We start from the raw sequence: 71,300 nt of genomic DNA, 5'->3' as shown, positions 1-71,300 counted from the left end.
CTGCAAGTAGATTTTTGCGGATTCAGCACAACCAAGTAGAGATTCGCCAAAGGCGAAACCAAAGAAAAACGCCATCATCAGTGCAATCATAGGAGGAAATTAGTTGTCTCTGACTATAATTTGCACTAATAAGTCAAAGTCAACGTGGGACTTATTGTTAGTACACAAAAAGAATGTTTATAGCCGTGCAAACGTCGCTAGTTTAATCTAATTCTTATCGCGCTGTCGTCGTTTTCGGTGCATGAAATATAGTGGGTGGAAAATCCAAGTGCACGTCAGCCGCATCCCGTTTTCTTTTCTTCACATTATCACGACGCTCTCTAATACGAATGCACGAGTTATTAAACACTGATAAACTTCAGGTAACACATCTCAGGTAATTAAGTGAAATGAACCCATAATTCTTCTGATGCTTTGTATTAATCTGCTTTGGATGTTTGCATATTAACACAGCTAATCGCACCGTATATATATCCAGCACGTCATGGCTAATTACAGATCACAGTCAGCTTTCTGCAATTACACACACACACACACACACATACAACACACAAACACACACACAGTCACAGACACAAAATCTTGGTTTTAAACTGATTGATTATAATGAAATATTATGCACAGGAATGTGGTCATACGTGGAAACACACACAGGCTATATGAAAAAAAAACCAACAACAACAACGTTGCAGTGCTTTTTATTAGCCAGAGTGAAAATACATAGATCAAACTAATAGGGGAAAAGAGCAGTTTAAAATGAATGCGCTCACATCTCAGACCCTTCCTCTCGAAGAAGCCAGTCAGACATCCGTAGCTAACACAAATATATTTGATTTTCACTGTTAAAAACCGTTGATTTTTACCAAAGTCCAGCTGTGAAATTGTATTAAAGCTCCAGAAACCTCTCAGTTTACATTTTCCCAACTTGGAGTTCCAAAAAAAACAACAAAAAAAAAACCCTGTTCCAATAGCTTAGTCGAAAAATCAAATGATGCACATAAGCACACTTGCATTGCAGACGCGGCGAAACCCAACTTGGCAAAAACCGACGCCAGTTCGCGCTCGCGATCCCTTCCGTCAGTCTGTCATTGAACATGCTATCAAATAATGATGCGCGTTCGCTCCCCGCCTGCGCTCGCGTGCGGCTCCCTGATGCTGATGTGCCGTAATGGGGCAAAAATGTGCATCAGAATTTTCGCCTGCTTGGATACACACAAAACATTTACACTGTGCCTGACTTTGCTTTCGCCCTGTGCCGGGCGAGCGAGGATTCTCTGCATCATCTGGCCTGTAAACTGGAGGGGGGGGGGGGGGGGGGGGGGGGGGGGGGGGAGGGGGATTTCAAAATGTTCATCACACAGCGGCAGGGTAATGACTAGCTCATGTGTTTAATGAAGGGCTTTAGAACTTATAGCTATAATGACCCACATCCTCACTCCCTTTTCTCCAATTTATTCTCGCCCCTCAGTCCTCAGGTTATTATGTCCCTTTCTGAGAAATATCCCCCGAAAGAGCCGCGCGTGTCCGCGTTTCCCTTTTTTTCGCAGACACATCGGAACGCGTCGTTGTCCGTTCGTCTGCGTTGTGCCGTTGCAGAGACACTGCCGCTGTGTTATTTTCAAACGCGGGAGGAGCAAATATAGAAATAGTGGAGGAACAAAAAAAAAAAGGCCGGCCGTGAAACGCTGCTACCTTTTTCTTTGGTAAATAATAAGCTGCTTCATAATGAATTCTGCCTCCTGAGATTGTGAGCGCGACGAGACAATGAGGAATGCATGTACGTCTGCTCCCTCACATACATCATATCTTCCAAATAGCCCATAGTCCTTCCTCTGTTAATGGTGTTGCTTCAAATATGCTAATTAAGCAAAAATAAGTGATGAATGGAATACATTTGATCAATCAAGTAGGCCTAAGCCCCTGGTGCTGCATATTCATTGTACATCATGAATATGAAACCAAAGTCATTTATCAAATATCAGTTGCACATTTGTATCTTATTAATCATACATGCCGAAACTTCTGTCTTGTCAAAAAAAGCTGAAGGTTGATGAAGTGCTTGCAGGAAGGATTAAACTCGGGGAACTCGGGGCATCGCTTCACTGATAATGCATGAGGTGTGTTTTTTTAGTTCTTTTTTTTTTTTAAACGTCCAGACTCTTAAACAGTCCGTCGATTCCGTGCTCCCGATAACGTCCACGCGATCCGGACGCGCCGCACGTTCGGCTTTTTAATTATTCCTCCGTCTTTCCTCTGTCTTTCAGATACTCGGCCGGTAATGATTGCCCAATCATTACAGATATTCACGACTGCCTTTGCTTTGAAAAGGGCCATTGAGGACTATATGGGTCTTTGAGGGGTTGTATTTCAAAATAATATTTAAATACATTCAATTTTATTGACATTTTATTGAGTTTCTTCATTTACAACTTAACATCTTGGGCTATACTTTACATCGGGTCAAAATATTTATCAATTTTAAGCAGTGCAAATAAATAAAGGTTCTATAACATCGTTCAAGCAGATACAAGGATTATTGTTATAAACAGCTATACATGCCAGCTGATCCATACTGATACAACTACATGATGCTTTTTATTAATGTTTGTATACAGCTAATAAATGCAAAATATGCTAAACTGTGTGATCAAATTGGTCGGGTAAAATTACGAGTCACATTTTCTTAGCAGTAGGAGAAACGTTCAGTCGAAACACAAATGAATAATTGATTCATAACAAAACGGGTGAACAACAGATGAATAAATAAATCTAATCTCCCTCTGATTCAGCTGATATATAACGTTGCTTCTCTCCTTCTTTCTTTTTAATGACACCATTAGCCGAGGCAGAACCCCTGTGCAACACTGTGCGGAGGTTTTCATTGCCGTCATATATTGGATGAGAGAACTAACACTTGATTGCCAGCAGTTCATCAGTGCATCCTTCATGTTTGTCACCCAGCCTGCCTCAAGGCAGCGTGCTAGCTCAAATTGAAGCTGACATCTTCCAAATATGAAAGCAACAAATCACACATTTTTATTGGGCTTAATCTGCAGCCTGGCCCCCCTGCAGACGTCAGCACAATCACGGACGTGGCTCCTAATTCTTGCCGTCTGGCTGCCTGTGTCTTCCGAAGCGTCTCTGGACTCACAGAGCAAATGGCCAGACACCAGAGACGGGGGGAGGATGGGGGAGGATGGGGGGGGGGGGCTGACACCTGTGCTTATTATGAGGCTTTAATATGTTGGTATGAACACGTGTAACGCGTGTAAGGACGGTAATCCACGGATGAGCTGCAAAAAGAGATTATATCTGGAAACATATTGGGTCGTGTGACAGATGAGAAGCAGATGTCTGTCTGACTCGCCGGATGATTCAGCTGTCCGACGTTCACGTGTCACATTTATTTCTCACGTCGGAAAACTGGAAAAAAAAAGAAACTGCCGGAATTCTGTTTTGTATGTTTTTGTAAAACGGAGCAAAATGAAAATTTCAAGAAGAAAAAAAGACGGAACGGGTTATTGAATTAACGTCAACGCGACTCACTTCTCTGAGGATACATTGTCAATTCCAGTATTTTTCAAAGCAGCCTCCTAATTTAATTTGGCCAAGGAATCGTGAAATCAATGACACGCACAGTAAAAACCCGGTCGAGAGGCAGGCGGCCAATTGGATGTGTAGAAAAAGTCAGTCGCAGAAAAGGAAATTAAACATGTTCCTTTTGTTGTGGACGGAAACATTAGAGATATTCCCCTCTGAGATGTTTTCAAATTTCGTGGGGATCAAAAATAACGAGAACAACGAAACTCCAAGGGTGATTCAAACGGTGATATCTCTTCCATACAGCCGCAAGCCCCTTAAGCATGTTAGCACGTTAGCATGTTAGCCAGGGCTACTATGCTAGCTAGAGATTGGGGGGGGGGGCACACAAAGTTTAGGACACTGGATGGATTTCATCAGTGGCCAGCCGCGTCTCCGAGGTTCGCACGGGCGAGGCCGAGGAGGAGCCGCGCGGCAGCTGTTTGCTCATTTATGTGTCAGACGCACAAACGTCGGACGTGACTGATGTCACTTTTCACACGCAAACGCCCCAAAAAAAAAAAGAAGAAGAAACTCGATGGAGAAACGCCGCGTCTCTCTGGCGTTCGGGAATCGCGCTGATTGGTCCGAGGGGAAATTACATTGGAAAATAAAGTGCCGCTGATTGCCCCAGATGGGGACATTCTGGGGGACAGCGTCGTTACTATTACTTTGTTTTACTAATGCAATTCTTCTGACGGGGGATCTTTTTTTTTCTTCTCACAAATGATAGAATACGAAAAGTGTTGGAATATTTGTTTTTGATTTGTTGACATTCAGCTGCTAATCCGAATACTTTTTTTCTGAAAACCACAACAAGGCACAGTGAGGTGTGACAATTAGAAAAAAAAACTCAAGGTGAGATCTTGGAAAGAATTTGTTCGGTGCAAGGTCGTCTCCGTTGTAAAACTAACAACCAGAACTGGAACGGGATTAGATTCGGACCCCCCCCCCCCCCCCCGATACCGTCAGGAGAGTTCAGGGTTTGCTGGTTCTGCTGCAGCCTGTAGTCATCAAGGGCACATGAACGTTTCCTCTGTGCAGTTCGAAACGTGTCGGCTGAAGCGTTTCCCTTTTTGTTCTCCCCTCCACTTCTGCGTGAGGCCCGTGCTCGGCTCACACCTTCCTATTATTAGATCACTTCCTGAACTGGCAACGGCCCCGTTAAAACCCTCAAGCCAGAAACACTCGGGCCGAAAACATTTTGTGTTGCCGTATGAAACGGCGTTGAGCTCATTTCTCTCGAGGAGAAGCACATTGTTAACTGTAAAAAAAAATATACGTTGCGTTGGTTTTCCTGTCAACCGTTTTTGCGATCGGAGTATCGGGGGCAACATTTTAAAGACAAAATCTCGGGAGATTTCGGGAATATTGTCATAATTTTATAGGCATAAAGTGGTAATTTAACGAGAGAAGAAGTCGTAAGATTTCAAGAAAAAAGAAAGTCCCCGAGGTTGTTCTTCCTGAATGCACACAGCTTCTTCCACAATTGTTTCAAAGGCCTGATATTTATGATCGTGATGTGCCAAACATCACAATCATAAGGATCGGCTTATCTTCTGATATTCCTGATTTATTCACGAGGTCTCTGATTATTCCCCCCCCCCCCCCCCTTTAAGTGTAAGTGGCCCAGAGCACCCGCTCTACTACTGGGTGTCACTCACCGCTGCTACTTCCCCATCAGAAAAACAGTGACCTTTGACCCCTGACTGACGAGCCAGTTTTTACAAACTGCTGCTTTGTACGTACCACTTTTACAGTATCGCTGGACATCGTGCGGATCCTGACCCTGACCACATGCAGCACAGCCACAGTAGCAATGACACCTACACAGTGGAGACCTGACGGAGGCGTATCATTTCCACGACTGAGTGTTCTCATTTCCCCCTCGTCTATCAGTCAGCGTGAGTGGACGGGGGCCGGGAGGGGGACGGGGGGGCGGGTTGATGGATAGACGGAGGGATGTAGGGATGGGGGGGGGGTTGAGTACAGAGCTCTCCACCTCTTGCCCTCCTCCGCTGTCATCTGTTGCCCCACAGCAGGCCAGAGGTTGTTGGCGTTTTGCTCACTCGTAATCCATCTCACTGTCCGGCCGCCGGCTCCCGGGTCACCTGTCACTCAGTTTGACAGGAATCGGCGCCGACGCCAGCAGATTTCAGCCATTTCTCCATCGGCCACCGTAAAAAAACAACACAGCCCGGGGCCTGCGGGGCGGCCAGCAGAAACAAGACAACAACAAAGAAATGTAAAAGACTATAGGAAAAGCTACACCACCTCACCAGCCAACACCGCTGAACGTTTGTCTAATGACCCATGGGGGCTTTAAATATCCTCAGACATTTGTGATACGACTCCAGTTGAATGTGGACTGACAATCGGCTTGCGTTGATGTGACATGGCCCGCTGCTACAGCTCACTTCTCCTCCGAGCCACCGATCAGACGGAGAAACCACGGCAGGTCCGGCAGGCAAATCTCCCGTCACTCTCGAAAAACACACTGATGGTTCGATGACACCAGGCAGATTCACCGCGAGGGTCTGAAGCACGTCACGGAGGGAACCGGTAACCACGCAGCCCGTGGCGTGTAATTGCCGAATCGGTGCTTTGTGATCTAAGAAGAATACCATGCAATTTAATCCTGAATCCCTAATTTCCCAACCTCCTGTCACCTTCTCCTTTTAGGTTCCAAGCATAAGTAACTATCGGCTCTGGGCGAGCAGAACGATTCCACTGCAATTTGACGTCTGAAATCTAAAACCAATGCTCGTCCGTCTACGGCTCGACAAACACTTTTTTTACTCACACGATGAGTTCGGCAACAATGAAAACAATATTCCCTTGTGAATAAACCCGCTCGTCAAACGCATGAAAATGATGCGTTTAGTGCAAAAAGAGAATGTTCCATGTCCTTATTGACAGAGATGGATAAAAGGCAAGTTTAAAGAAAAAGAAAAGTCAAATGGATTTTAAGACAATGAGACTATTATTGTATTTGTAAACGAAAATAGCATCTTTTTTCTTTTCTGTTCTAGTCTTTAACAACCTCGGTCACACTGGCACCGTTGTCAAGGGGCAATTTAGGTTCCGGTGTCTTGCCCAAGCACTGGAGGGGCCGGGGATCGAACCAGCGACCTCCAGGTTTTGGCGGAAGACCGGCGCCTGCGCTCGCCGCCGAGCCGCAGCCGCCCGAGTAGCGTGACACATCTGTTTGCAGCTTCGCTGTGCGCTCGTGAAAACAGTGAATTGACCCGATTGACCACGCGCGACGAGCTACGTGGTTGCGCCCGAGAGATCGCTACGTGGTCGGCTGCTCTGGATTTCCGTTTCCTCTGACAGTGGCCGATATTAAAATGTGGCGGGAAATGCAAAAAAACAAAAACAGAAAAGGAGCGGTTCTAAAGATTGCGATGATTTTCGTAAAGCGGTAAAACTAACGACGACGACAACAAACCCCTGACCCGACTGAAGTCAAACGCAGCATTAATATGAGAAACGTGGCAACGCGCATGAGCAAGCGGTGGACCAATAAACTGCGTCATTTCTTATCGCGTTGTCTGTACCGTGTTGTCCGCCTCAGACATACCTCCTCGTGATATTACATCATCTGGGGCATATTTGATAACCCTCAGTCTCACTTTATCTGACTTTACTAAAACAAATGACCGGGCGTTTTGAGAATATCCTTACTCCCCTGCATATTTCATAACCCCCCCCCCCCGCCTCCAGCCTCATGTGTGAAAACCGATGCCCCACATTTATAACGGCTTCTGCATCCGTGACCTCTCCGAGCGTGAACAACAGCCCGAGCGGCCCCCCGCGATCAGAGGGAAAGCAAAGTTACACATGCGGAGGACAGATGTCCGTCTTCCGCGCCGCGCTGTGACATGCGGGGAACAACGCAGCGGCCGTCTACGGTTGCGGAGTTCCGTGGGAGAAAGGGAATCGCCGTCGGACGTGCGCAGCGGAACCGCCGGCGTGTGTCCGGTTGCATTCCTATGCGGAGCACGCGCCGGATAAATCGGGGGAAAACGCCAAATTCGTCTCATGATGCAAACGTGAGCAACGGCGGCGGCGTTTGAGCCGCGCAGGCGGTTGTCACCGTGGTCAAGATTCAGACGCGGACATGTGCAGTCTGAAGAACCCAGCCGCCGTGCAGACGGGGAAATCAATACCGCCTTTTGTTATCTATCTCTATCTTACAACTTAAAGGAGAAGGATTATATGTCATAGAGTGAGCCCAGGCAGACTTAGGCAGAGATCTATCATTGTGGAGCGTCACGGGCCTGTTCCCGTGTAAATCATGTGTCACATCGCCGGCAAGTTCATTCTCCGGCCACGGAATACATTTAGGCCTCGGACACCGACTTCCATTTTTCACTTTTGATGGAGTGCTTCCCCCGCAGTGCCGGCTCTGTAAGTAGATTATTTCCTCGCGCGGCGACGCTTTCATCGTGTCGTTATTGTTCCCCCCGTACGGGGATCAGGCGCGGCGTGGCGGTGGAGGGGGGAGGGCCAAAGAGAAAAGAGAGAACTCTCATGTGCTAAAACCAGGTGATTGATACGTTTTAATTACTCCGCTTTCTCGTCGGAGCGCGGCCGCCGGAGCCGCGGAGGTTTTTCGATGCGACCGCGAGGCAAACGACACGCCTGCGGCAAAAGGTGCGGCAGGTGCTGGATTCCTCCCACCTGAGCACTCAGTGCCCCGCACACGTCAAAACCCGCGGGGTCGCCACAAAGCGAAGCCCCAACCGGTGCCGAGGCGGCGGGCGACCCCGGCTTCGTCCTTAACGGGACCCTCATCCTCCTCGTGGATACTTCTGAACCATCTCTCATGTGGTTGGGGGGAGGGGGAGGGGGGGACGGGGACAGGACGGGGGGGGGGACGAATAACGCTGACTGTGCGAGGTGGATGAAGTGAAGAAGTGGCCACAGGAAAATACGAAGCGCCACACACTGTGGTACATCCTTGGACGCGAAGATGAAGGGTTGCGGCAGAGGATGTCCTACGTGCTAAAGTGCTTGATTGAAAAAAAAAAAGAAAGGAGAGGAAATCTTGTTATTAAAATGTAATCTGCGAGCGGTGATTGATTTCACATTACTGACCACCGCACAGGAAAAAAACATAAAGATGAATAAAAAATGGATCCCCGGCTCTCCGTCTCACCTCTTTAACCCTCTTGTGGTCGGCATAAGAAGGCAATCTTGCGGTGTAGCTACTGAGGTGGGAGCTCTGTTCTACAGGTACTGTATATCCTCAGTTATGGGCACAAAGACAGACCAGCAGGTAGTCACTCATTCAAGACATCTATATTACATCTGCGAGATGGGGTCTTCCGGAGACAATCATTCCTACGATTCACTTTCGGCACACGAGAATCATCTCATGTCATGAAAGTATGTGAGCGCTGAAATTGTCAGGCAGCTCCCACTTCCAGCTTTCATCATCTCTTCCCAAAGCATTTCGATTTAATTTAAGTGTGCCGGGGAGTGCTTTCATTTTGTTTTAATGAAGTTTTAAAAGTTGGCCGATCTGTAACGCAAGCCGCCGCCGCGGGTCCAACTTTCGCTTGCCTATCATCTGTTCTCCGTGTGATTTGCCACATTGGAATACAGTGTGATGACCTGTCAAGCGTTGCACCATGTGTGGGATATTCCCGAGTTCACTCGGAAGTTAATCACCGGTGCAGGGGAATAAGTCTGTCCTGCAGTTTTCTCTGCCACGGTGAAGAGCGCATAGACGCATCCAGCAGAAAAAGGAAGAGAGAAAAAAACACCGCGCTTATTGTCAGCAATTACGTTTCCTGCAAAATGCAACCGGAGAAACAAATAAGTCAGAAAAAGGGATTAAAAAAATGTATCTTACTGAACTCAAATAATTAACATTGGAGACTGTAAATAAAGATTGGATGACGTGTTTCCACTTCCTCCCGACGTGGAGTCAAAGTATCCCGGATACGGGCGCTGCCATGTGACGTCATTTGTGGAATCGAGGCATCGAGGTCCCGCTGATTCACGCTTCGTTTTTTTACAGCATCAAATAATTAATGAAAACCAAACTTAACGGAAACAAACATATATATTTTTATATATATTTCAGTGTGATAAGAACCACCTAAAATTTAACAAAAACATGTTTTGAAAATATAAATAATAATAGTAATAAATTACTTTTACTTTTTAGTTTGGTTCATGTAACATCTGCTAACATGCAGGAGATGGGGTTTATGACATTTATCCATTTATCTATCCATCTATCTATCTATTTATCTATCTATCCATCTATCCATCTATCTATCTATCTATCTATCTATCTATCCATCAATCCATCTATCCATCTATCTATTCATTCCATCTATCCATCTTTCTATCTATCTATCCATCTATCCATCCATCTATCTATCTATCTTTCTATCTATCTCACCAAAGTGAAGCCAAAACACCTTCATCGCCCCCTGGTGGCTGGCTGCAGTGCAGGTCATAAACCCCGCCTCCTCCATGTTAGTGGATGGGACACGGACCAAACTAAAAAAAACTCCAAATTACACATTAGATAAAAACTTTCCCAAAGATAGTTTTCTGTAAATTTTAGGTCGTTCTTATTACGTATGTTTGTACGTATGTGAGTTTTTCTTATTTTATTTGATGAATTGTCGTAGTTGACAGCCGAGGCTGACTGATTGGTCGAACCTGTGTTTTCGACGGAGCATCGATATGTGCAGGATGATGGCCATATCAGGCATTGTGTGTTTTTTGAGTTTGACAAATCTATCCATCCATTTATCTTCTTCAAATTGACGGTACAGATATATTAAGAAGCTAAAACCGAAAAGATTCAAACAATCCACAGTTAACATCAACATCACGTGCATGACTGTCCTGCGTGTCGGCTGCACACCGTGGCGGAATTGGGCTCTTTTGAGCGTCGCACTGCACAAAGTGACCCCCGAAGATCATGTGAAACAAAGCCTCGGTAAATGCCGTCATCTGCACAAAGACAATGAGATGCTACGTCCAGTGTCGTGGCATTACGTCGGAGCATTTACACAAAGAATTGAACCGCAGACAGTATCTGCTTTGGAAATGGAGAAGGGTCTTAGCTGCCACGTCAAACTGGAGGGAGGGAAAAAAGAAAAGAAAGAGGCATAGCATTTGAAAGCCTAAAGGCTTAAACTAATACAAAAAGTCTAATCAGACTAGCAATCCCTGATGTTAATGAAGGTGTCACACATTGCACAAAGAAAGTTGTGCCTGGCAATCTTCCATTTTTCGGCTGCCTACACCAGTGACATTTCATCTCACATTCAAAGAGCGCTGAGGCCCCTTAATGAAATGCATAATTAACATATTCTAATTGTGCTGAGCACAGTGATGGTTTTGACAGAGCTCACTTTCCATGTCTAATTCAATGCTAATTTAATCTGTTCTTTTCCCGCCGACATGACCTTTCTTGATTGAGTTTCACCGCAAAGAATTTTTTTGATGGATTGATTTATCAACCTCTTGGAATGCAACAAAAGTGCCAGTTTCAGACAAGACGAGCGGGGCCGAGTGACGGGGGACGGTCGCGAGACAAAATCAGGTGAGTGTGGAGAAGAAACAACTCGGCATTTTTCCCCAAAATTTAACGGAGACTGGCGAGCCACGTAGAATTACGCCCAATGATACATTGTGGCATTAAAGCGCTCCTGCACACACACACACACACACACACACACGCGCGCACACACAAAAATCAACATAGCATTTCGAATTGTGCAGGTTTAATGGCGTCATTTCTCAGTCACAAGCAGAACATTGCTTAAGCCATTCAGCTGGCGTACCTTTAACACGGGGATTAGGAGGAATCTAAAGGCGTCTTCATGACGGAAAGAGCAAAAGATACCAGCACTATTCACGGATTCCGCTTTTTTAATCTGAGTATTTACCAAAGGTTGATGCTGAGTAGGCAGCTAAGAGTATCTCGGCCCACTCAGCTGTTGAAATACGTAGATGGGAAAGAGAAAAAATGACATTCAACAGAGGAAAAGCCGGTGACATAGCCAAGAGGAGTCTTTGTTTAGCTTCGAAATTCTAAGAGAAATTTGTAGTAAGCAATAATATACTTTCTCAATACGCACGCAGTCCCCCCTTTACAGGCCTTCAGATGTCAGATAATCCATTTTCTTTTCTTTCTCTTCTGTTGCACTGCTCTAAATGGAAATGGAAATGACAGGAATTCGCTCCAGCGTCTGACTCTATACGTCCCAGTATGAGGCAGAACTGGGGAAGTGAAATTAGGGGAGAAAGCCCGGGATGAGGAGGAATGTGGAGCTGTCAGTCAGTCAGTCAGTGGGAAGGGGGATTATGCAGAGCTCAGAGCAGTAATTGAACACCGTCGGGCCCGCCCTCATTTACATCTCTCCCTTCTGCCGGCTTTGATTGGCAGCTGTACATGAAATGCCACATCAGTTGAAAGTATGTTGTGAGCTGGCACTAACAATCCCGTGGCTCCAGGGAGACCTGCCATATTGTAATTTGGTTATCAGGCATGAAGGAAATAATTCTAAGTGCCAGGAAATGTGAGGCAGAATAAATGCTTCATTGCTGCAAGTTGCCCAGGGTGACAGTTCTTATTTAATGTACAAGAGCGTCGTCCTGCTGCCTGTAGATTTGGGGAGCGGGGGAAGGGGAAGGGAGACGGGGACCAGGGGGGTGGAGAATATTCACAAATGCGATGGGTAAACGGGAACCTGCGGAGAGGAAAAACTGCAGATTATCAATTTGATTATTTGATTATAAGTCGTAATGCATAATTTTGGGGTTCTAAAATAATTGTAAAAAAGCAACAACAAACACATTTGCATTCAAACCCTATTTTACTCGCATACATGGAGAAGCAATGCGGATCTGTGCGTGCCGTTGCATCATTTTGGTTGACGCGTAGAGAAGATGGGTCCTGAACGCCGCCACTTCTCTTAAGTGGCTCGGGCCTTATTTGTTTTGATGCACTGTTTTTGCATCGGGGGAAGTCTTCTCTCTTGAGATGGAGCTGTCACATTGTTAAAAAAAGAAAAAGAGAGAGAGAGAAAAAAAAGAGAAGCCCCCGACGCTGGCAGCAGCCCCCGGGCAAAATGAAAACAAGTAAGTGGCATAGATAAATCATGCCAGCCAACCTCTTGTTGATGAATCAGATAAGACCGGAGCATCTCAGGAACACTGGGCTTAATGGAGGTCCCAGTGGCAGCTGTCGGCGGGTTTATAATGACTGTGGAGTGTTGCTTTTGTTTACCCGCAATTATAACACACATCCAGAGTGAGATGGATAGATAGATATATAGATATATAGATAGGTAGGTAGGCAGCTGTCAATCGTAACGTTACACCATGCTTTTATAACATCAATGAACTAAATTGGACACTATGTAGTTTTTTCCGGAAAGAAAATACATCAAAAGTGATAAGAATGACCTAAGATGACCGAAACCACCTTTGGGAAAACAATTTTTTACGTGTACTTAAAGCTACAGTGTATATTAAGAAGAACTTATTCACAGAAATTGAATATATTGTCCCTAATTATGTGTTCATGTATGTATAATCAGCTGCAACAAAGAACCGATGTTTTTTGGTCAACTTCGAATGAGTTAAATATAGTTCCATGAGGTGGACCCGACCTCGGCGTGAGTCGCCATGTTTGCTACGTCCCGTTGAATACGGTTGTTGCACAAAACGCTCCAGAATACGTTGCATTCGCGTTGAATTTTCAGACGCTGCCGGAAACAGGAAATGTAATTAGCGGTGCGCCGCCATAAAGTGTCCCCCTGTCGGGTGCCCAGTTGGTTGCGGTTTGCAACTTTACCACCAGCGGCCGCCAGAAAATTACAAAATTGACCCACTGGGGCTTTAACATATTTAACGAGAATCTTATTCTTTTTGTTTGGCCCATGTCCCATCCACTTACATGGAGGAGGCGGGTTTATGACCTATATTGCAGCCAGCAACCAGGGGGCGATCACGATGTTTTGGCTTGATGTGCCATGTCTTCCCATGTCTGTGGGAAAAACGCTTTTTAAATCCATTTAAAACTCAAAGCAAAAAGGTGACCTTTATAACTTTGGTCATCATAATCATAATCACAATCTTCCATATCAAAATAATCCAGATAATTGTCTGCAAGGTGGGAATCGGAGCTGCTAGTTAAGAAACCGGTATCCACGCCTCTTTTCTTACGGTGCTTTATCATCTATTTGACTCTAAAAGGACCATCATTTACAAAATGAACATCGTGCTGTATTAATGAAGACTTGGAACTAGAGATTGAGCCATAAATTATACTGACGTTATAAATCAAGTTAGAAGTAGAGTCACTTTCTGTCAGACTTCTTTAGAAAACAACCAGTGAGACGCCCCCTTCTGGTCATTCGAGAGGATACAGGTTTCAGGCACTTCCTATTTGGCTTCACTTTCTGGACCCGGTTGCATCTCGGACGCCTCTTGTTATACGGTAGATCGATAGATAGGTAGGTGGGTAGGTAGGTAGGTAGGTAGGTAGGTGGGTAGGTAGGTAGGTAGGTAGGTAGGTAGGTCGGTAGGTTGGTGGGTAGGTAGGTAGGTCGGTAGGTTGGTAGGTAGGTAGGTCGGTAGATAGATAGATAGATAGATTGACAGACAGACAGACAGACAGATAGATAGATAGATAGATAGATGGATGGATGTCATTAAAAATAGTTGTCCTATTTTTTGCCCCAGGGCTAATTATTCGCACCCTAATAGGGTTAAGAGAAAGTGGCCTCCGCCATCATCCCTCATGTGAACAGACTGACGGAGAGACGTGATGGCTGACATCCCCTGGCAGAGTGCGGATCATTTGTCCGCAGGAACAGCGGCCGCTCAGTTCCAAATGCCATGGTGTGGGGTGCCCAGACAATGGGCTCAATGCTGGGCTATTATCCCCTGTGTCAGCAGGGATCGGCCTCCCATTTGAAGAGGTCCACTCGTCTGCATCCATGCCACTTTGAGGAGCATCATTAGGTGGGCCTGTCAATTTCCCAAGCCGGAGTTATCTGGATGCTATAAATATCGTGCATCCTCCCTCCTTATGTTTTGCCTTCGTACCATCCATCCAGCTGTCTGCAGCCCGAGTAGATGGTCCGCGCGGTGCCAAGCAATCTCCGCCATTTGCTTTTAATCAAAATGAACAATATATAGCTAGGTCCGCGGCCTAATGATGGCACATTCTTCATTTTATGTGTTTGTGGAAAATTCGACACATCGCACATCAGCGCGCGTCTCTGTGTAGACATGTTTACCGCTCTCTCGGACCGTCCCTCGCTCGCTTAATTTTACTGCACAAGTCTGACAGGTGCTATATTGTCAAGCTGATATACATCAGTTTAAATAACACGTTGCGTTGGTCGCGTGCCAAACTCCCCGATGCGTTTCGAACAGGTAAATGCTGCCGAATGTATGGTGAACCTCACGTCACGCTGGATCTCTGCTGCACCTGATCAAACGGCCCTGTGAAGGGGGGCGAGACAGGCTTAGACCATCATTAGTCCATAGTGAGGTTGCAGACTACTAGTAGCTTTCTCCGCTCATGGCCAAATTGGCTGGATGTCAGTCTGTCTGTGGCTTGTGAGGTGTTAAGAAGCCTAATGATGTCTGCTCTTGGCTGCTCCATTGTTTGGATGTTGATGTTCCTCTGCAGGTGAGGTTGGTGGCTGAATGTTGCTGGACTATAATCCAACACAGGGTGAATATCAGTGATGAGATTCCCCCCCCCCCCCCATGCAGCCAGTGCAATGTATGGATGTTGCTCCGAGGATAAACGTGCAACGAAGGAAAGACAATCAGAGGCACTGGATATGCATTGAAGTAGAGCCAGACCGAGATATCGGTTGGCCGTTAATATATGAAATCTTTTATTGTACAGAATTTGCAATGCAGAAAAAAAATTACATTTATGTTTACATTTTACGGGAAATAAAATATGTTTATTTTCTTAATTCAAGTCCTATATATTTGGTTTATGGTTAAACTAAAATATCAAGGCGCAATTACATTTCTTTGTCATAATGGTACGATGACGACATTTTAGGAATCATTGACAGATTAAAAAAATTTATATATATCTCCAGGTCTCTTTCATTTTTCAAACCTCGCCTGGTTGAATGTGCTGGACTCTCAAAAGAAACCAAACCAAACCCAATGACAAATCACTATGTATATATATATACACGATATGTTACAGTGTCAGGTGTCCATATTAAATGTAAATGTAAAGTCTTAAATAATGAGGTGAGCCCAGACTTCTGTGAACGCCAGGTTTCCAACATTTATTTTCTCTATATATCCGAGACGAGGTGACATCATGAAGGATTTCTTAATATGGTCGTTCGCGCCAAACCAAACCCAGCTCATTCTGCAAAAAAAGTCTCCAAAAGTCCACTTGAGTAGCCTTATAGTCATTAAGTGTTCTCCAGCATACAAATACCCAAAGTTGCAGGTTTACTGTTCAGTCGCTTGGCGACATTTTTACTGGCGACGTTTGCTTTTATATTTCCTGACGGCAGACGTTTTCCACTTCTGTTGGCATTCAAGCACATTTCCCACATGTACAACTATTAACAGGGCATATATATATATATATATATATATATATATATATTTATATATATATATATACACATATTTGCTGCACATTTTTGTGCTGTCCATTCATATTCTGGATCAGATTCTGACTCAAACATTAACCGATGGATTTGAGAAGTTTCGATTTCCAGTCAATCATGTCGTAGTTTTAGTTTCTAGCTACTTAAGCTGCTCTCAGACAAGCACGGAAATCCGGACAGTTTCCGGAGATTTTTTCCAGACGGGCTGTATGTGAAATGTTTCTCCGGACATCTTCTCCTCACCAGTCAGAGGATGCGGCTGTGCCCTCGAAGGCTGGGTGCGCTGCCCCCTCTGGAGACTTCCTGGTGTTCGGCCAATCAGAAGAAATGGGTCTTTTTAAGGAGGCCTGAGCTAATTCTGCCTGTTGCAGTCAGACGCTCAACCGAGGAGGCTACGTTTGAGATAAATAAGGGCTCTTATTTATCTCAAACGTAGGGAATCATGCAAAGCAACTCTAGTTGAGTCCCAGTATAAAAATACAGAGCTGGGAAATGAGCATAATAGGTCCCCTTTAAATTTTCTAATTCAGAGAAATGAGCCAGAGAGGAGCGATAAGGTGAAAGAGGATTTGTTTTGTTTGCACAGATTTATATACGGTGCGGTTTTCTGACACATCTCTTACTCACACTATTGGCTTGTCTTTAAACCTCCCCTTGGCATTGCCAGACTAAGTTATGTGGATTGCCTGTGAAGATGTGATATCTTGGAAGCACTCAGACTGCCCCCAGAGAATTGGCCTGTAAACCATCATTAGCGCGCGGAGAAGTGTAAGTCTTTAAAACGTTAGATCCAGCTGACGTGCCATATAACCCCTTTTATTCCCACTGACAAACCAAACCATCTGAAATCATGTATAATTATGGCGAGGTAAATCCAATTTACCCCTTCTGAATGCAAGGTTTTCTAAATACATGAATTATAGATTTGGAAACATAAAGCAACTGCGGCTTTTAACAAAGAATATCTCTGGATTTGGATCAACTTGTGCCATGCTAAAAAAAAAAATTGAACTCTAAGTGATTAATTGCTTCATTTGGATGATGCTAGATGTGATGGATTCCGCTCCGCACAGCCTCGTGGCAGTGCTGTGGGATTCGTACCGTGTGTCTGATCTTATGGACATACGGGGGGGGGGGAGAGAAACAATGCCCCTGACTTTTGATGCAGTCAGGGCAAGACTTTATATTTTCACATCTTTCATATTTAGCTTTGACATCTTGACAATTGGGGAGAGGGAGAGGCAACCTTCACAACTTTCGAGCGCCGCGGAAAACTCCCATCCGTTGTGTTTTTAAAGGTGCGAGGGGGAAGTCGCCGCGTTCCGCCGAATCAACATTTCAAAGTCTCCGCGGAGCCCCTTTGACTTTTGTGGCAGATCACAGAGGGAAGTGGATTGGCAAGTCTCATTTACATTGTTCAGAAAGAAGAGAAAAACACCCTTCATACGGCTTAAATGTAACCTTTTGTCATTTCATATTCCCTCAGAGGGGGAAAAAGTTACAAGAGGACCAGTGACACATAAATATGTGAAGTGTTAGAAAAACAAAACAAGAGCAGGTTCATTTTCATGTTGTAAAAAAAGTGTTGGAGGGCTTTTACAATAGAGGGGCGACAAGAAATTTGAGCGACTCCTTGAGCGAGCCGGGTCTGGGGACCTGTCAGTTGATTAGTCCTCTTGATTACCATTTATAAGAGGTCCCAGCGCTCTATTATTTGCATTCCTATTTAGCCATGATTTTGCGGAGGGCACACCGTGATTAAACTTGTCAAGAGGCCTGATTGACGGGGTCAACTCTTTTCACATTCCATTCTGCTGAAATGCAAAAAAAGAGAAAGAAGTAAGAGTAAAACAGACACTGGATGTGTCAGCTTCCCTTCCCTTTCCTTCTCCTCTCCCGGGCTCAGCAGACTCCCCCTCCCTCCATCCCCCTCTTTCCCTCTTACAATCTCGGTCAGGAATGTTTTAATTTTGGGGATAGATTCTGCCTGTCAAGCGGCTGGACGGCCTGTAGTTCAGACGATGAGATGTGATGGGTGTAAAACAATAAAAAAAAAAAAAAGACCAGAGAGAGAGAGAGAGAGCAGGAGATGGGAGAGAACAAAGAGGAAAAGAGCTCACTTTATTGGACAGATTTAATTACACTGAATAGAGATTAAGGCAGGCAATCCACTGAGGTGTGAAATTAACCCTTGATTACTGATGAAGCTCCGAACGGAGGCTGAAAACAACAGTTCCAAAAAAAAAAGAGAAGAAGAAGATTGACCACTCAGGAGGTGGTGATCATCTCGGATATCAGTGGGAGAGAAGAAGAAGAATGAAAAAATGGAAATCTGGATAGGTAATGTTGGCGTGCATTAAAGGGGCGAGGATAGGTGACTGCATTATTAACCAGGCTGAAAACGCTAACAGAGGACGACTTAACATGATCTGAAATCCAGCAGCTTGCCTGCATCGCAGATTACTAACCTTTCTGTTAGACTGGTCTCTCTCCCCCGAGGGGGGATGGAGGCACAGACAGAGTAGAAGTAAAGACACAAAAAGAAGAAGACACAATTAAAAATGCAGAAATGAGTTGATGCAATCTGCTCAATGCTGAGTGATGTTTCTGGACTTGTTCTTTTTTTGGGTGAAATCTCAAAAAGCGGCTTTACATTTTTTAGGAAATGGACGGTGGATGTGAACTGCAGATACCTGGAAGAAAAGTTTCATTTTCTTTTTTTAAGAATGAATTATTGTCATGGGCTCGGTTCGTTAAATATCCAAATATCAAAGTCTTACTTTCTTTGGTGCAATTCACAAACTAATTCCAAAAAAAGTACGATACGTTAAGATAGTTATGAATTGTTTCTAGCACAGCGATGTTTATCCGTCTTATTCATCACCGCCGCACATCATGGGCCGCCGGCGTCCGGGAGGGGAATGGGACGCCGGCGCGCGCAGACCTGATGTTCACGCGGCAGCGACAGCCAAACGCCTTGCCTTGCCGCCGCCGCCGAGGCTAGCTGTTCGCATAATTAGCGGTAATTAATGAACGGAGAGCGAAGACTCGTTTGTATTTTAAATGATCTCAAACGATCCCATTAGCACATGTCATAGGCCCGTACGCCAAACAGCGTGAGTTCAATTAGGTTTTTTTAAAAAAAAAATTGTCATATTAAAGTGCTTTCAACAAGATGCCACATTGGACGGCCTCCAGTCAGTCGTGCTTTCCCTCAAATTGGCCGCAAGATGGCTGCGGCGAATCCCGCGCCGTAGGGTTTCAGGCCCGCGCACCGACATCACAGATATTCACATTTCGTTTTCTTTTTCTCACCCACTCTTTGCACCGCTCTCGTATTCTGTGTGTTGCGCAGTGCATCACATCGCGGGGTGGCCGGAGTCCGCCGCCACTGCCTTCCCCTTATCCCCGACTGCGCGCGCGCGTGACACACATGCACACAATAAAATATGTACCCTGTCTTGTACATTTCATTCCCGGTGCCGAACGGACAAGGGAGGAGGACGGAGAGGAGAAATAAAGTGCCATAATGAATCTAAGAGGCATAATTCATTCCGATCAAACGCACTCAGGGATGAGTCATGCTCCGGTGAACCCTCCTGACCACCGATGGCTCCACGGCAGCGAGGAGGACGAGGCGGGATTGACGAGCGCACATAAATTCTAATTATTCCCAATGTATGCGATCCTGCAAATGGCCGTCCTCGCAGTAGTGGCCGCTGACGGCTTTCTCCAACAACCCCCCCACCCCCCCACCCCTCTCAAAATGTCCCCTTTTTCTCTTTTTTATGGAGAGCCCTGGCTGTAAACCCGGGGACAGGAAGCTATACAGCAGAGGGGATGGAAGCAGCGGGTCGTGCAGCTCAGTGCAGACGGGAGAAAAAAAACACACACACACACACACACACCGGCTCCAGCTCTGGTTGCTGGGAACAGAAAGGTGCGGTGATCAATTAATCCGGGCGGTAATTGGATGAGTGTGTATGTAATGCGGTAATGCCGTAATGAAAGTCATCCATTGTGCACATTCCCTCCCTGGCCGGTGAACCATCCCCCTCATCATCCTCTGGATCTCAGGTGCTTAGCCATGCAAATCTGTCTGACAGCCCAGTACATCTCTGTCTGCCTAATTGGACAGTATAGAGTTGTTTATGGATATTGCAGACATTTAGGACTCAGCTGGGGGCTGCCTCAAAAATCATTAGCGGACGGCCCCTGTTCCTGGACTGTCAACTTCACTTCACCGACGTCAAAGCACTGCGATGATAAAAAAATAAATAAAAAAATGTTTATCTCTGTCAGCAACAGGGAGAGGCTCTCTTTAGATGGAGCAGTTTACTCGCTGGACACTCAAACATGTTACGAAATGAGAGCGTCGGGATTGGAGCGGCTTGTTGTATCACTCCCCGCCGCTGCTTTCCGATGTGTAAGCGCGGCGGCGTTTTTTTTTTTGCTAATTAGAAAACCGGTCCGTCTGAGGAAAACCTCGCACGAGAGGTGTTAGAACACACACTGCAGGACGCTCGGCGGAACAGCTCCTCTGACGGGTTCGCGCTCCCCTGTGATCAGTTGTTTTTTAAAGCGGCTACTATGTTCACTGTGGAGCCAATGGAAAAACAACGGGTAACAGAAATCACTGGTCGGGATGACTGTCAGTCAACTCTTCAGCATTTTAGCGTCTTTAAGCTTGTTTTGGTTTTTGCTCGTTATCTCGGGTTCGTGATCAACAATCTCATTAGCATTGTCTTCCACATACAGTAAGCCACTTTTATCAGCGAATTGAAACAGACAATGTCAGAAACCATCTTGTGAATTTAGTGGTGCCAGCCCTAACCCTAAAAAGGAGAGTGGACTTCGTGTTTTTGCTGGCTGCGTAGATACGGAGATGTAAGATGGCTGAAAGGTTTGCCGCCTCAATTGAAAAATCGAATGTCTGTGTTTTGATGTCCGCTGTTTTTCTGCTGCCCTCCAGTGGCGTAAAGGAAAAGAAAAAAAAAAAGGCCGTTAATACATATTTGACGAAGCCTTTTGAAGATTAAATGCATTTGATTGGTGAAGTCAATGAGAGATCGTGTGAATGTAAGAGCGAACATGCACACGTCGCTGTGACGATGTTAACCCTCACGGGTTTTGGGACTATTAGCATGCTAACACTTGAGGATGTTGCTACGGGAAAACATCAGGGATTCATGGTGGAAGTCGCTAGGATTCATCCTCTTGGGACCTCGAACATATGTTTCACATTTCACAACGATCATGCGATCCTTGTAAGGATACGCCGCACAAAAAGGCCAACGGCATGGCGGTGCTGGATAGACAGTCCGGGGATTACGACTCACAATCCCAGTGATTCGTCATCTGAGGACCGTGAATGTCCGCACGGAATTCCACGGCTGTCCATGCAGTAGCCGGTAGGTCTTATTTCCATCTGGACACAAGTAGTGCCCTGAGCGACAGACCAGTTTTGCCAAATTATTGAGTGTCTCTGAATGAAATGAGCCAACACATGAATAAACAATCCATATTTGGTCTGGTACAGGACAAAGCTCTCCTCTGCCTAAATTGCCTCACTCCTCTGTCCTTTCACCGGCGGATAAAGGTTTGCCCCGGTCCACATCAGGCAGCGCTGTGCCCCCGCCGAGCTCCCTCTGGCTCCGAACACGAGCGGCAGGTTTGGCTTATGAATGTTCAAAATTGAAGGCACTCTGATTTGCATGGCTGAACACGGCGAGGCGGGGGGGGGGGGGACGAGGCCGCGCCGAGCTGCAGCGGAGGTGATGTGCTCACTGTGCCGATGCGACCTCACACGCGGCCCGAACAAAAGAGGAGGCTAGAGGGCTCCGCGGCGGCAGACGCTGGAGCAGGATGTACTGTAAACATCACAGAGCGCGCGGCGGCGGCGGCGGCGACCAAGACGCATCATCGACGCTATTTATTAACCTTCATTAGCTCAAAGCCGTTTCAAAGACGAAACCGCCAGCCAACGGTGAAGTCACACCAAGCAGTCTTTTTCGCGTTCTTTCCACGCAGAGGGACTGTTTCATCGTCGCACTCATCTCCGTCCGGATGCAGATGTACGGGACGATGGATCGGAGTGACCACGGGAGCAGAGGAGGCCGTACGCAATGCACAAGAAAAAACCCGGCGACGGGACAAGGGTAAATCCAGCTCACTGCAACTCTTCCTGCCTCTCCCCCCCCCCCCCCCCCCCCCCCCCCCCCCCCCCCCCCCCCCGTCTCCCCCTCTTCCTCTATCTGTGGCTCTATAAACCCTTCCATCTTTATAGCCGAGCCAATCAATGGCAAACCAGTGTCTATTGTCTGTTCTGCGCTCAGGCCACTGCCCTCCTCCAGCGCCCCCCATTACCGAAATGTTTCTTCCCATCAGTGCCTTTACTTATCACTTCCCGGGTGACATTGAACTCCCCATGCCCCGGCCGCCGAGACACATCTCTGAACTCACACAATTACTCTTCATCCCCACTAACAATTTAGTAATGAAGTATTGATTTCCAGATTCCACTCTTATGGATGATATTAGATTTTGTTTGATAAACTGTGCCGGGGCCTCTAATCTGCACGGCCCCTTTTCCCACTGTCTGTAAAACAAAGTGCCACTGGAGAGATAATGACCAGAGAACATCGATGAACTCATTTCATCAATTTGTAACACTTGACAATGAAAAAGGGCAGGCATTTTTCACGCGGCAATGTCAAAGTTTATTGCTCTGGGTACAGTCTTATTGGAAGCCAGACATCTTGAGCAGCGTTCGGCGCTAATTTATGGGCCCCAGTGTGCCAGTTACTTTTAAAGGAAATGTTTGGATACTGGGAGGATATTAGTGCTGCACCTGGGTTGTCTGATTTCCAGGGCCACCGGGGATTCACGCGTCATGTTAGAAAATACAAAAACGGCAGAGGAGAGGCCTGGGCCGCGGATATTTGCCACGCAAGGAAAGGCTATTTTGGACATAAATCACGCGAGTCACTCTCTAATTTCTAACTCTCAAGGGTCAGACGTATGATCTCTGTTCATTTGTGCCGTGCATTTCTTCAGCGTCTCCTCTCCCTACCAACCAGACACGTTAAATCCAGAGACATTTTAAAAAAAACGTCACACCAGAGGATACATCTGCGTTGTGCTATTGGTCGTCACGAATTGGAAGCAAATAACGCCTTCGGCTGAAATAAGCAAGATTACCAGCTAAACCAGTTCTTACCTTGCACCAGTAAATCAGGCTCATTTCCCCCCAAAGCTGTTTTGATTAGGTCTGGACTAAGTTACTATGGCAACACCTCTCGTCGGGCTGCTCTGGTCCTAGGTCCGTGTGTCTTAACTCCACCTCTGTTTGCCTCGAGTCAACTTGCAGGACATGTCGCTCAGGTATTGAGGGGGCCGCTTTTAAATGCACCGCAATTCAAATGAAAACGTCACACACCAACGCCGTCCTTTTTTGTTGTTGTTAATAAATGAAATCATATTTGCGCTCAGTGTGAATCCTTCAGGCCTAATTGAAGAAAAAAATTCTCATCTCTGCGTTGTTGTTTGCCAGGTTGAAGTCCCCTTAAGTCGCCACCTAACAGGGACCCGCCCTTAAAAACGTTGCTCCACAGCACCACTAGTGGTCAAAGCCTCCGCAAAGGAGCCTTTAAATAAAATGAAAGACACCGTCCCATCTATCAAACAGTACTTTCACCCCGTAGAAAAAGCAAACTCTTATTTTTTTTTCTGTTAAATAAACGAAGCGGGTGGTGAAACATTTGATTCATCACTGTTGTTTATATGTTTATATGTAAATGAATGTTACTCACGCAGGAATTGCGCCACGACGCGCATCCGGATAATGCTCACAGAGCTTCCCTCCACTTGTGTCAAAGTCTGAGCTCACTGCCGCTCCTCGACGTGCCGCTAAAAGTGTTCGTTTACTTTGGCAATCGCTGTGGTTTTGTTGGTTTCGCTCTTTCATGCTCCACATGATACAGTATGCTCATTATGTGCTGGTTTTGTCTGTGCACGTGGCCCGTGAACTGATGGGATCCCTGCCCATTGTCCGGACTTGGGTCTGCGCTGCAAAGTTATTTGGACGTATGAATGAAATTTTGTGCCAACATTCACGGTCCCCAGAGGATGATCAGAGCACCGGTACCAAGAGGCTCTGTGTTAGAAGCCTCCACGACTATTTGCTCCAAGCATTCATGTTCTGTTGAGCGGGAGTTTTACTTTAATGATCTTTTTTTTCTTCGTCGGGCGCCATCATCAGGTCACTCGGTTTTGGACCCAAATACCTGTAAAACTAATGACGTCCCCGTCGGCCTCAGCCGAGGCCTTGCCTGCCACCAAGCTTGACGTGTGGCACGTTGGCATTGTCACTGTGAGCACGCTGCATGTCCACCGGCGTGGCTGCCTTCCGATTGGTCTGATCTCCTCTGCTCTCCGTCGGCTTTATGAAACAGATTAATCCTGGTTTGGTTTATTAGGCTCATTTAAGACAGACTTTTTTCCTCAATGAGCCCCTGCCGAGGCACCTTTATGAAACCGGTACCCCTCTGGTCAACCCGCGGCACCAGATCAGTCTTCGTTGTTCAATAAAGGTCTCAGTAACAGTTGCAGGTTCTTAACACGACGTCTCAACGCTCAAGCAAAAATTACACTTTGGGAAGTCTCACCCGTGTTTGGTCGGAGAAAAAGGGCAGGATTGTTGCCCTTGGATTTGTGCACACGTGTTGCATCTCTGTTTTGCTCAATAAGCCCGCAGCGTTTCTCCTTTCGTTTCCTTTAACTGCTGCGTTCCTCCCGTGCAGACGATTTATCTGGTGCAAAGTCAAATTATTTATTTCCCCTCATTCATCCTGATAGAACCGGAGACCTGAGGAACAACAGCCAATTTAGATTGAAAATCCCAGTTCAGCTCGGGGTAATCTGATTTCTCTGCTCCCCAGAAATCTACATGTATAGTGCTTATCAACTGGATTACTGGCAGGTAGGAGGAATAACCCAATTTGAGGTTACTTGTTTCTCTGTGTGTAGTATTCAGTGTCACATTGCATTAGAGGAGGAGGGCTATTGCTTTGTGGAATTGATGCGTAACTTCCTCTCTCCTCCTCCCGCAGATCTAGCTGCTCATTCATTCCCGTGCTTCTTTTCTCTTTTTTCTTTTTTTCTGCATTCCACGTGCCCATGGAATAACAAAATAATCAAATGTAAATGCACTGCAATCAGATAATGGCTTTAATGCATGCATTTATAGAAAAATACAGGGCTGAGTATCACCACTTCTTACTCTTTTCATTTTTCTCCTGTGAAGGCAGCCGTGTTTGTCTTCATCCTCACTGCGACCGTGTGGTGGAAGTGGCAGAATACAGGGACGGGTTTACTGGAGTGGTCGCGGGGGGGGCGGCGACGAGGCCACCTACTGCATGGGGTGTGACAATAATAGGGCAGCTCCCGGACCTCCCACCCTTCCCATTTGCAGATATTATACAGGGTCGAGTATGGGTTGCGGTAACGGATGACCGCCATCCACGTTGCCCTAATCACCGCAGAGGTCAGTCCCCTTCGAGCAAGACCGGCACTCCCTCCGAGGTGATTATTGATAAAGGATGACACGCCGATGTAGACACGGGAGAAAATTACACTCTGGGGCCAATCACGGCACTTCTCTTGTTCCTGGAGAGTGAGACCTTGCTTAATGTATAAATACTGTGGGGGAACATTATTCCCTGACCGACCGAGTGACTATAAAAGAAACGGAGTGGAAACCATCAGGGATGCAGGCAGCCATGTCAGCTTCCTTTAGACACAGTCCTTCCTAATATCTTTTAAAGGAAACAATCATCTTTCCTGATGAACCAAAATGTCCTGTAGCAGCCAAGGTCAAATACACCGAGGCCGCACACGCACACACAGAAATGCATGATGTGTTCAACTGTGCATCGTGTCTCTCGTTTTGCCCTTAGGTCTACGACAGCGTACGTTGAGAGGCTTCAAGCGCACTTCTCATAAAAGTGATGGAGGGATAAAACATATGAACATATGATAGTGACGTTTCTGTTTGAGCCTGGGACTGAACTGTTGGTCTTCGTAATCACCCGCTCGACCGCAGCATGGATGAACACAACACATTTGAGCATTTAAGGGGAGAATATAAACAATTCATGAATGACAATAAATTACAAACTATAATGAAGCTGTTGATGAAGAAACGTAGGTGAGTCATTATCGGCATTTGTGATTGGTTTACAAACACGCGCACACAAAATGAAACATAAGAGGTTGAGACATAGAAAACAAACATTAATTGCAACTTAAGGTAAATATACGTAACCAAAAGACATTCTTATAATATTGTATCTTATGTTTCTTTACTTCTTTTGATCGTGTGGATTAGTATTAAAGTGTTTTTATTGGTTTTTTTTTATATATCACTGACAAAATGTTTTTATCTCATGAAATGTTGTGCTGTAAAGCGTTTATCAAATGTAAAACTTTGTATACATGTAGTGAAGATATATTATTGTATGTTATTACAACTACGTTAAATTGTGGCATAGATCATTCCTTCAACTGATAACAATTTACCATCCCGCAATTTCTGAATGCCGCATTAATCGCTATAGTGCTGTAAACATTTCTTCAATGATTATATAGTCCTTCTTCACAAATGGACAGACAGGGATGCGGGTGATTCAATGCGGCGCAAACAATTCTAATTTCTTTGGTGACATTCTATGCATATTTACTGCTCTGATGAGAACCGTAACGTGCGGGAAAGTGAGGGGCAAAAAAACAAAACAAAACAGTTGCTTAGGAGGTAGCATGTCCTACCAATCACTCTCCCCTTCTAAAGGGGCTGCAATGGCACCTGAGGGGGAATCTCGTGGCTGTCGTCCCAGAAAGCCTGCCGCACCGATGCCTGCGCACCATCTGCTCCCCATATGAGCAAAAAACAGGCAATTGTCTCAGCGAAGGCGCCTCGATCCCGCTGTCATTGATCTAATGTACTTTAACTTTCAGCTCTGGACAAACGCTTTTGGTGGAATCGTCGAGGTTGAAAGTCCCCATTTGCTCCGCGGAAGATAGCGGTAAATGATTGTGCGTGTGCGTGTGCGTGCGGTGCAGGTCGAGTGCGTTTTGAAATGTACATCTCGTGGCCCTGCCCCGTCTCAGCGGGGGACTTGGCAATCTGACAGTGAAAAAGCCAGAACAGTGGGACCCTGTCAGTGTTACGCTTCCTGTAAATAACCCCTCCATGCCTTTGGTTTTATCATTCCACTGCAAAATGATTCCGGGCCCCTCCAGAGTCGACAACGGAATAGCATTATTTTATGGCACGGGGAGAGAAAAAAAGCGGAGATAAAAAGAGGAGCCGGGGAGAGAAAAAGGGAGATGGGGCCTAAAAAAAGGTCCTTCAGGGAACATGGTGTAAATGAAGTTCCAGGAATGACACAGGCGAGCAATGAGGCGTGGATGGAAAATATACGCTGCACATCATCGGATGGAGATGCCAGTGGAAATGGCTTCATTGAGGTGTCAGCCCTCATCCATCAATCAATCATCCGCAAGAAACAATAACACTGCGGCGATGGGGCGGCTTTTATGGGGCTTACTCATGGGTATCAGGGACAGCACTTAAGTGTAGTTCTGACACTGGGAGAAAAACAGAGGTGAGGCGCTCAGCTTATTCCACATGCAGGTAGGGCAGATAGGGAAGGGGGGGGGCGACTAAGTATACAGTGCCCCCCCCCCCCTGGAGGAAGAGCGCTGGACGCAGGAGTTGTTTTTTTATCACACAACGGCAGCAGTGGATTTCATCTTCTCTCATCTCCTGAATACCTGATATCGATATTCTAGCTTTACCGTACCCAACAGTAGGATCTCCATTCAAAATGAAACGAGTGCGTTGATACAGTCCACTATGCGCCTTTCGGAAGAGCGTGTACATGGCACTGACGATCTCGCCGCTCGGGCCGCCGATGTATCGGCCAGCTGCTTCGCCCGCCCGACAGAAAAAAGTGACGTGGAACGTGGAAATCGCGCTGCCTATGCCGCCGGACAAAACATGTCCTCCCTCCCCAGCCGGCCATTTTGGAAATAGGTCTGCTCGCCCGAGGCGGCGACGGCAACGGGCGAGAGTCCGGCGCCTCGCAGCCCTGTGAGTTCACCGTGACCACAGGTTTACCGTGCCAGCATGCTGATCACGCGGCATAGCTGAAGTCCCCAGGAGAGTATCATGTGGTGGCCACGATCCGTGTGTTCAAAATCTAATGTGGGATTCGTCCAAGAGGCCTGTTGAGATATTTCTGCCAGGGCCGCATAATATATCCACCACACGGTACAGATGAGGTCATCGCCGGCACCCAATGGAACCTGGGACATGTTGGGCTCGGGACTGGAAGGAGGCCTAGTCGCATCGCTGCGACACAATCAGTCTTCAAATGTAGCCTCCAAAAGAGGCGGCCCCTGAACTGGGCAACAGCTCCTATGGCAATATGACGTTTATCCATATTTGTATAGCACTTTTCTCAAAAGTTGCAAAAGTGGAAAAAAAAAAGAATAGAAACCGCTAACCCTAACGACAACGATAGAATTCAATAAAAATACATAAGCTTTCTTTAAAAGAACGTTTTTATACGGGATTTAAAAGCAGTAACAGATGGAGCAGGTCCAATCTCAGCAGGCAAATCATTCTTACACGTAGCGGCCTGGTTGTGTAAAGTCTTAAAAGTTGTCCCAAAAATGTTTGAATCAACACAAAAATAAAACCAGTGCAATGCAAACCTAGTTATGAGAGAAATAGAATTATATATACAGTACACACACACACACACACACACACACATATATAAGCCAGAGCATATATTTTTAAAAAAAATAGTTCTTCTGTACAATAACTCATACAAAAATATAAATATCAAATGAATTCAGTGCTTTATAGGTCTTCCAAGAGAACAATGTATTTATGTATATAAAACAAAAATGCTAAATGGTACAACAGTCGCTTTCGCTGCATGTGAGCCTTTTGATTTCCCCAAACCAGGTCTCTTGACGGCTTCTCGGCAACATGAAACATGACACGTCATCCATTATTCTGTACATGTGCCCTGCTATCTCAGCCGGCTCCATATGGCCCCCGCTCTCTCCAGACACCCAAATCCCTTTCCCCGGGCCGGGGGCTGTTTTTTTTTTTTTTGTGGGAACCGTTACATTGCTCCTCTCCCTCAGAGGAACGGGGTGACGATGATGAGCCATCACAGCCAGAGCAGACTCTCTGCCTCCAACAATTGTGACAGGATGTTCAACAATTGACCGTATCCGCTTTGTTGGCCCAATTGCTAATTCATGCAAGTTGACATTCTGGGGGCAACAATTATGAGCGACGAAAAGGGCTGAAAATAAGAGCGGGGGGAGCACTTAGGGGGGAAGGAGGGAAGAAAAAAAAACAAAAAACACATCAAGTTTACTTCACGCGGCAGGAGAGAGGGAGGTAGGGGAGGTTTTGATATTCACGCTGGAGGAGAGGAGGATGGCATTTCAGGGAAAGACTCCTCGGTCACAGCTCTTCAACAGAACCTCTTCTGAAGCCAAACACGCTGAGCAGGCGAGCGGAGAGTAGTTCAGGCATAAAAGGCCATTTTGTGTTTTTTGAGCTAAAATGTCCCCCGTGAATTCTTCATCAATGTGCAAAGCCGTCATGTGAGGAAAGACACGACTCGATGGAAGAAAAGAAAAAAATCTGTGTGAAGGCCTCAGGTGTTTTGAGGCAAAGATATTCCACGTGACTGTACAATTTGGCAATGAGGCGTTGGATTTAGGAATACGAATATACAGTAAGAGTCCTATTCGTAGTTCTAATCGGATTGATGGGGTCCGGTTTTCGGGGCCGCACAGAAAGAGAATGTTTGAGTGACGCTTCCTGTCGTTACCTGAAGATTAACTCCCACCACGCTATCGTACCAATCTAAAAATGATTTCAGGTTTCCAGAGCCTACGGAGGCCGAGCGACGACTCACTTCTCGCAGCGAGGGGGAGGCCTCGTTCTGCGAGGAACGACAAAAAGATAAAAAAAAACATCATAGCAAAGGTACGAGACGCAGAAAAATTCGACAGGACGACGGGAAGTGGACATGGAGAACATTCAAAGTGTATCTTTGCCCATTAGAGGGGCCTTTTGACGCAAAAAAACCCCTCGCAGCGCTCCGGACCCGGGGATCCCGGAGCGAGGCCAGGGCGCGTTGTCGTAAGCCGTTGTCGAACTTGCGTCCTTCTCCGCCAAGTTTGCCACAGTGCGGGGGGGGGGGGGGGGGGGGGGGGGGGGGGGGGGGGGGGGGGGGAGTGAATGTGAGGGTGATGCTAAGTGAAATGCTCATTTTGCGTTTGTGATTACCGAGGCCCATGGGCGATATGCACTAATGTGAGCTAATGCAATAGATTACACAGCGCTGGCCCAGGGGAACAGACAGCAAGCAGATGTGGTCTACTCCATCCAAACGGGAGGAGGGGAAGAGAGAAAGAGAGAGAGAGGAGGAGAAGAAGAGGAAGAAGAAGGGAAAAAATCAAAAAAACTTTAAAGTGTTCAATGTGCTGAAGATTGTCCCCGGCAATTTGTTGTTTACAGAATGCACAGCCATGATAGGCCGTGTCAGTCTTCTCCTTTTATAGGGATGAGGGGAAGTCGACGACGGTCTCCTCGTGTCTCGCTCACGAAGGAGCTGTTACCAAACTTCTCTGAAGGCGGCTTTATTCTCTTCTTTTTTTTTTCATACATTCTGAGAATCACAGAGAGAGAATGTAATGCTGCTGCTGCTGCTGCTTCTCGGCGACTGAAACCCTCCAGTGGCGACGACTGGGGGGACGTCCCGGCAGGTGTGTGAGACGGGCGACACCTCACCAACCAGGGCGTGGTCACGAGTGCAGCGCTCAACTCATTGCCGATTGCTCGTCTCACCCTTATTTTATATAATCCTGTGCAGAAGGAACACAGGAGTGGCCAGTTTTAAGAGTCTCTTCGGTATTGGTCCGGCCTCCTTTTGCTTCGTTTTTGCGCTCAAACTCTATAGTTCCGGTTTCAACCTGGTCACACGGCGGTTTTTTACCAGAGCTCACTGTAACACACACTGTGGATCTGCTGCCAAGGCCCAACATGCACGACCAGCTGTGATGTAGACCTTGTAAAGACTGCCATCTAGTGGTCACACCGAGTCATTGATGGTTTTGAAATTTTTTTTTTAAAACAATGGTTAAAATCTTATGGCAAAAGCTGTTATTAAAATATTAGTACTTTCTGTCTTTCATTCATGTTGCGATGGAGCTGTGCGGATCACTATTACTCCGAAATGATCACGTCACCTGACACAAGTGACATTTCTCAGATGATGAGGCTGAAATCTTCAATGGGGAGATTCGTTACGCAAAAACAACGTAGCGGTGAATTAATCAATCTGTGCTTCTCAGATCCACGACCATCCACTTTTAAATCTGTCATTGCAGGATGTCTCTGCGGGGCAGGTTGAAGAAACCAGGGCCGTCTCTTGGACTTAACTCATCGTTGATTAAAATCCACCGTGGAATATTCTCGTCACTACAGATCGTCCTCTGATTGAAAAATGCTTGTACTGTAATTTGAAGCTGTAAAGAAATGGGCAGGACCAGATACAAGCTTCTGCTTCTTTCTGTCCCTTCTCAAACCCAAATAATGTATGAACAAGATTTATGTTGACTGGAGATTTAGGTCATGGACAATATTTCAGTTTTTCTATTTTGTAATTGATATGTTGTGATCGGTCCGCGATAAAGATCTAATCAAAATCAAATCAACCCTTTCACCCAAGTAGAAATAAGTTTAGAACTGAAGTGTTCATCAGTTCATTTGGTGTAAACATCTAACATCTTTTTGGGGTCAGTTTTTGAATCACTTCTTCTTCGTGTACAGATCTTGTTCCAGATATTTTTTGTGTAATGTAACCGTGGTACGACCAAAGCTATCAGGGGTCATCTAAACAACGAACAGCCTAAGAGATATGACACAACACCTAAAATATTTCAGCTACAGGTAAGTGTGAATTATTGTATGTCCATAATAAAGATGCTTTTTATACCGAAGGAAAAGCAATACTCTGCCTCATTAAACTACAGTTAAATCTCCCAAAATGCAATGAATCAGGAGCAACTGGACTTCTGGAATCTACAACCACGTTCCAGTTGCTCCTGACTCAACGCCCTCTTGGAAAACTGCGACCTGGATGAGGAAGAAAGACAAGCGGCTAAATCCGTTTTTTCTGTGCTGGAGAATGTGGGCGACCATCGGCGAAGAAACAAATAACACCGCACGAGAATCTTCGCATCTCACTTTATTATTGAAATGTGTCATACAAATCTCAAAGAAAATATTTTCATTTTTACATAAGTACACATGTAATGTGAATACCGAACGGAAACAAATAACTTAACCGAGGCCTTTCGAACGTGGCAAATAAAACAAAATTTCACGACAAGATAACACAACAACCTGAGACTTATCTTTTCTTTTTGTTCACAGTGTATAATTAATTGAGCCAGCGTAGCTGCTTTTGTTGTTTTTTCCAAACCGCACAGTCGTACGTCTAAAGAGGCCACTTGTCGATCCGACCGCTGCCGTCACTCCAAACCTGAAAAAAACGCCACTTTTTCCGAGACCGTGTAGTAAAAAAAATAAAATAAAAGAAGAAGCTCCTGAATGGTGACGAGAGCAGCTCCGGAAAAAAATACGGCACGGCCCTTAGAAGGCACAAATCCATTACATTTTGTTCATATTTTTGCAGCTCGTGGATTTTGATGCACCACTTACAGCAGATGATAAGACGCTCGCCATTTCAACAAAAACAAAAAAACGCATAAACGATAACCACGAAATCTGCTGTGTTCAAACCCGGTCTCGTTAAGAAAAATATCAAGTATATCGAGGAAATGCAGCTGCTCTTGGTCACCAGATGAGCTTACGCGTCGCGCGTGCCCCGACAACCACGCGTCCGCCTGGTCCGACGAGTCGCCGGGGGCTTCGGCCCGATGTGGCAGCGACGGCGGCTTAAAGAGAATAACGGTGTCCAGAGCGCGACACGAGGTAGAGCACTACAGCACAACACAGAGGGACTAGTAACCGAGGCCCGTTTGTAAACCAGCGGGCCGGAGCCGCCGCCCCCCCGCCCCCCCCAGTGCTTTTTTTTTTTTTGGAAAAGGGAAATGAACGACAGAATAGTGCTTTGGTTGCTGCTCGAACGTCGACAGTGAAAGTGAAACAGAGCAGCGATTCCTGTTTAGGTTCTCCACTTCATACAGTTTATGTACTACAGATATATTGACATTCTATCACATTTCTGTTATGTCATAGACACTTACAGGTATCTTGAACTTCAGTTTGGGTCCAAATGATTCACCCTTTTTTTTTTTTCTTTTTTTTTCTCAAGTGAAAGAAAATATCACAGTGCACACCAGAGGAAAAAATAACTTTAAAGAGAGACAATCTGCACTTTTTGATTCCCAAAGAAAAATAGATAATTGATAATTGTACAGTGAAGGCCTGAGCCCTAAAATGTCTACGCAATATACATTTTCTTCTTGTTGAAAAAATATTAAATTAGAGGAGCCTAGACACTTCCTGAGCACAGACCATCTCTCTTCTTAAACCTGCACATTGAACCAAAGTTCTCCGAAATAAGGAAAGCAGCACGGTTCAATCTGAGGAGAGGGAAAGATTTGGGTCAGACTTTGAGAATCCCCCCCCCCCCCCAAAAGAGAGGAAACCAAATTTTATATGCATTTCAAAAAATGTTTGCCAACCTTTTTTTTTTTTTTTTTTACCTTGGTCCCACTTTAGGTACTTTTGTCAGTAGCCCCGTAGCGTTGGTTAGGAAACGGGCCGGAGGGGTCTCGTCTCTGCAGGCTGGGCAGTGTGGGTAAGTGTTGGTACAGCACAGCTCTGCCCCCTGAGAAAAATAATCTTTCATGTTATCTCTACAAACTGCTGGAATGTGCAGATATGAATGTACAGTGGGGAACAAAGAGTGGTCTCGTTCTTTTGGGCCCCACTGTAAGACTCTCCCCCTGGAGCAGCCGGCACTAATGCGTACCTGCTCTCGGGTTGGACAGTCCTCCGTGACTGGCGCTGGATGATGTGCTGTGATAGAGAGAAGCCAGGTCGGTGGGGGTGTAGGGGCGAAGCAGGTTCATCATGCTCCACTCGGAGTCCAAAACTCCTCCGATGGCCATCTCGGGTAGTGTGGACGGACCCGACTTCTGCGACGCGGTTTTCGCGGCTCTGGCCGAGACGATCAGTCTGCCGGATCCGTCCGCCGTCGGGCCTCTGAAGCCGGGCCTCTCGCCCACGTCGGCTTCCCTGCCCGTGGGCACAGAGTACTTCAGCCGCTTGTTGGAGGATTCGCCGAAATCCATCTGGGGGAGGCTCCCAAATCGGCTCGACAGACACAGCCTGGCGGCTTCCGAGTGCCAGATGACGTCCGAGTAGCTCCTCTCGCTGAATCTGTCCGGGGGGCCTGGCAGGTCCAACACATACTTGCTCCCCGGGTTAGATTTCCTCATGAGCTCCGTGTACCTGGAGGACTCCTGACTGGGATGTGGATCAATGTTCTGCCTGTGACGCTGGGTCTCCTGGACAACGTCGTGCGGGGGTGCGTGGACAGGAGACCGCTTGAGACCATGAGGCTGAGGCGGGTTGACGGGCGTCTTCTCTCCGGGTTTCACAGGTTGGGGGGGCGGGGATTTGGTCCGGCGAGGGTGGCGCCTCTCAAACATCGGAAGTGGGCTGACATCTTTGCCGTCAAGCGTGGGGGGGCAGCCTGTGGAACGTTTCTGTTTCGAACTGCCTCCGAATCCATTCTTCCTAGTGCTGTCGGCCTTGTCTTTGTGCGTCAGCCTTTTGTGCATCATCAGAACCTCGGGGTACATGGTTGTATATGCACAGTACAAACAGGCAATTGGAATTAATGCCTTTCCGTGTTCCGCACTGTGAGGGACGGACACTTTCAAGGACAGATTTAACGGGCCCTCGTAGTTTTCCTCTTTTATATCTTCCTTTTCCCTCTTCGGGTTAACAGGTAGAGGGCACTTTATGAGCACGTCATCGGTCGGCAGGTAAGTGGACTTGGCTTGGATTAATTTGCTGTGCTCGCCGTTCATCTGCATGAGCGGCATGCCGAGTTTGCCGCCCGCGCCATCAAATTTGCTCTCTGGTGACCCGTCGGCACACGATCTGGCTCCGGGGCCGTCTTTGGGTTTTCCATCACTGGGGGAGGGAGGTGAAGGCACGGGTCGGCTGGGGATCTCCACGTAAGGCTTGTTCTTGTGACGGCGATCCAGGTGATATTTCAGTGAGGTCTTCTGGGCCGCGGCGTAGTCACAGTAGGCACACTTGAAGGGTTTTTCACCTGAAACCAACAGAGAAGAATACGCATATTAAAAAAGAATAAAACAGAATCTCAGAATTAAAAAATACTGGACACAATAAATAAAGTCTTTAGTGAGTTGAACGTACCTGTGTGAGTCCTCAGGTGAACTGTGAGGTAATAGCTCGATCGGAATGTTTTGCCACAGTAGCTGCACGCTTTGGACCTGACCTTTGATCGATCAAAGCCGCCGTCGCCTTTGAGAGCAGAACATGAACACAAATCAATTCACAGGAGTAGGAAGGGTGCGTTACAACCCCACATCAGCAGAGGGAGCACTTGGCACCAAAGAGCTTCTTTGGGTGTTGTTCATGTATAAAAACATTCCCAGTCAGCGAAGTTAAGAGTGTGTGAACGAGCTGTGTATATTTACCTGAGTCGAGGTTTTCTGACAGAGCGGCTCCCTCGGAGCCCTCCTCCGCGGCCTCCAGTGAGCTTGGACTCTTGGCGACTCTTGGCATCTTCCCGTCGGCACAGGCGGACGTCGGGCTCTCCCCGCCGACGCCGTTTCTCTCGCGCTTGTGCACCCTGGAGTGAAGCACTAGCTGGTGGTACGTCCTGAAGGTCCTCTGACATTCCTCACAAGTGGTTGGCCTCTCCTTGCCCTTGTCTTTTTGCATGAGCGACCGCCGCTGTGGTCCCGGGGTCTCCGCCGCAGGCTGAGACTGCAGCTCCCTCCCGAGGCCCTCTTTCCCGGCCTTGTCTCCTTGGCACTCGGACCAAACGTGATGCAGCTCCTCCTTGTCAGAGTTGCAGTCTTCGATGTCTGTGCTTGCTTCCTGGCCGATATCTTTTATGTTATTTGGACCCACTGCTATCTTCCCCTTCGTAGCCAGTTGCCAGGCCTGATAGGTGCTGTAGGGATCGAGCTGGGGAATCCATTTTGACGATCTCTCGTGTTGCAAACTATTTCCCACAGCGCGAGGCCGGAGGTTCAGACCGCGAAGAAACGTTTCCTGGTCGGGGAGGGATTCCGTGGAGGTGTCCGTGTTCTCCTTGTCTTTGTCTTTGCCGTGCTCCGCTTCTCTATTATGCACTTTGCTATGTTCGACCAAACTGTCATGGTCGGGGAAGAAAAACCCACAAACCATGCAAATTTTGTAAACGGTGACCGCGGGCTCTGGAGCAGGGTCCTGGGCGATGCCGTTGACCGTCGCCAGGGTCTCCTGGTCCTGCTGGGCCTTGCTCCTCGCTCCCGGTTTCACGTGCATCTTCATGTGGTTCTTCAGGAACCACGGCTCCCTGAAACGGCGCCCGCAGATATTACAGCAGTAGGTGAAGTAGTCCTTGTGCTTCCTCATATGAGCCTCGAGCTCGCCGGCATCTTGCGATACCTGGCCGCAGACGATGCAGCTGTGGACCTCCTCTTTTTTGTTTGGGAGGCTGCTCGGTTTGGGTCGCTCTCTCTCTCCCGGGATCCTGAACTCCGCCTCCACCCGGAGCACGGTGGGTTCGAAGAAAGTGGTGGGGTGCTGCGTGAGCACGTGGGGTCCCAGCTCATCCTGATGAATAAAAGTCTGATCGCAGAACATGCACGAGAGCGGCGATCCGCCTCCACATTGCTTTTCCAAGTTGGTGGTGTGTGGTGTCATGCTGGAGCCAGGCCCTGGGATGTTTGCACTGTTACTAATCAGAATATCTTGGGCAAGTCCATCTGGGCTCTCCACAAACGGCAGCAGCGAGTGAGTTGGCATTGTCCTGTTTAAGGTGGAGCAACAACGCTATCCGTCCAGACAAACCTGGAGAACAAAAGGAAAACTGACTTTAGGCTTTGCTCAGTATGAAAATAGAATCAGGTAACTTCATCCCCACACTTCAGACGAAATCCGTTCAAAAGATACCACACAGAGAGAATTGCCTTCCCACATATTGAAACAGGAAATGTATCTATTTTAGCAATCTCCTACACAGACAAGTCATTTCCTCTACGCGCAGGCCACTGATAAAACGTATAAAAACAGGATTTTTCCTGCCCACAAGCCTTCATCTTCTCAATTCTTTGCATCTACATTACCTTAAGTGTGCAAGCAGACTAGACATAAGATAATTTACAGGTGTCTGAAGTAATCAGACACCTGTAAATTAATAAACAAAAACTTGTTATACTGTACTGCAATCCTTTGCTGCATCGCTGACTCACAGGTCGTCACACATCACATATCATCCAGGTGTATGCTGTACTTTTGCTTTTTGTCTTGTGACTTGCTGGGACTACACCCCTCGTGGTTTTTCCACAGCGGGCTCTTTGGCAATACATCAACATGTAATGAAAACTGCTTCTTTCATTTTTAAAAAAAAATTCATATACACGTGTGTGTGAAGAAAAAAATAAAAATAAAGGTTAAAGCCATTTAAAAAAAATTTAAATAAATCACACACCCATTAGTACGAGCGACTCAGGAGTGGAGTAACTGGCCTGGCGAGTTCACTGGCTCACAGCAAAAAGCCAGTGTGCAGACTTCTGAGACAACCGGCACAGAATATATAATTCAGCACATTGATTGATCACAACTAAATATATATATATATATATATATATATATATATATATATATATATACACACACACATATATATATATACACACACACACACATATATATATATATATATAATACAAGTATTTTAAAAACTTACCCTGATAGTCAAACTTAATAAATATAAATAAATAATAGTTTTTCTGGGGGGCAACGTTTGAAAATAATCCCAACTAGATTTTCTCTTTTCCTGGAACTTGATTTCGGTTTGCGAACTTACTGCTTGTGCAGCTCGAATTATCTCAACGCGTGTTTACTCTCGGACACAATCCAGGCAACTATCGATACACGTGTGTGTGTGTGTGTGTGTGGGTGTGTGTCTTCTCTCTCTCACACACACACACACACACACACACAATCTTTGTGTTGCTGATCGCCAGCCGCCTTGTTGTTCAGCAGCAGCAGCCGCTCTCTCGTGCAGAGACGCCGGTAACGTAAAGAGTTACCGTAAAGAGTTGCAGGCAGCGGTTGCCAGGGTTACTCAACGGTAACTTCAAAGCCACTTCACAGGAGTTGGCTATTACGTTTCTGTGCTCGCGTAATATGCGGCAGGGATCGGCTCCTTTTGTTGCGAAGTGGCCTTTCTGGCGCTGCTCGATATTGAAACAACAAACATAAAAGAATCAATAGCAGCCTCCTTTGACCGTGGAATCATATACATATATATATATATATATACATAAATATATTTTTTTTAATTAATTTTTTTTAAAAAAGCTTCATTTAGCTAGCATCAAGTCAACTAGCAACACGAGCGATAACGTTATTTTTTTTTTCATAGCAACACATGAATGCACATCAGCGTGAACCGTGTGTGTGTGTGTGTGTGTGTGTGTGTGTGCTCCCATCGGTTTGTTTAACGGCCGTTCTTTTCCCTCTTCTACATCGCACAAAAAAAAAGTCTGATAAGTTCACTTCGCGACATGCTAACGTCCAGCGACGACTCTCTCTCTCTCTCTCTCTCTCTCTCTCTCTCTCTCTCTCTCTCTCTCTCTCTCTCTCTCTCTCTCTCTCTCTCTTCTTCATCTGTTGTCGCGATCAAAGTGGAGAAAAGTCACCAAACAATACCTACCGAGTGGGAGAGTTTCCGGATTAATAACGACACCGATATTAGCGGCGGGTCGCTGAGCCGAGCAGCCTGGTGGGAGCGTCTTCATCGAGGGCAGGTCTGCTGCCGGTGCCGGTGTCGGTTCCGGTTCTCACCTTAGTCAATTGTCTCGATCACATCGGTTCTCGTCGTCCTCAACTGTGCAGCTGTTGGATCCCGGCGCGCGCGCGCGCACACACGCACACACACTGACGCGCGCGCACACTCACTGCTCTCTCACAACGAGAAGGGGGAAGATGGGGCGCGTGCACACTGCCTTAAAAAAAAAAAAAAAAAAAAAAACAGCCGTCACGTGGTGTCGAACATTAAAGGATTAGCAGGACATCATGTTAATTACGGAAATTCTGAACTTTTATCTAATTAATTTTTACATAATATCACAACGTGACGTCCCGTTGTTTCACATAGCGACTTCAAAAAAAAAGTCCATTTGTATTTTTTTTTAATACATTTTCTTTAAACCCACTTTGTATTACAGTGATGTTTTAATGTCGCGCCTCCCCCTGTGTAGTTCACTGACCTTGGTCGAAATCTGTGTTGATAATGAAATGCCTCTTAACAGCTTCCGTCATGCACCTGAACCTCTCACGGGGGTGAGTGTGTTGTGCTCTGGCCACACACAACAGCACCATCTGATATGGAACTGCACGGAGCCTCCCTTTAAAAGTGTTTGTGGCTCCTCTTCTTCTTCTGCTGCTGCTGCTGCTGCTGCTGCATCTGTTTCTTCTTCTTCTTCTTCTTCTTCTCCCACACTCTCACGTCATGCATCAGCCACCATGTGGAGATGGGGGAGGGGAGCCTCAAACTTTTCACAGATACATGAGGGTTTTTTTTTTTTTTTTGCAGAAGCTGTGTTGTTTGAGTCATAAGACATTTCAGGTTTAGTCCCACTTTATCACATGAAACCTCGCTAAAGAAATACCCAGGGGAGGTTAAAAAAACATTTGCATCCAATTTTGATTCGCTGTCAACTAAAACACACTTGTTGATCAAAGCCCTCCTACTTTACGGATGGTGTGTGTAAATGTGTAATCTTGAAAAAGAGAGAGTGGCAGGCATTCCTATAGCCCGCTATGAAAGGAAAAGTCTGACCAACACCTACAATGCTTTATTATAATAATGCCAGTGATGACAACTATAGGGACACTGTAATGTCACTATAATTTTGTGGGATAAACACCACCACCTACAGTAGGACCCACCGGCCTGTGTGCAGTTAAACAACAGCCCCTCCTCCACTCTTCCTCAACCCCTCGCAGATAGACATCAGGCAGTGATGGCAGCTAAAAGCCAACACATAGCACAATCAATGGAGATATTCAGTCGACTCCGGCGGGCGCTGATTATTGACATACACACACACACACACACACCCACATAACCTCCGTCTGAATGGCAGCAATGTCTGAAAGAAAGATAGAAAAGAATGAAGAAGGAGAAAAAAAACAACAACCCAACTTTATCAGTGGCCACTCCCAGCTGAGGAACAGTGAACAAAGACTGGTTTGCCAACACCATTGCTCACTTTAGGGCTGTTGCCTGATCCTCCCTCTTGGTGTAGGCCACTATGCTGTTTTTGTGGATTTATCAAAATGTGTTTATATAAATCCTCGCCGTTGCCCAACAGGTCGGACAAATTCGACAAAGCAGATCCGCAGGTTTGGCCTTAAATGCGGCTGATTACTGTGCAGAAAACGAATGAAGAGACCGCTTCATACGCGGTAGCTAATATTGTATGTATTCTAAATTCAATTATTTAATTATACAACTGTTGATTGAATAAGCCACGTGCACTTTGAGATGCAACAATACTAAACCAGTTGTTTTTGCAATTTGGTAAGACTCAACCACTCGCATGGGCTGCCTTAAATGAAAGCATTTCTTCTTTTTTTGTTTAATCCCCTGCATTACCCCATGATTCAGTTTTTGGTATTCTTGCCTCACCCCGAGATCCTGTTACACAAACAAGTCTAGTATGTTAATCAAAGGCACCACGTGTGACACGCCGAGGCCTCCCGCTCATTTCCTATTGTTCTGTGGCCACAAAGGCCCTGTGAAGGGCTATCAGTCTGGAGCAGCAGTGTGTATGATGCTCCTCTGGATGACGACATTTCTCCGGTAGATGTTGAGCTGATCGTGAAAGAAATTAGAAAAAATTATTCAAATGTGGAGGTGGTGGCAGTTTGTGTTCAACTACACAAACATTTCTTCAACGCGACGACGACGACGACGACGAGGCAGTTATTTAATGGCCGTTCATCATCGCTGACGGCAACAAGTGGGCAAACGTTGGTTGCTTTTTAAACTGATTCAATTAACTTTGTCCTATTGTTTGGCTACTTCTTCCCAACACCCTCCTTATCTCAGATTATTTCCTCACAAGAAAACACAACACACAACACACACACACACACACACACACACACACACACACACACACACACACACACACACACACACGTATGCATTCAGCACTATACAAGATTAGGGTCGTGTTTTTGAAAAAAAGCAAGAAAAAAAAAAGCAAATACTCTTAATGAATAGTTATGTATTCAGTCAGACAGACTCGCTTACAGGAACTGGATCAACGGATGGGGAAAGGGCTGTGGTGGCTTGTTTTTTTGTTTTTTGTCTTGAGGTGTCAGGAGCAGCTGACTGCATTGTTCTCCTCCAGATTCGCAGCCTGGCTTCTTTCACAATCCTGGTGTCGCTCCTGAGAGATAATCTCCTCTCCCACCCCGAGCCGGTAATGTTTATTCAATGCAACCAGCTGTTGTGTTGCTGATCATCAGATACATTTTGTGCTTCCTCCGCGGACAGACGGAGAAAAGGAAGAGTCCCCTTTGTTCTGCCGTTACTGTCATTCTCCTCGGAATAACCTTTTTTTGACGTTTGGACTATTTCAGCGACAGACATAGACAATCAGGCTGCACATGGAAAACTATATATATATATATATAATATCAAGGTATAATAATGACAGCACTTTTCTGATCAAAAGGGATTTTGACAAGGAAGAAAAATAACACCAGACATGTAGATGGAAATATAATTTTAAAAATGAAATGTGAGCAGAGGAAAACAGAAGGATGAAAAATATATAAAGTCATGGAAATAAAAAAAATTAGGGTTAGTCAGTGTGAACAATGTCCACCATTTGTAAAGTTTTTGACAAAGTGACAGCTCAAGAAAGTAAGTGAGGCCAATACACTATGATGAACAAGAATATGATTAAACAAATGGACAAATGTGAAAAATATTCAATAGCCGGTTTCCCATAATTGGGGCCCTCCTGGATTATTTCTGTTGTATTGTATTGTTTGTCTAAACCGGTTTCTCTCTTTGTTGAAACCAGGAAAAACAAATATATTGTATGATGATAGTTGTCACCTTGTTCTTCTGTTAAACATGAAGAACACAGTTTTTTGTTTTTTTTATTGGTCAATTATTGTATCAAAATAAAGCCAGACACATTTGCTCTGAAACCAGGTGCTAAGCTGATATTCTTCACAAATAAACTAAAACGTATTAAAAACTCTTGAGGGTGATCATATATATATATATATATATATATCTATATATATATAGATATATATATCCATGATCCACTTTCATCAATAAAGCCTTTCTGAAAATACATTTCAGCATTGTCATACAGCTTCTGTAGCAAGTTGAACATCTTATTTTGGGCACAGGAAATTACTCATAATACTTTGTACAGTACAATCTTTCTGCGTCTCCGTCTGCTTGCGCTCGAATCTTTCAGAAGCCAGAACAAGTGCACAGAGAAAAATGTCAGCAGAAGTATTTAATGTCAACCCTTTGCCTTCCAAGGAGAGCTGTACGGTTTCTCAGCACACGGGTGTCTTTCATAATCGTCTCGCTGATTTAAACATCAGGCCAAACGTCCGAGTGTCATCGGGCGTTTCAGTGTTTTTTCAAATAGACTCACAATAGCTTTTCCTCATCACTTCTTACTCACTACAGATGCCTTTTGTCCTTCCTTTGCAGGATGTAACAATTCCTTGGGAGAAAAAGAAAAGACGTCAGTGGAGAGCATCTGCATTAGAACGGCTTCCTAACATTTAACCATGCATGTTGTGTCTTGCACGATTCCCCCCTCGATTGAAGCGATTGAGGCCGAGTCCTGTGGAGGCTTTCGACCGCTGCTATTAATTTGCTATCTGGTCCGAATCAAGCAGAACAGACCTGTTACTGCCGAGCAGTGCCGTGATGCACATTAGTCCTGACAGCAGGCCTCCTGTCAGGCCTCCCTGTCCACTGTTCCCCCAGTTTCACCCCTCCCACCCCAGGGCATTCACACAGTTACATGCATTGTCCTGGGATGAACTGCGGGCAGCATGGTGAAGCAAGCAGTCCTCGTGCAGCGTGCGGAGCCTCTGCGCAGTTAAATCCTCACCTATAACCGTGTCCATTTTAATATGCCGCTCAGTTCGCCCTTGTCCTCGCCTGTGCAGAAAGGACCGAACAGCCCCTCGTGAATTCCTTTCATTTAGAAAAAAGAAAAGAGAAGAGACTTCTCTGGCATTAGGATATTTAGAGAGAGGAAGTGAAGACACCAGGAAGTGATGGTGGAGGTCAAGATGATAAACTGCAGGTGAAAGTGTTTGCTTTTGTTTTGCCGACATGCTGTGTGAGTATATTCACAGGATATCAGGATTAATCAATTGGAACAAATATTTCAGAATGATTTCCCTGTTTCGTAGCCTTCTGCCCTCATTGGACCTCCTTTAAAGTCTGATTCTTCTTGTGCACTTTGTACGTCCTCATACCAGGAATACTTGTGGGGGGGGGGGGGGGGGGGGGGGAATGTCACACTGCATCTTAATTTGAAACAATCCTCAGGGGGAGAAGGGCTGACAATGCACCACATGCCTTTGCTGCGCGCAGGCGATGCTTCGCTTCTTTCACCTTCGGTGCCGCGGCAATTTCTTTGATCGCACCTCTTAAAGAGGGGTAATACGAGACGAGTGTGTCTCATCGATAACAAAGCAGCAGTCTGAGTTATGCCTCCGGGGCGCCGCGACTCATCACCTCACCGTGGATCTCAGACGTCGCTATCTGAAACGCATCCCTCCGAATGGCTGCACGCTGTGCCGTCACTCACTCACTGAAATGACTTCATAAAAAGTTCAAATGAGATTTGAGGGGCCCTGCTTTGTCTGGAATATACAAGTGCTTAGGTCTTGTTTTACATCTCGTATCTCTTAAGTGAGTCTGACTGACTGTAAAAAAGAAAAGAAAGGCACAAATAATGACCAGCACTGAGGTCAGTTTTCTTTTTGTCTCTCTTTCTGATCGTACCTGTCAAGGTAACTTGTCTGACACAAGTGGACGTGCAGAAGAGTACGGCTTGCAGCATGGGCGTGTTACACCTTGCTAGCTTTAAAGGGGCAGTGAAGCGATTTTGGAGACAGATTGTCTGTTGTTGATGTCCTGACCGCCCTGGTCGGGGCTCCAGCCACCACCTTCGGGTGTGGGAGGCCGGCGTGCTAACCACGAGGCCAAAACCTCTGGGTCGCAGCATCTGTCGCTAGCACATCTCTTAAAGGGACAGTTCAGTGATTTGGAAGTGGGGCTGTGTGAGTTACTTGTGCACAGTTAACATGTCACCTCATGGAGATGGCGATCAGCGATGTCATTTAACGGAGTTTGGAGGGTCGGGGAGTGATGTTCACTGTGTGGTGCGGTCTGCACCATTTTTTTTTTTGATTTTCAATATACAGAGCCAGGGCTGAGCAGAAAGAAACCACAGAATTTGTTTGCGCTTGCGGGCCCCTTTATCGTGATTGTGTTGACATGATGCAGATGTCGGCGGTGAAGGAATGCCACATTCAGTCGCCGAACTTGCAAAGCGACATGCCTACGCGGTCGATGCAACAGCCACATATTAATTTCGTAGATGATATTTATTGTCTTCAACATAACTGAGGTTACACATACACGCACACGTATAGGCAAACAAGAGCATCATATCAATTGCACGTTGGACAGAACGCCGTGAGACTTTCGTTTAGATGACATGACACAAAGTGCTGCGATCCAATTAAAAAGCTAACTGGCTTTTGATTTATGACGACAGTGTCTGTGAAAGATATCACAAGGACAAGGACACATTTTCACATCAGCATGCATTTGTTAACACGAACACTTGAAATCAGCTCCCCACAGACACACTCAAGATTGTGGTTTCCCGTACGGCCCAAATAATAATAATACGACCATTATCATACTGTGTGTGCTTTAGTGTACATGTGGCTTAAGTAGAGTTAAAAAGATCTATAAGTGCAATTGTTGTTATCATTTCCATTAGGAGCTGTCATTTGTAATGTCACATACATCTAGATAAATCTCATGGTATTAACCTCTGCATGTATGATTTTCCTGCTATCAACTTTAAAAACAGAACCTAAACGACAACATGGTTTTTTTTGTATGTGTTAATCGCTAAAAGCAAAGCGGTGGTACTGAGGTTTCGCATAAGTCCAGTGTGTTTAGTTTGCAAGGTCCCAGAGAAGTCACATTAAATGTCTTGCAGGAAAGACTCCCTCTGCGACACTTTGTCGAGACATTCGGGTGACCCAAAAAATATATATATATTTATATACATACATGTTTTCTGCCCATTTTAAATCTATACCTGCGGCTGGTTACTCTTTCTAACGCGTCCTTTAAAACCACCGAGCTTCCCTTTCACATCCTGCGACTTCTACAAAGTAACAAAAAAACGAATGTAGTTAAAAGTCATACAAGGGGGCTGAAGGGGTGATGAGAGAGAGAGAGAGAGAGACAGACAGAGAGAGAGAGAGAATAAAGATTGAGAGAGAGAGAGAGAAACTGTCTGTACAAGGAAACGTCAGTGTTGCTTCATTTGGCCTTCTCTGCTGCTGCCGCTGCAGCGGCTGGCTCTGTCTGGACTCCGGCATCTGTGGAATGACGCTTCTGACCCTGAAATTTTTAAAGAGAAATAAAAAATTTTTTTAAAAAGAAGTCTCAACAACTGGTGTCTTTAAAAAAAATCTATGTCAACCCGAGCAATTTCAAAACTTCACTTCTTTGCTGTCTTCCCCCCTTTCTTTCTCCCTTCATCCTCTCACCGAACTTTAAATCGCTTGCAATGCGGCGCGAAATGAAACGTGTGTGCTTAGTGTGCAATTAGCTCAGCCTCAGGACAAAGTCCGATTTATTAACCGTGAGGCATTAAAAACCGAAAACAGTTCCTGATGCACTAGATGCTGCGCCGTGAAAAACGCAACTCCGGCACCTCGAATGACCGTGTGAGATGCTGCTGCCATCTTGTGGGGATGAAGTGGCGACATGTGCCGGTGCACGGCAGCGTTCGGGATCCGCCCCCATGATGACACGTGCACAGCGGTCGTGTGTTTTTTGAAGAAAGGCGCAGCGTTGCCGCCTCGGAGCTGCACTGAAAGGTAGAGGAAAGTGCACCTCTCCTCACCAGGGTTTTGAAGAACAGGTGGATGGAGTTCCTCTTCTCCAGTTTTCTGGGCACACTGGCGCCGTCGTCTCCGGCCTGGGGCGCCAGCGAAGCCTGTTTGTTGTCTGCGACCACCTCGGACGACTTGGCCGCGGCTTTAGGTTCCTCCTTGTTGGCTTTGACTGTCTGAGGGGCCTCTGCTGCCGGGGCGGCGGCGGCGGCGGCGGCGGCGGCGGCCTTCTTGGGTACGGCAGCCTGAAATAATGTTTGAGGTACTTAATGACAACACGGTGACGGATGGGCGACGAAAAACATCTGGTGAAGCGAAGTCATTCGGCGCAGATGGGATTCTGAGGCGATGTCTGAAGTGACATTTTTACGACGGGCTGTCAGGACCCAGTCTGTCTAAGTGACTGCAACATCACGTGGGATGATCGCAGACGCACTGACGTGTTGCCATGATTCACATACAGCAGGTTTGAATACCAGATGTGATTAAAGAAAGCATTCTGTTAGTAGCACGTCTCTTCCGGAGAGGTCATTTCACCGTGTTCACCACTCCAGTCGTTCTCCAGAGGAGCCGAACTCCACTTGCGGAGGCTGCCTGGACATTAGTGGTCGTGCGGTCTTGTCTGTTTAGTAATCCCAGCACGATTCACCCTCGGAGCTTTTCAGACATTTCAAAAGCCTTATGAAAAAATGAACAGGCCCTTACTTTGGGTTTGAAGAAGGAAAGGAAGGACGGGGATTTGGAGGCGGTTTTCTTCTTCTCCTCCTGAACAGGCGGCGGCGGTTCGGGCTTCTTCGCCGCGGCCTCCAGGGTGCCAGTTTTTGAGGGATCCACTTTCTTTGATCAAAGAGGCAGAGGGGAAAATACAGATCATGAGCTATTGACAATCCAAAGGCACGGCCGTCACGGAGGCTGACGGAGCGAGAGCGGGGACCTGCCACCTGCAGGGGGGAAGGGGGAAGAGGTGGGAAGGGAGGAAAATATCCGAGATCACAGCAGAGGGCAGGCAGGAAAGTCAGATAGCGTCAGACCCAGTCCCTGTAGGAATAAAGAACCCCACAACATCATGCACCGAAAAAAGATATATCTTTTTTTCCCAGAGATGTTTCAGTCTCCACCGAAGAGATTGTCTTTCTTCAAAGGAACACTTTGACATTTTGGGAGAACACTCTTATTTGCTTTCTTGCAAAGAGTAAGAAAAAAAAAAAAAAAAAGGTCGGTGCCACTCTCACACCTGTCAATAGAGTACAACCAGCTGCCGGTTAGCCTAGCTTAGCATAAGGACAGGAAGCAGGGGGAAACAGAGACTCGTGTCTCTGTCCGAAGGGGACACAAGCTTTAGAGTTCAAAAAGCAAAACGGGGCATATCTCCCAAAATGTCCAACTGTTTTATTTTACCTCAGCGTCTTGCACCGGCTCTGGTGCTCCGTCTACCATCTGCAAGGAAGGTTAAGTTATTGGTTTTTCTCGATCAATTCAACGGCTGTGTGAAATGCAGAAAGTGGAGTCCTGATCACTATGTCTCTGTGATAAAATGAAAGAAAGAAGTTTATCAAACCCATTAAAAACTGTTTGGGTTTTTTCTCTTAAACTTCAAAGGCCAAGTTTGATGTTTTTAACCAAAAAATGAATGGAAGATCATTTTTGGTTGGATGTGATATTTGTGTAACAGCATCGTGTCAGAGGTGCCCGCAGAGTGAGGACCATTCAGAATGATTTGTTCCCCGTTGTTGATTTACCTGCTCCTCTACAACCGGCCGCGTCGCCTCCTCTGCCGTCGCCTGAGGCTCAACCTTATTTTCACTCTGACCAAATGCAAATGAATCAGAACATGTGAAAAATGAAAAATAAAAAAGAGAGACCCACGCATTTTAGTGATGATCAAATGTCTAGAGAATATCCTCTTGGATTTACCTGGACTTCTACAACCGGCTCTGGGGCCTCCACAGGTGTCTCCTGCAGAGTAAAAGTGCTTGTTTAATGTGAACCGATGCAGGTTTGAACTCAATTCAAATGCTGTGATTTACTACTGGGCGTTGGGCGGTAGTTGCCCGTGATAATTCTGAATCAGTTTGTGTCAGGATCTGCTGGTGAGATACTTGAAATCCAGTGCAGGTAGATTCACACACACACACACACACACACACACACCAGAATGAATTCATACAACATTCTCTGAATACAGATGAGAAGACAGAGCCCACTCTTTGGTTTACCTCTACTTGTACTGCTGGCGGCGGTGCCTCCTTGATTGTCTGCAGGACAGTGAGGGAGTTGTTAGTTAGTAAAAAGCAATGATCGTCCCCAGAACCTCAAAAAAAAAAAAATATGTTAACATGGCCGTTAATGATAACCACAAGGAACTGTTTGACTTTTATCTATATTTGACACGAGTAAGATGAGAAAGGCCCATCGTCATATTAATACAGACTGAGCAAATGAACCTTCAATATTGTGAGATGTCGCTGTACAGGTGCTGGCAGGTATGAGTGAGCCAGCTAGGCTAAGAGTTTCCCCCTGTTTCCAGTCTTTGTGCTAAGCTAAGCTAACTGCCTCCTGGATTTAGTTTCAAACGTCAAGCCCAGACATGAGAGAGAGGCATCGACCTTCTCATCCAATAAAAAAATGGCATTTCCCAAAATGTGAAACAATTTTTGTGTGTGTGTTGATTTAATGAATCACCGGTGCACTTTTGATTTTTCATGAAGTAAGAATGGACTGTGGTAGAAACCGCAGTGGGAGTCTCGTTTGTGGTACAAAACCAGATTCGCCTGGATGATGTTCATGACTGGATCAGTGCTTGTTCAGTTGCAGTTAGTAGCAGGACGAGCTGGGGTCAGTTTGAGAAAATGACGATCTACCGTACCGCTGCATGCTGCAGTCTTGAACGGGGCTTTGGCTCCTTTGCCTTTTGATGCCGTGACACCAAGCAGTACCTCAAATTCACATATACAGCATGTATTCACACTGCGTTATAACCTGACACCCTGAGGAACACAAAACTCACCGAAAGCCCTACATGAAACACCCCCTTAAAACAAGGACGTTATCTCGCGCTCAGTTTATTTACCTTTGGACGGAAAAAACTGCTCAGAGTGTCTTTGGCGGATTTCCCTTTGGAGGGCTCAGATTCCTTCGCAGCAGCCTTTGGTTCTTCTTTTGGTGTGGGCTTTGCAGGTTTGGCAGCTGGTTCGCCTTTGATTTCCATCTTTGGTGGCTCTGGGGGAGGAGGTGGTGGGATAGACATTCCTTTGGGTGCCGCAGGCGGTTCAGATATTTGTGCAGCCTATTCAAGAGGGAGAGAGGATGTTAGAAGAAAGATTTGCCGAGGAAAAACTGAAGGAAATTGTCCCGTTTGCATTTTATTTCATGGCAGTTTTAGGTGAAGCATTATTTAACTTACGGTATCAGCAATAAGAGTTACTTCCAGTTCTAGCTATTAAAAATGAAATTAGTATTTTAATTAGTAGTCAAATTTGCAAATAAGGTGTCATTTCTGGAACTGAAGGCTGAACTGAACCCAGGCATGTATCGGGAATGTATTCCTTTTTTGTGCTCACAGTAGTGGTTGCCGCTGGTTGGGTCTCCTTCTGCGACTATTTGGCAACAGAAAAGGGAAGCAGTTAGCGAGTGAAGTTAAACTGAAGCCAACAAAGATCTGCAAAAAGCTCTCGTAGATGTCTCTGTAAAGGCTGGTCAGAAACATCCTCCATAAAGTCAAAGGCAGAACAGAAATGTTACTGCAAATTGCACCTGCATTTCCCAAATCGGTTCTCGATAATCAAACCGCACGTCATCGAATTCGCCGATTCGGCTTTGGAAATATAAATAAAGCAATGACAGCAAATGAAATGAGAGCAATATTTGGTGTATTGTTATGCTTCATGAACATCCGTTCACCTGATCTTTAGCGGCTTCGGGAGTAGCCGATTCCTTTTTGGATGTTTTAGTGGGCGTCACCTGTGCAAGAAGGGAAGGAAATTGAACTGTCTTCAGTCTGGGGGTTTCTTTAATGCAAGAAGACAAAACACCTAACCTTCAAATGTTAAATGTGTAAGTATCGTGGAGCAGTATTTTTATTAAATGTAGCTGGCGGTAAAGCTGCAGTGTGAAATGTCTAGAAACAGAGGATGCAGTTGATGTAAGAAGGACAGAAAAATTATTATTTAGATAAAACAGAAGCCTTTTTATGGATGCAGACATAAAACCCTTATGGTGAGGCCCGACTAAGGCACACAGGGAGCACTCTGAGGTCCCCGACAGAGCACATACAGTACATGCGCTGTCATTGTGACAGCCATTGTGCTCTGGCGATGGCGTAGGCCTGCCCTCGCTCTATCTTCACAAATCTCAACTTCCAGGCGCACAGGCCTCCCTTGTGAGCTCACACTATGGGCTGAACAATAGGCCACCACATTCCCGCATGTTCAAAGACTTGATTAGCATGGGGCTAGGGCAATGGTAACTCTTTAAAACGGCATGAATCCAAAAGGCAGCATGATGAAGAGGAATACAATGGCTGGTTGTAATATCTTTTTTCCATAAGGAACTGTCATCGTGGCAGAATGTGTTATGGATACATTTAAACTGCCCCCTTCACATACCACAACACAGTAAAAATTAAACATCTTCACTGTGTCATTTATCATCACTGATCTCCACTTTGTCAGGCTACTTGCAAAACGTCTCGTCTTCAGTGGCTTTAAACCTTTGAAGAATAATTAGAGCACACATTAATTTTCATTTTTGTTGTTTGAGCAGCTGTTTGCCTTCAGTAATAGGTGGAGATAACCAGGTTGGATTTTTTTCCCCCCACTTAGATTACAGCAAGTCAACAATTCACTTTTCCCAGGCAGTCTAATTTTACATGACAAGCAATTACAAACGTCAAGAGCATACAAACAACACTCAATTTCTTAAAATGGTGTCACTTACTAGGGTTTTGAAGAAGTTCATAACTGGATTATCTTCAGGGTGACTCTCCTCCTGGTTTTCCTCAGGTTCACTGTTCCCGTTGAAAGTTTCAGCAGCGTTTTCTTGCTCTAGAGTCACACCACTTTCTGGCTCCGTTAATGAGTCTGACTCTTGCTTTAGGTTAGCTGTAGCTGTCTCCTAAACACCATCACAAAGAATAGGCCTTTGAGAGTTATGTTAGAGCAGCAGAGCCGATATGCAAGCAGTGAGTGTCTTAATCGCAGCATTGAGATGGGAGCACAATTCCAGCCATGCCTCTGCCTACTCGGGGCATTGTCAACAATCACCCTTTTATTAATGTGTGTGTCCCACCCCTCACTCATTGATATTCAACAATGTGTGAGAGTTATGTCCAGAGAAATGTCAGAAAGCTCCAATACCTTGCTGTGTCGTAACTTTAAAAGTATAGAACTGACCTGATCCAGATTTATGGATTTAGTTTGTTTTAGGTTGGAATCTATTTTGTTATTGTTTGGATTTAATATAAATTCATATAAGGAAGTATTATTTGTCATTATTACAAGACAATGCAATTAATCATTAAGAAAAAGCATGACTGAACAGAATTTTTCATTTTTTCATTTTATTGGAAAATGTGTCAGTTCTTTACAATGAGAACTTTGTGTTGATGATATATATATATACAAAAAGAGGCAGTTTGCATTATCATAAAGCAAAAAAATATAATTTTACAATAAAGTTGTAATGGCGACAACATACCATAAAACACACAATGTCCTAATGAGGGGCAGACCAATATTTTTCAAAATGAAAACTCCTTCTGAAATTCCTTCAAAATGTTATTGCTGCCCTGTCTTTGGAGCCACATTAATCGTAACAGTAATACTGTGTCCAAGTGAAAATATTTCTAAACCACCAACCCTGTACAATGATTCTTCAACAGTTGATGTACAAACTGACTTCAACCTGTGACATAAAGCTTCCATGTCCATATTAGTGACTGCTGAGACCTTCGGTGCTACCCCTTGTGAAGTTACGTGGTCACATTCAGCTTCTTCTGCAATGACTTCTTCTACTATAGCCTCGAGAACGGCCTCAACGCACTCTGCCACGGGCTCATCTCTGGAGTTCTCCTCAACTGGAACATCACCAGAATTGTCTTTTTCACATAGAATCTCTTTAGAGCCTTCATCTTCAGTTGTCTCCAGGATTGCCACGAGTACTTCGGATTTTGGTTGTGACTCACTCTCCTCCTCCGGCTCTTCAGATTTAGCAGCATCGGTAACAGTTGAATCAACAGCTTCCATGACTTCCACATCTACTGTAGGTGAAGCAGTCTGGTCCTCTGCTGTGACCTGTGGTGCTACCTCCTCTGAAGACACATGGTCGCATTCAACTTCTTCGGCAATGAGTTCCTCTGGAATAGTCTCCAAAATGGCCTCAACGTACTTTGCCATGGGCTCGTCTGGCATTTCAATTGTGGAGTTCTTTTCAACTGGAACATCACCAGTTTTATCTTCTTCACGTAGAATCTTCTTTGCACCTTCATCTTCAGTTGTCTCAAGGATTGCCACCAGTACTTCGGATGTTGGTTGTGGCTCACTCTCCTCCCACGGCTCTTCGGAATCAGAAGCATCAGTATCAGTTGATTCGACAGCTTCCAAGACTTCCACATCAACCAAAGCTAAAGCAGTCTGCTCCTCTGCTGTGAATTCTGGTGCTACCTCCTCCGAAGTCACAAGGTTACATCCAGCTTCTTCTGAAATCAGTTCTTCTCGGATAGTCTCCAAAATGGCCCCAGCGCACTTTGCTACATGCTCTTCTGGCATTTCAATTTGAGAGTTCTCCTCAACTGGAACATCACCAGAATTGTCTTCACATATGATCTCTTCTATAATTTCATCTGCAGATGGCTCAAGGATTACCACTAGCACTTCGGATTTTGGTTGTGCTTCAATCTCCTCCACTGGCTCTTCTGAATTAGCAGGGTCAGAATCAGATAATTCAACAGATTCCAAGACCTCCATCTCAACCACAGGTGAAGCATCTTCATCAGGATCTTCCAACAGAGCTTCAGCTGGGGAAATGTTCTCCTCCTCCCCTTGGACTAAGAGGCAAGGCTCAGACTCTTCTGTGATTTTCACTGGTGGCACATCAATTTGCAAATTTTCAGGTTCCTCAACTATGTTTTCAGTGAATTCAAGCTTCTCTAAACTAGCCTCAATGACTGATTCTACTGTGTTCTCTAACACCTTAATGGTTTCATCTTCCTCACAAGGGCTTGGATTTTCTTCTGTGACCTTTCCTTCAGTGGATGATTCTCGAACAGCGGTATCTTCCTCAAGACAAACTGGCACACCATCCCATTCATTTGATAAAGCCTCTATAGCGTCTTCATTCAACTCTCCAGTAACTGCCTCATCTTTAGATGGGATGATTGTCTCTTCCACAGGCTCTTCTGGAACTGTGAGGCTTACTTCTTGTTTCCCAAAGAGGGGCACAAAAACTGTTGCAGTGATTACCTCTTCTTCCAGAGGGCTGTCATTATCTGCTGCAGTCTCCCGAGGACGTGATTCAATGGATTCAAATACTTGAGCGAGGACATCAATCGCTGTCTCTGGTATCACCTCATCTCCTTCGCTGACAACAGCAAGACTTGGTTCTGATTCTTCAGCTGTTTCTGGTCCCACGTCAGATATCGCTTCTTCACCAATCTCAATGTTCTCATCTGAACTGATGACTTCAAGAGTTGACTCAGACTTCACTTCATCATCAGGAGCATCTTCAGTACATTCCTCAGGGGTGATAAGCTCATTGGAAGATACCTCCACAATGATCGTCTCTTCCTCTGGGCAGCTATCACACGTCTCTGATGGCTCATTGTCAATCACAGGGCTGAGTTTGTCTTGTTCACTTATTTCTGGTGCATCGCCAACTACAACAGCATCATTAGTGGCAACCTCAGGATGTTCCTCTACATAAGTGTCTTGGTTTGCAGGTGAAGGATATGGCTCTTCATGAGCCACCTCAGAAATTGTTTCCATCACCAGAGTCACTGACTCTTCGTCTAGGGAAGGAACATCCCCAGCTTCAGGAGTGATGACATTAGGCTCAGGTTCAGTGGTTTCAATCACTGCCGCATTTGCTGACATGTCTCCAGCTTCTTCACCATTGTCTGCAGCAATTACTTCATCTTCTGTTGGCTCGGACGTGTCTCCAGCAGTGTAGTCGGCGGATTCAGAAACAGGAGCAAAAACAAGCTCAATACAATCTGCCACCACTTTAGGAAGGCTGGAAGAGATCTCCAATGACTCTGTTTCCTCTTCAAACATGTCCCCTTCTATAATGGATTTGTTTGGGTTGGATTCTGGTTCTGCAGGAATTTCTGGCTCTGTTAACTCGGGTCCATTAATACTCTCTTCCCCGGGATTGCAGTGGCTAATTTCAAAATTATCATTAACCTCCACCCGCTCCGCTCTGAACACCATGCTCTCGTACACATCCTTCACCAATACGACCACATTTTGATTCATGATGCCAGCTGTCTGATAGTCTGAGGGTTCCTCATTTGCAGTGTCCTCTACAGCCTCCTCAGCAATTATAACATCAGATTTATCCAGCGAATCGTCAGTTGTGGCTGTCTCCATCACAACTTCCTTTTCCACTGGGCCTTCAGGATTGACAGCTGCATCGCCATCGTCACCAGTTTGTGTTGAAATATCGGCTTCAGTTTTTCTGTCCGTTTGCGTTGACGTGTCCGCTCTTTGTTCGACCTCCTCTTGGTGCTCGATGACGATCATTGAGGCAGCTTCCTCTCCACTTGGGTTCCACTCCTTTATCGTGAAAATCAACATTCATGTTTAGATAAAAAAACATTTGGTTTTTGCTTCCGGGACACAAATAACAACCGTGTTCTTGATAACACTGTGTATATACTGTCCTAAATTGTTGTTGAAACTGCGTCAGTGAGATGTTGATTAAAATCAAAGGATGTTGTGTCACGGGATGTTGCTGTATTGCATTTCATATACAGTATGCACTGTAAAAATATGAATGATATCAAATCATAACTATCTCTAGGTATAATGTTACCCAATACAAAACCACCAAAGCTTCAAAACATAAACACACTAGTCAAGATAGTGCTGAATATATTTATTGCAGGGATGGCGTATTGCATTATTTTTGAAGACGTTTCAATTTTTGTGCGTCTCTCAGTGATGGATATGTTATTTAAATTTTTTCTTTTTGAAGTATGTTTTACGCGTTATTACTGTTAGAAGTGAAATTATGAAAATGATTATTAATCTCAAGCAATTTGGTTAGTTTAGATTGTTTGGGAGATTAGTTCAAAGAAATAAAGGGTAAGGCTCGTTTTTGTCTATATTCTGTTTTAGTCAACAAATCCAATGAAAAGATTGAAAAAAAAAATTCTCTTACTGAAAAGGTAATCATAAAATTATGGAACAAATACAAAAGTGCAGTCCTTTTTTAAAATATCTAAAACAGTTGAGCACTCTATCTTGCAAGTTACTCAAACAGGAGGAAACTGATTAGATTCAGTTGCAGATTAACACACATCTGTTTCAAGGACTGACTCCAAATATACGACGGTGTCCATGTCAATCCATTGTAAAGACAGAGTACGTCACCCAGTGGGCTCTTTAAAAGATTTTATTATAATGGAGCTCTATGGTAAAGAGGAAGAAGACACTGTATGTCATGGTTTAGCTGCACAGGCAATACTAACTGGAAAGAGTTCATTGTTGGTTTGGGCTTTTCATGGGAACAGTTGACAGTAAAGATGTCGAGAATATCAACTTTCAAATAAACACAGAAGAACTACTCACCGGCTGTGGTTCAGCGGCAGGAGGACTTACATCCGTTTGATCTTCATTTGACGTTTCCGCTTGTTGAACACTCTCTACATCAACTGGAGGTTCTGCTTTCTTTTTGAACATTTTGTCAAGGAGGGAAACTTTTTCCGATCTACCCTTCTTGAGCTTCGCCATGTGCACGATGGCTTCGGAGACTTCAGAAATAACCTCGGCCTCAGCGGGCTGACAGTCCGATTCGACTATCACAAAGTCAGGCTCAGGTGATTCTGTGGCCAGGATCAGAGAGAAGGGCTCGCCATTTTGGTGGACAACGGTCTCACCGTCGACTGCAAAACAAGAAGAAGAAGAAGAATTTGTGATCAAAATGTGATCAAGCACCAAATTTCAAAATGTAGGATTGGACCTGCCATCGCTAAATTGACTGACAACTCTTTCAACATGGGGCTAAAAATGAAGTGCTAGTAATGTTATTTCTTTTTAATAATACAGTAAGTCAAATTTTATATGCACATATGTTCTTTACAATGTCAAAATGTTATTGGTCGCCACTTTAAATACGTTCTGATTTCTATAATTTCAAGTCTTTGCTGCAATAATCTTATTCAAAAAGTAACTCATGCAAGACTAGTCCCAAGTTTTTATTACTGAATACATCTAATAAACTCTGCATATGCAACATTTAAGTCGTGTATCATATTTACTTGTGCAATGCTCCGTGGAGTAAACATGGGCTGGTCAATTTGAGAAAGTAACATCTTTGTGTCCGGCTTCAACATGAGCCCTTAGACAAACTGAAGTGGTGTGGGAAGGTTACGGCGTTATTGTCACTGCAGCAACACTAACCACATGACAGGTCATTAGTTGCTTCTTGTCGGTGTCTTGAGACAACGCCTACATTGGAAACCTGAAGCTACAATCCAGCTGGGAGTCACTGTGTTTGCAGAGCATTATGAGAGTCCGGAGGGACTAATACAACATGGACATGTGACAGATTGTCTGATTTTCATCCATCACACACTGATAAGATATATTTATTTTCCCATTTGGCAAGAAACAATCAAACTGAATATTGGACAGTGAATCCTGTTTTCTCATCATTAGATACTCAAAAGTTTAAGAAAGGAGTTTTATAGGGACACCCGTTAATGGTGTCTGCATTTATATATCATGTATAGATTACACATTGTCATTTATTACTTTTCTTTTATTTAATTTAACAAGTAAAGAAAGAAAATATCCCTCACCATCATTCCCCACTCCATTAAATTTGATGTTCGCAGTGACGCCATTCACCGATATCTTCCGACTCTTCTCTCTCGCTTTTCCATTCTACGAAGAAAACAATAAACAAAAAAATTAATATTGACCCATGCACATTTTCAGGTTTTCATTTCAAGAGAAACATTGGATTGGACTTTAAACGGACAACTGAACAATCCAGCAATATTTGTATATATTTAATTATTTATATATAATAATATGTTTGGGGGGGGGATTAACTAACATTTCCTTTTTTCCATGTGTGTCTTACCACTAATTTAGAGGCAGCAAAGTTACACATAATCCAGATATAACATTACAGGCTTGTTTTGAAATTTGCATCATTTTACCTGGCTCAGCTCTTTGTGGTTGGAATGCTCGTTTCCCATTTTTTTTTGATCCCAGTTCAGCTCAAATTCAACTGAAACAATAGAGAAAAAATTGCAAAAAAAATGCTTTGTTGCATTGCATTGACAAGTGAAGATATTAAACAAATCACCACTAACCTCTATGTGACTTTGGCTAAGTATTTATGCAACAATGTGATTTGCATTCCCCTTCACATTTTGGTTAAAAAAGTCTTACCTTATTACACCTCTGCAGGTCAGCAAGGGATATCCTGTTTTAAAAAATGTCAGTGGCTCTGTCAGAGAGTTGCTCCTGCCCGACTGTGTATATAAGGTACTGTTAACATGGTATTTTATGTGTGCTTTAAAATGGGTGGGGCTGTTTTTGGATGGTTGGTGCTCTTTGGTTAAAGCACATGATTAGGTCACGGTAATCTCTCTGTGAATTGTCAGAAAATAGCCCGACTAGATCATGATGAAGTTAAGCTCTGATCAAGCGCAGTGTGATGAGGCGCCGCATCACCGCTCTGTTGACGAATGTAGCTGGATGCAGCAGGATGTGTGTTAAGGATATTGGTCTGGCCCGTGTCCACGAGGCCAAAACGCAAATAAATATGCCTGATACAACCCTGTTCCTTTAACCGTGTTATTATATGTAGCATTTTATATTTGAGGTCATTATAGTCCTCAGTTTGTTGATAATAGTGCAAGAGAAAAGTGCCTTAAAAACACCTACTGTACTATTTTGATGTTAAATGATAAAAGGAACAAAAAGCTTTTTTTGATTTCGCAAAGAGCAAGAATCTGCTTTATTATCACAGTTAATCAAGACAGACAAAGGGGTCTTTAATGATATCATCTGTCTACAAAAGCCTCCACATAGTCACATTTAAATGCCTTTGAGACCCTGTCAATGCATCAATCCACACGGAAGGAATGCAGTCATCAAAGACAAGCTGACAGTGGCTCATCGTTCGATTCCTTCCTCCTTTTATGATCCTTCGTCTTCGTGTTTTGTTTGTCACTTTTGTGAGTAAATGTGCAAAGATCCAGGCAGATTGAAGCTGCTCAACCCCCGTGTTTCCTCCCCCCCCTTTCGCTCCCCACCACCCCTGAAGAATCCAAGCCCGTCTGTTCAAATCAACCAAACCACAAAGATGCCCATCTGTGTTTTACTCTGCTGCATTTATTGACTTTATTATGACGAGGCTTGGAATCCTCGGACACAGTGCTCCAATTGTGCAGCCTATAGCTTGCATATCGAGGTGGGAGTTGGATTGCCCTGTTTGGATTATGCACATCGGACTGCGTGCAGTGCCCGCAGCTGAGAGACCTCAAGCAAACTCTTCATGGTGTACCAACGCACAACAGCCTACTGCTTTTATTAGCAGGCACGGCACTGACAAAACGTCCATTGATTTTACTTGGAAGAAGCTACACATCAGCTCAGGTCAACGCAGTATGAGTCTTCACGACGCCGCGTGCGGCCCATACGGTGTAGCAGCACTAACCTGTCTTTAATGCGGTGCCCTTCATTAGATTTATTTACTGCGGCCTGGCTACATTTTGCTTTTTCGCTGTGCAGATGTATTCGGTAAATATTTGAACTTGGGTGCAGTACTGTTTGCCGTAGGAATATTTACAGAGCGGCAGTTCCGGTTGGTATAACAACATGTCTTTTCTATTCCAAGCAAGTGTGCACATTTATTTCTTGAGCTGATAAATGATTACTGCCAACCAAACTGGCTGAGTTGTCACTTTATGGTGAAATTGATAAAAAAACCTCTTTGCTCAGTGAGCGTTCAGCTTTGAGTTGAGGGCCACCCTATGTGAAATCTTAAATATTTCAACAGCAGCTGCAATGAGGGGAAACAATAAGATCCTATTGAATGGATAGAACTGACACAATGAATCGTCGTAATGTGGACAGTTTCACTGTAACACGCCAGAGCTCCCGCCCCGCTAGGTGGCGGTATAACGACACGGTGGCGCTCGGTGCTGCCCCGTTCGTGCGTGTCGAAGAAGCCAAGATGTCAGTCGCAGTGAAGGGACCCGTCGTAAGTTAAAAAAAAAAAACACGCATCTAAAATCAAATCACTGCTTCTGCTGCTCGACGCGTTCCGTCACGTTCGAGTCTGCGGTTGCAAACAAACGCGCGCGTCACTGTTTTGTAGGAAGAAAACATCGCCGGTGTCCGGTGTCAGGTGAAGCCCGGCGCACCCGCGTGCGGCTCCGCTTCATCGATAGCATCCACCGTTAAGCGGTTAGCTCGGAAGCTAACGCGCTAGCTGGATTCGTCCCGCAGTTAGCTGTCCGTGCTTACTAAGAGTTCGCCATGCTATTAATCATAATATTAATAATGATAATATCAATAACGATGATGACGGTGGCGGGTAATACCTGAACGGGGGGCCGTGCAGCTAGCTAACGGGACTCCTCTTGCTAGCTAGCTAGCGTTAGCCGCATTGGTCAGACCATTGGCCATTAGCTTGACTCGTTTAGCTTGATAGCACGGACGTAAACAATGCATTTACGTGATATCCAGAGGTGGAGAGTCACTGAACATATTTACCCAAGTGAAACCACTCGAGTGGAAATGTGAGGAACACCAGAGTAGCTCCAGGTATTGATACTCAATACTTCCACTGCATGTCAAAAAAAAGGAGGCGTTTTCCTTTAAACACAAACTAAACCAAACTGCATTTGTTTGATGAGCTCAGTCACCAGTGACTCACGACGTGTTAGTTTGTGTCTTGGCACGTAGTGACATTGTATTTACACTGTGCTCGCACTCATCTTACTGTAAATCCTCTTGAATACTATCTCCCCCACTGCTGAGGTACTGTTTTACAGTTCTTATAATTAACGTTCCTATTTTTTCACCTGTGCTCCACGGTTACTAAAAGCACAATAAACATGATGCATTATACGACCGTCGACAGACATTCTGCTCATAGCGCATAGATATATTTAATGTTGGACTCCTCGTTGGAAATGGTAGATGCTTTTTTACATTGTGGTATTTGTACTTTTATTTGAGTGACGGGTCAGAGCACTCATTTCCCTCTCGTTTTGCAGGCGGTGGAAGATGTGAATGTCACATTCGATGACCAGCAGAAGATCAATAAATTCGCCAGGAACACGAGTCGGATGACGGAACTGAAAAGTGAAATAGAGGCAAAGAAGGTGAGCGCCGCCGCCGCCGCCGCCGCCGCCTGACGTGAAAACGTTTGATAACCATAATGGAGTTTGGAAGTAATAACACTTTGTTCTGTCTTCATACTCCTCATACAATCATGCGACTGTTTAACAGATTGATATTAGATGAAGCACTTGCATTCAGTTGCCACTTTATTTAGCACAGTTGCTAGAAGTAACTGTCTAACACAATAGTCATGTTTTCACGAGGGTTATAATGTTCTGTAAACTTAAGAGGCGTGGATCATGGTTGTTTTCTTTTTGTATTCCATGGTACTGTTAAACCTTATTTCATCACTGAAAGGTTTGTCTAATAGTCTAACCTCACTGATGTAAATTAGATGTATATAATATAGGGAACGTCACCCGGTGTAAAATGATATAATTAATCAGTACTGCAAATTACAGCCTCCAAAGTGACCGTGAAGTTGAATCAACACTAACTGGTTCCTATGAAACTCAGTTTGTTCAGATGAGTCATAGTTAAATGTGGTCTGAAGAGCACTGCAGCCTCTGAAGTGCTAACGCGAATTTGTGAACAGCCGTCATTGAGACTCCGTAATGGCAATGCTAATGTGTCCGTCTGTCTGTCTGCAGAAATCACTGCAGAACTTACAGGACGCCAGCGACGACCTGATGATGTTGGACGACGACTCGCTATTGATCCCTTATCAAATCGGTGACGTCTTCGTCAGCCACACCCAGGAAGAGACACAAGAGATGCTGGAGACTGCAAAGGTTGGTTTCTCAGTATTGAGAGGAAAAAAAAATCTCTTTAGAGTAGTAATCATGGGTTGAAGGCCCCATCGATCAAGTATTTATTAAGTTTAAAGGACTGTGGGAGATAATTTAAAGGGAATTGATTCACACAATTTACCATGTAAAAATAATAGTAATATACAAGCACATAAAATCAATCAGGAAATGAGGTATGAAAAATGTTTAATTTAAGGCTGTGATTTAAAGGAAGCTACTGACTCTGCCTGCCATTTCCCCCCATATTTCCAATATAACAGGAAATACAGCAAAAGTAAAATTGGCTCACTCCCATATTATTAAAAGAAAAATGTTAATCTCATCTTATTTAATACGACTATATATCAGATCATAGCTGTATTTTTCCCTCATCCTGGCGAAATGGAAACTCTTTTATCTGAATGCTTTGAAGCAACTTTAAATCATCATGGATTAAAGTAAAAAAGAATGAGGCATTTCTTTGTGGCAAATATTTTCAACGCTTTTTATTTAAAATATGTTTTTTGTACCGAATACAAATACGAAGCTCTTTTCATAACATAAGTTGGTTTGGAAAAAGAGCCAAGCTATATGTTGTCTGTTAAGTTATTTTGCACAGATTCCTTCCTCTGGAGTAAAATATAGAAAAGAAAAGAAAAAAAACATTGACTAATTACGACTTTACTCTTAAGCCTAAATTGTGAAACAACAAACCAAAGTTTAAGACATGTCTCCACATAATTGAAGCCTGAAATGTAAAGGAATGTTCTCTCAACCAAATCTTTTAAAGAAATTCATGTGATGTTTTTACGCTGCTAAATCGCCATTGTTCAGACGAGTCACTGTTGTTTTTTAATCTGAAAGACATTTCAGCCCCAATAGGCTATGAAAGAAAGGTGGAGATTCACGTGCTTCATGCATCTTAAGCATTATAAAATACATTTTGCCTGTATTCTCCAGTCACTTTTTTACCTACTGTGTCTATCTCCCGACTTCCTGCAGGAATATCCAACATCCAAACTAGACTCTGTGGACTTACTAAACAACATGCTGCTAAAGTGGGAAACAGAAATTGTCTGTCAGAAGTGTTCATGTCTAGTATTCATTCACATTTGGAATTTTCTGTTAAGACATTGTAGAACATGTTCATGCACACGCACACTGTTACTGGATTGTTGTTTTTTTTTTACAAATTAGTGTATTTTGTAATATGATTTACACTATCACAGATTGATACACATGCCTCTATGACATATCTTACTTTTGCACTTTTCGTTTGTTAAACAACTTTAACAGTAAATGTTAAAAAAAACTCTCACAACTTTCTCCTCCTTGTTTTCAGTCCAAAAAGATGCATAGCACTTTTAAAACATCACCTAAACATCTCGATTTACTTTTTGTTTTTGTTTTTAAATCTTTGATTCCAGTGTGGCTCTTTTATCAGGTACAGATGTAAGTTAATATTACAAGAGAGTTCGATAGATTTATGTCTATAGCCTTGGATTTCTGTTAGCAAACATAAATCAAAGGTTATAGATGTTCCAGTATTTCTAGATGTGTACTGTTGGCTCAACTCATTATCAGACTGTATTAACTGATGGAAGCAGAATCAGTACAAATGTGCCCATGAACAGGTTTTAAATGAATCGTTCACCGCTTTATGAAAAATGCTAATTTATTCCGGAATCCTCTCCATTAACCACAACAAGAATCCAGACACGAGAGAGCTCGAGAGAACCATCTTCTCATCTACCTTGCGACTAGAAAGCAAATAAGTGTATTTCACAAAATTCCTTGTAGGAGTACGTGCGGGTGAGATTGAATAGAGCATAAAATTGGAACAGAATAGATCAACTCGGCTCCCCCGGGCCGACCCAAGCCTCCGTGTCAGAGGATGTTGTTTGGCTAGATGGCATTTTTTCACAAAGGAGCGCTTGAGATCCTCCTCCGTGCACCTGTGGGAGAAGAGCTGGCCAGCGTCAGCCGTCAGCGCTCCATGGAAGCCAAAATGCAGGAGAGGGCAGGCAATGGATGAGAGGGGTTTCAGATTAGGGCCTCGTCCTCCCTCCTGTCACTGTGAGCGAGTCCCCGTTTGTCCTTGTGTGTACACCTTCATCGTCGCACAACAACAGCACATTCGCACAGGCCCCGCGCTGATTGATGTCGAGCAGCGTGCCGCACTCGGCGAATGCAAAATGTGATGAAAACTCATATCTGCTGATTATAATCTCATGCACATTTATACTCCGTTTTCTCCTCCTGCTTTTAGAATGTTTTCTCATGACACAACTACAAAAGAAAAACTGCTTCATGTACATCTCTTAACCCTCGTCATTTAATTTGAGTTTCCATCTTCTGTAAACAGGAAGCACTGGAGCGGGAGGTCAGAGGCCTCGAGGACCAAGTGTCAGCGATACAGCAAGTGCTGGGTGACCTGAAGGTCCAGCTCTACGCCAAGTTCGGTAACAACATTAACCTGGAGGCGGACGAAAGCTGAGCGGGTGAAATGGACATTGACAGCCGCCACCAGACACGGACATTTTCATGCAGCGCTCGTACCACACAACCGCCGGACGTTTGCCAAAACAAGCATCCACAAGAACCGCTTAGGTCTGTAGCATCTGGCTTTTGTTTACCACGGGTGGTGTACGTGTTTAGTTTTGGCAAGCAAATTCACAAATGGAAAAAAAAAATTGGAGATTAAATAAATGCACATCATCTCTAATGTATTTTAATTGGCCGTTTATTTAATGTTGATGTTTTGTTTACTCTGTTGCTCAAACTCAAGTAAAAAAAAAAAGAACTAAACGGCTGCGCAGCATTTTAACTTTCCAGCAAATTCAGCATTCTGCACAGGAACCGGTTTCATTTGTGACCCCGCTGCATATTTGATTCCCCTGAAGGTTCGAATTAAATTAACAAAAAGTTCTCCGTTCGACACAACGGGCCTCGTGTGCGTGGTGAATTTGTGATTTTCAAATGAAGGCACTTAAAAGTATCCAACCTGCTCGACCTCATTAGGAATTTTTCTGGTGTTAAGACTTCAAATGAAGTCGGTGTTGATTAAATTAGTGCCGTCTACTGTGGGGTGCAAAAGTCTGAGGCCACGCCACACCGTGTGTTTTCATTTAAGAAATTCCCCAAAAAATGTTTCATCCAGTAAATATTTTGTCAGAAATACAGTCACACGCTGCGCTAAGACACATTCAAGTTTCTTTAATAAGTCATATTATCTAAATCTGTGACCGCAGTGTTTAATAAGACATGATTTAGAAACCCTGAAATCCACTAAGCCGTCTGGAATTAAGAGACGGGACTGAAGCTTTTATCACAAGAAAAGATGAAAAAAAAATCTCTAAAGTGCAATGAAGCTCTTTAAAAATTGGTCGTCTGTGCAGTTGTGGGTGAGACGGAGGCTTTGGTTGTGGTGGACAACGGTCAGTGAACTTCTTTTGAAATCTGCAAAATCCAGGCGGAACGGGGAAAAAACGAGTGTAGTGTTTTTTTTATGGAACTTAAAAATGAATTCTTGAGCCACAGGATGGAAACGACAACTCGACTTTTGCTTGGTATAAGAGACCAGACACTTGGTGTTTCAGTCTTATAACAACACTGACTCTACTGTGTAATCCTAATTCAAGTTTGCAACGAATCGTTTATTAAACTAAACCGACCAACAGTTCATTTCTTTGATGGTTTTCCCGCTCATTTCCTACAGTGACTCATTAATCACTGGGCTGATAAAGTCTTCACGTGGCTCTGACACACTGATGAGTGGAGGAGTTGGTGGATCAACGTGATAGATAGATACAAAGCGAGGAAAACGACTTCCTCACCACAAATCTATCTGCAGAATATTAAATAGTCCTGAGTCACTTTTTTAAAAGAAATGTTCATATTTCCTGTTTATTTTTTTGTGTGACAGTAAATGGTACTTTTATTTTTTAGATGTTAGTCAAACTAAATAAACACACGTTGCAATTTTTCAGATAAAAAATAAATAGATGAAGAAGATACTCTGCAAAATAAATTAAAGCCAAAGTGTGTAATTTGGAGACTTTCATGGAGGTCTGGTCCACCACGTTACTATTTTTAACTCATTCAAAGTTAACGAAGAAACATTGGTTCTTTGTTGCAGGTGATTATACATATATGAACACATAGGTATGGATAAAATATTCAATTTCCGTGAATAAATTCTTTTATAATCTTTTTTAATTCCCAACAGTAATGAATTCTGGTGAAATCGCAGTAGATTTCGTCATCTGAACATCTGTTGTCCTCCAATTTTTTCCCAGTTAATTCTCTGTATATTCTGGACGGTTGGTGGCTCCCACAAATACCAACGGCGCACAAACCTCATTAAATTGTGCCCTCGGGGGCATCAGCTAATAAAATATCGGCCGAAAAAAAAACAACAAAAAGAAACAGAGACCCAATGAAGTTATAGCAAACACCTCTGGAGGTTTCATCTCAATTAACAAGTTTCTCCTCCCGGTGGGTTTTACTGCTGAACATTCATAGCGTTGATTAAGAGGAACTCCGCCCACACGGCCTCGTCTTTATGCGTCGCTTGTTAAAGCCCCTGCTCAGAGGAACACACATGGAAATGACTGGACTTATTTCCCTGATGGCCTTGTTTACTCTCCGTCTCTCTCTCTCTGTCTCCCTCCATCCTTATCTGTTTATTTCCATCTGTCTTCTCGCTCCTCTGCTTCCCCAAGACACAGATGTTGATATTTATCCACTGTGCTGTTGGAGTGAGCTTTCCGAGCACTGCGACAAGTCTGATTTCCACTGATTTGCAGAATCTGATGATAAATTGATCGGTATTTTCTTGCAGGGGGGACATATGTCATAAATATGTTCATTGGACACTGTAATGGGATGTCAGTTTTTCAACGTTATTGCAATATTATAATTTGTCAATAAAATAAAATATATCTGTGATTTTCATCAATTCCACTGAAGTAAAAGCTGACTGCAGTAGTGGCAGAAACTGACCAGTTGGTGTCTCTGTCTCCCCAGAAATTTCAACAGTGACATCACCTTGCTTGAAGGTGGCATCAAGTCTCAAGGAGCTCAGAGTTTATTAGACACGATGGCACATTGTAAATATTGTAAAGAAAAAGTCTGTCAGACGTGGACACTGCACCGATCCTCGACAAGAATTGTGAATGAAGATGCATAGGGAAAATCTCGTGCAGAGTAACGCTTGTGAGGCGCCTCCTGAATAAAGTTGATCCAAACTACAGTACGATCGTGCGATTTTGGCTTCTGGTTCAATGTGTGATAATCCACCAACCTCCCACTTATACTTTCACAATAAAGAAACAAACAACCCAGTCGTCGGGTTTCAGCATCGCGCTCGGTGTCTTCTTGCGCACTTTGTCATTTTCTGCACCGCCCGCGATGCGGTGGAACGTCGGGTTTTCTCGCTGTCTCTCTATGTTTTTTGCCTAAATGTCAGGAGCGTCGGACGGGAAGCTTTGAAAAATCTACAGCAGCTGCAGCCATTCGTCATGGCTTACAGCTGCTCCGTCTCAGCCCGGCGTTTACTCATTTACAGCAGAGGAGCAAGCTCAACACTTCTCAGAGAAAAATCTTCAGGACTGTCGGTCGGACAAAACAAGACATTTGAAGGTGTCGCTTTAGGAAACCGTGATGGACATTTTTCATCGTTATTTCACAGTTTGTAAACCTCTTAAATCATAAATCGGGGGCAGCACGTGGTGCAGTGGTTAGGACCGCTGGGTTCAAACCTGATGGCCGGCAGGAGCCTTTCTTTTGCACGTTCTCCCTGGGCCAGGGTGGGCTTTCTCCGAGTGCTCCAGCTTCCTCCCACAGTCCAAAGACATGCAGCTTACGTTTAGACTAAAGGTTGTTTGTCTTTGTATATCGGCCCTGTGATATGCTGGGGGTTGGACTTGTCCTGGGTGAACCCCACCACTCTCCCAATGTCAGCCGAGATTGGCCTCCAGCCACCCTGCGAGGGTAAGTGGTATAGATAGTGGATGGATTGATGGATTCATAATCGGATTGTGATCTTAATAATTGATGGTAGCCCTAGTCTTTGTCTGCAAAAAGAGACCCCGAAAGTCGCAGATCATTTAGGAAGCGGCGAAAGGGCAAAGAACTTAAACTGCAGATGAGCCAGAGGCCTGATAAGTTTATAGTCTTAAGACTTTTAAGACTAATGAATTCCTTTCCTTCACTTCCTGTGAACATTCACTCTGGATTGCTGTTTGTGCGGAGGCTGAGCTCTATGCTGGGATCTCTACTGTCACTCATTTCATTACTGTCTGTCAAGTTGATCAGCCAGGACAATAAAGGCTCAATTCCACTGCGGCAGCACATGAATCATCTGAATGATGAGGACGAGTCTTCGTGCGGACCGATTCCTCTGTGAGCATCTGTGTGAGTGAGTGTGTGTGTGTGTGTGTGTGGCATCAGTGTAGCAATCAAGACTTATAAGTGCTTTGAAAACAAATCGGCGTCTCAGAGCGAACATCCAGTGGTTTATTTAAAGATTTGTTTATCTTTCATTTATGAATTGCTGAATCGGAAATTAAAACATTCACTTGTGTTTCATCAAGTCTCTAGACTAGAGCGGCAGAAATGCGTGGGAGTCTGAGCTTTTAAGTTTCCATCAGTTACCCACGTTAATCGGAGACTGAGGATATTACTTGCATTTCCATATCCACCATGGAACAATGGACCAAATAACTTCGCGTATGAAAGACAACGGAATGCCTCTTAAGTATTTCAATGAATATCATTACCAAAGACCGAATTTATGTCGGATACATTACAAAGACCTTGAAGAAACGGGACACATCCAGGCTGACGGGAGACTGTCTGCATTGCTTCAGGAGTGACAGACGCTTCAAATTTTATTATCTTTGACTAGTGGCGATACATGAATTTTATGGAACTGGTGCATTTGGAACTCTGGTGACCATGCTTTGACCCAGTTGTGTCAAAGTCATTTTAGTTCATGGTTCATATCATACCGGCGGAACCAGTAATACCACTGCATTATAACCTATAAGTACGGCTTTAAAACTGTTGCTATTCATATCGGCAGTAAGTTGGATAGCTTTCAAAGCTGCTACGACTTGAAACAGAGTGAGTTTCCTCAAACCTGCCAACCCAAAGAGTCTGATCGTGGTGCCGCACATTATATTCCTTGAGCACTGAAAGGTGCTGCGACCACACCAAGCGATTGGTTTCCCATTTACCTCTGTGAATAAATAGGACCGGGTTCATTTTATCCTGGAAAAGCCGACACCAAATGTTCCACCAGTGGTTCATGAGTGGTAGCCTACCCTTGCTAAGTGTTGTGTCTCACTAGCCTGAACGTAGGATCCGTCATAGGAGTGGGCCGTGTGTTGGACACCAGTGCTTTAACCACTTCATTGTGGTGGCTCAGGGCATGGCAGTGTCACGCTCTAAGTCCGCCAGTTTCGGTCCAGGATGGAAATTCTCAACGACCGCTGAGAGGATTACCAGGAAAATTTGCACAGACATTCATGGGACCCAGAGGATTAAGCAGAGTGACTTTGGTGACCCCCTTACCTTTCCTTAAGGATCAGTTATTTCTGAAAGAGAGTTTGGTTCAAAAGTCCATGGGGCCCAGTGGATGAATCCTAATGACTTTGGTGATCCCTGACTTCATATAGCATCAACATTTTCAATCATCCACTGTAATATTTCATCATCTACCAGAGAAGTCATGTTTTGGATCAGCATGGTTGGGAATTCAAAACACCTCATCGTTGCAGTTGTTAAAAAAAAAAAACCCTGTGACAGTTTCTAGCCTTCTGATTGCATTTTCAGTGCTTAACTACACCTTGTCAGTTGTAGTTAACTTCTCCCTTGAATGTTTTATGTTCACAAGATTGTGGCTTTGACTTTTTTTTATAAAGGAACGTGGTGTCTTTTTAATGCAGTTGTCAATCATGGACTGTACTGACGAATGGACTGAGAGTTTGGGGCTAATCCAAACCTTAAAGGACTCCAACTGTGACTGAATGGGCCTTTTACTTTCTCAACCAGACACGCGCAAAAAAGAGCTCCTCCCATTTCACGTCGCACCTCCATGGCAATTAAATGAATTGCCATGACATTTGGTTCAGGCGGTATGTTCCCCACATGATGAACTTTAACTATGCCGGTGACCCCTTCATGTTTCAGCCAGTGTCATTTCGCAGGTTTTTGGTTTCGTGACAAAATACCTCTAAGAATATTTTACAACTGTCTTAAGCGCTAATTAGCAGATAGCGTCATGCTGACATTTAACTGAAGTGTCTGAGGCAGTGAACATGCTAAACATTGGACCGGCTAAAAACCAGCATGTTAGCGTTGCCACTGCGAGCGTAGCGCGCTGATCCATCATAGCTGAAAGCACTGCTGTGCCTGTAAGTACAGCCTCACAGCGCTGCTAGCATGGCTGCAGACTCTCAGTCTTGCTGCTAATAAGGTGTCAGAGTCATATTTTAGTTCCCCAGCAAGTGAGTGGGGTTTTGTAAAGCACATACCGCAGGGCACCGCAGTCTTGGCGGTCCTGTCCCACTTCATATGCTGAGCTGATGACCGCCCTGCAGCTTCAGCAGGCCAATCCAAAGTTCCGAGTGTTGAAAAACCTCACTCTAATTGCATTTACTGAAGAATGAACAATTCTCAGTCATTCCAAAAGGAGGATTTTCCCCAAGTAGAGATTTAGACCAATGATCCTTCAGCCATATTAGTGTTGCACCGACTCAGCTCAGCTGTCGCCCAATTAGCTTCAATTTATGGTGCAACAACAGCAACCACCAGCACAGGAGGTTTCGCATAGTCGTCCTTTAGGGTGACATTTTTCAGTTATTTCTATAATCGCTCTAGTATCCGTGTGTCTCCCCTCCTCTGTGAAACGTACACAGAGCTTAATTAATGGTGTAGAAAAAGAAGGAAAGAAGGATGAACCCTGACTAGTCTGTTTTTCACCCAATGAAATTGGTCCGCATATGGCCCAAATTTAAGCACAAACAGAATCGGCATCTTCATTGTGGCTGAGCGTTAAGAGAGTTCATCAAAGCGTAGCATCACATTGCATTCTTAGCACCACCGGAGACCATGGTCAAGTGTGTCCCTGGGGCCAGAATGGGTGACATGGAAAACAGTTTGACGATAATAAATGGAAATGGAAAAATTGTTCTTCACCTCGGCGGTA

At 44.8% G+C, this 71,300-nt stretch overlaps 3 protein-coding genes across 12 annotated transcripts; 1 reads left to right on the top strand and 2 right to left on the bottom strand.

Annotated features, from left to right (window-relative positions):
* Positions 1-32,562: 32,562 nt before the first annotated feature.
* znf217 (zinc finger protein 217) lies at positions 32,563-39,980 on the bottom strand. Of its 5 annotated transcripts, none has more exons than XM_047331200.1 (7): positions 39,828-39,980; positions 39,272-39,563; positions 36,036-37,401; positions 35,752-35,859; positions 34,331-35,644; positions 34,041-34,186; positions 32,563-33,938 (listed from the first exon to the last, which is right to left on the bottom strand). In XM_047331200.1, the coding sequence occupies exons 3-6, from the start codon at positions 37,354-37,356 to the stop codon at positions 34,074-34,076; spliced, it is 2,856 nt and encodes a 951-aa protein (XP_047187156.1). In that variant the 5' UTR covers positions 37,357-37,401; positions 39,272-39,563; positions 39,828-39,980; the 3' UTR covers positions 32,563-33,938; positions 34,041-34,073. The 5 variants fall into 5 exon arrangements, with proteins under 5 accessions (XP_047187156.1, XP_047187157.1, XP_035501511.2 ...); XM_047331201.1 differs by having other exon boundaries at positions 32,563-33,940; positions 34,045-34,186; XM_035645618.2 differs by having other exon boundaries at positions 34,062-34,186; positions 39,403-39,563.
* Positions 39,981-45,218: 5,238 nt separating this feature from the next.
* bcas1 (brain enriched myelin associated protein 1) lies at positions 45,219-58,649 on the bottom strand. 6 transcript variants are annotated; one of them, XM_035645979.2, is made up of 16 exons: positions 58,392-58,644; positions 58,157-58,227; positions 57,791-57,875; positions 56,559-56,872; positions 51,709-51,885; positions 50,674-50,733; positions 50,334-50,369; positions 50,177-50,209; positions 49,844-50,059; positions 48,990-49,028; positions 48,688-48,729; positions 48,513-48,578; positions 48,172-48,210; positions 47,479-47,610; positions 46,785-47,018; positions 45,219-46,276 (listed from the first exon to the last, which is right to left on the bottom strand). In XM_035645979.2, the coding sequence occupies exons 2-16, from the start codon at positions 58,193-58,195 to the stop codon at positions 46,196-46,198; spliced, it is 1,593 nt and encodes a 530-aa protein (XP_035501872.2). In that variant the 5' UTR covers positions 58,196-58,227; positions 58,392-58,644; the 3' UTR covers positions 45,219-46,195. The 6 variants fall into 6 exon arrangements, with proteins under 6 accessions (XP_035501872.2, XP_035501874.2, XP_035501873.2 ...); XM_035645981.2 differs by lacking the exon at positions 48,172-48,210 and having other exon boundaries at positions 58,392-58,649; XM_035645980.2 differs by lacking the exon at positions 50,177-50,209 and having other exon boundaries at positions 58,392-58,636.
* A 1,375-nt stretch (positions 58,650-60,024) lies between these two features.
* Positions 60,025-65,029, top strand: pfdn4 (prefoldin subunit 4). Its single transcript, XM_035645695.2, has 4 exons — positions 60,025-60,210; positions 61,232-61,339; positions 61,949-62,089; positions 64,452-65,029. Exons 1-4 carry the CDS (start codon positions 60,043-60,045, stop codon positions 64,581-64,583), a joined length of 549 nt encoding a protein of 182 aa, XP_035501588.2. The 5' UTR covers positions 60,025-60,042; the 3' UTR covers positions 64,584-65,029.
* The last annotated feature ends 6,271 nt before the right edge of the window (positions 65,030-71,300 follow it).

Source organism: Scophthalmus maximus, chromosome 3, assembly GCF_022379125.1.
Source record: "Scophthalmus maximus strain ysfricsl-2021 chromosome 3, ASM2237912v1, whole genome shotgun sequence".
NCBI classification, from domain to species: domain Eukaryota; kingdom Metazoa; phylum Chordata; class Actinopteri; order Pleuronectiformes; family Scophthalmidae; genus Scophthalmus; species Scophthalmus maximus.
Note: the sequence above shows the minus strand (reverse complement) of the source record. Positions and strands in the feature narration are given on the sequence as shown.

Bases quoted from the DNA above. Each gene is read 5' to 3' on its own strand.
- znf217 (XM_047331200.1), bottom strand. From the start codon at position 37,356: ATGCCAACTCACTCGCTGCTGCCGTTTGTGGAGAGCCCAGATGGACTT. The intron at 35,860-36,035 runs GTAAATATACAC...CTGCTCTCAAAG, and splicing joins GTCAGAAAACCTCGACTCAG to GCGACGGCGGCTTTGATCGA. The intron at 34,187-34,330 runs GTACGCATTAGT...TATTTTTCTCAG, and splicing joins ACTGTCCAACCCGAGAGCAG to GGGGCAGAGCTGTGCTGTAC.
- bcas1 (XM_035645979.2), bottom strand. From the start codon at position 58,195: ATGGGAAACGAGCATTCCAACCACAAAGAGCTGAGCCAG. The intron at 50,060-50,176 runs GTAAGTTAAATA...CCTCTTGAATAG, and splicing joins TAACTCTTATTGCTGATACC to GCTGCACAAATATCTGAACC. The intron at 49,029-49,843 runs GTAAATAAACTG...ACTGTCCTGCAG, and splicing joins GCAGTTTTTTCCGTCCAAAG to ACAATCAAGGAGGCACCGCC.
- pfdn4 (XM_035645695.2), top strand. From the start codon at position 60,043: ATGGATAGAACTGACACAATGAATCGTCGTAATGTGGACAGTTTCACT. The intron at 61,340-61,948 runs GTGAGCGCCGCC...GTCTGTCTGCAG, and splicing joins GTGAAATAGAGGCAAAGAAG to AAATCACTGCAGAACTTACA. The intron at 62,090-64,451 runs GTTGGTTTCTCA...TTCTGTAAACAG, and splicing joins AGATGCTGGAGACTGCAAAG to GAAGCACTGGAGCGGGAGGT.